The 72,089-nt window shown below is 43.1% G+C and overlaps 1 protein-coding gene across 1 annotated transcript; it reads left to right on the top strand.

The window, feature by feature from the left end:
• Positions 1-13,487: 13,487 nt before the first annotated feature.
• LOC127661670 (uncharacterized) lies at positions 13,488-64,377 on the top strand. Its single transcript, XM_052152492.1, has 9 exons — positions 13,488-13,734; positions 46,755-47,069; positions 49,708-50,046; positions 51,934-52,047; positions 56,355-56,645; positions 58,602-58,907; positions 59,822-60,118; positions 61,265-61,576; positions 61,986-64,377. Exons 1-9 carry the CDS (start codon positions 13,689-13,691, stop codon positions 62,039-62,041), a joined length of 2,076 nt encoding a protein of 691 aa, XP_052008452.1. The 5' UTR covers positions 13,488-13,688; the 3' UTR covers positions 62,042-64,377.
• Positions 64,378-72,089: the final 7,712 nt, after the last annotated feature.

Genomic DNA, 72,089 nt, shown 5'->3' with positions numbered 1-72,089 from the left:
GTGATGTAATGTGGAATAATGAAGGCCTCTTTTAAACTTATTTTGTTGGGGGTAGATGCAGCTGCTTCCTGTTCTAAAGATGTTCTAAGGAATGTGTTTTTTTGTCTCACGTTTCACACTACCTCGAATGTATATCACCCCCATATAAGGTAAAGAACTATTTCATTGGTGAGGGTCCAGTGGAATGTGGTTTTCTGGACCATATAACAGAAAGCTGAGACAATAAACGTTGAAGAAGAGATTTGATACCACTGAGTCTGTGTCATTTCTTTTCTTCCCTCAGCTGAGCCGTATCGAGACGGGGATTGCAGATCAACAAATAAATTAAATACATTGGATGACAAAATTATCTAACACTTATCCAGGCGGGAAGTACTTTCAGAGGATTCTGGGGCATATGGCATCCTCAGTGGCGGTCACGCCACTCGGGTTGATGTATATGAGACCGCTACAGCACTGGCTCCAGACCCGGGTCTCGAGGTACACATGGCACCACGGCTCTCATGCCCGCCGGAGTCCCCATAGAGCAAGTGTCCAGGTGCGTCTTGGTTATGATGGATGCCTCCAAGACCGGCAGGGGTACCATGTGCAATGGGAACACAGCCTCTGGCTCCTGGACAGGACCTCATCTGCATTGGCACATCAACTGCCTCGAGTTGCTGGCAGTACTGCTCGCACTGCGGAGGCTATTGCCGTTGATCCAGGGTAAGCACGTGTTGGTCCGGATGGACAACACGATGACAGTGGCTTATATAAAACTCCAAGGCGGTTTACGCTTGCGTCGCAACTCGCCCGTCACCTCCTCCTCTGGAGTCAGCGGCAACTCAGGTCGCTGTGGGCCACTCAAATCCCCTTTAACCTCAACATCACAGCAGATGATCTGTTGTGGCAGGTGACGCTCAGGGGAGAATGGAGACTCCACCCCGGGTGGTCCAGCTGATACGTAGTCGAGTTGACAAGGCACTGATAGACCTGTTAGCCTCCCGGGAATCCTCCCATTGCCTGCTCTGGTATGCCCTGACGGGAGCTCCCCTCGGTACAGACGCGCTGGCCCACAGCTGGCCCCGGGGGCTGCAGAAATACGCTTTACCCCTGTGAGCCTACTGGCAAGGTTCTATGCAAGGTCAGGGAGGACAAAGAACATGTCACCCTCGTGGTGCCGTATTGGCACACCCAGACTTGGTTCTCAGACCTCACGCTCCTCGTGACTGCACCTCCCTGGCAGATTCCCTGAGGAAGGACCTTCTTTCTCAGGAATGGGGCACCATCTGGGGCTCTTCTCTCCCATGCGTGTTCCTGATCTGTGAACCCTGGATGTCCTTCCTCCTAGCCCTCTGGCTCACGAGTTCAGCAGAGGAATTCATAGTCCCACTATGTGTGCTACCATGCCCTGCACTGGGGTAAGTGCTCCACAGGTCTCGGTTACCCTGGAAACCTCCTGAGATATATCTTCCACGGTACAGTCACCCTTTTTCGATATGACGTATTCGTCACTTTTTTACCCTCCCCTTCAGGGCAGGGTGTGGCCTCCGCTGGGTCTTTTCCTCCTGAAAGAATAGAAACGGAAAAGAACACCTTCCCCGGTGCATTTTATGAGTATTTAAAGGCCCCAGCTGAATCTAAGAATCAGTGAAGAATGAAAAACCGGCTGGCGTGGCCTGCTCCCATTTTAGATACGTCTCCTCCCCCCTCAGGGTTGTTGGGAATTACTTGACATTTTGGGGCATCTGAGGAGGCTACAGAATGCATCTGTTCCTACGCTCACTCGGCAGTTCACGTAACACAGTTCAGCCACTGTGGCGTTTCGTATAGGGACCCCTAGTGTCACTACATCAACACAACGTCTCGGTTACTGTCATAACCTCTGTTCCCTGATGGAGGGAACGAGACATTGTGTCCCTCTTGCCACAGGCTGAACTACTCCGCCATAATGGCCTGGACGATGTCTCGGCTCCTCAGTGCAAAAACCTAAATGAACCCGCATTCCAGCCTCCCTTTTATACCCGGATGTCGGGGGTACTGGCATGCATATTCTACTTGCCAATTCTCATTGGCCTTTTCTCAAAGATCTGAAGGTGTCTCGGGCTCTCGAGATCGACCCCTAGTGTCACTACATCGACACAACGTCTCATTCCCTCCATCAGGGAATGGAGGTTATGACAGTAACTGAGACGTTTCATTTCCATATGACAAAGCATTGCAGAGATGCAGCATCACATACTGTTTTACGTCATATTGTTAAATTTGCGTTAGCATAACTTTACAACAATTGTGAAAATCTAAATGTGGTCAAGCCACATCTGTGCGTCTTGGTTTGAAGATTATCTGAGCCACTTTTTGGGTGAATTTGTCAATGTGCGAAAAGTTTAAAAGAGGAACGATAGAATTTTGTTTCTAGGCCAAACAGTTGAAAAGATATGCTCAAAAGCAAAATGAACATTTGAAATGGTGGTGGTGTAGAATGTGTCTTAGAGACCCCAAATTAGGTATGGGGACAAATTATGCCCACCCCTACCAGTTTGCCATATTTCAGCATTTTCCTCCTTACGGTTCTATGGGCTGCCATAGACTCCCATAGCTGAATAAAAACCAATAGCTTCAAAAGCTGCAAAACCAATAGGGACCTGAACATTTGTGTCCTTCTTTATGTGTTAACTGCTTTATAAAACCACAACTGACTATATACATTCACACAATAATTAAGGAGGAGAAATTGAGGTCTGTTGTCAGTTACAATACAAGCCAGGTAGAACAAGTTACAGTGTAATTCTGAACTCACCATAGACAGTAACATTGTATATCTTGAATGGGTTATGTTTGCTGGAGAAGGTTAGTTTATAAAGTCCAGAGTGATTAGTTGTGATGTTTGTGATGGTGAGATCTCCAGTATGAAAATCCAGTAGCAGTCTGCCTCTAAATTCCCCATGAGAACCATTATATGTAGAGCTTTTTCTGGCCTCATTATTGATTTTAGCTAATGGAATACCAGATCTAAATTTCCACATTATCACATCCTCTTTCCATATTTCAGGTGCATGTGTCTGTAAAGTGACAGATTCTCCCTCCATCACCGACACTGACTTCACTTCATCTGTCTCGACACCAAACACACCTGCAGAACGTAGACAAACAGTTCTTCAGATATAGACTGGGATTCTTATTAAACTTGCTGGTTGATTAAAGCAATGTCTAGAAGCAACTTCTTTGCCTTTTGTGATTATTTCGATATTATTATCGTAAAGCAACTGTTCAGCTTTAATCTCAGCACTAAAAGAGCATTCCCAGAGCTCAACATCTTAGGGAGAATTAAGAGAAGATATAAGAATATCTGACTGAAACCACAAATCTAATGCCAACTTGGGATCTTGGTTTTAAAGGGTTGATCAAAGTGAGTATATCTGTTAATGCGACCCCCAAATGAAATGTTCTCAGATTGATTTAAAAACATCAGTTATGTAGCAAAACTTGCAATCCTGACACAATAGAAACTTATACTATAAGAATGAAAAACACATTTATTACTTACCAACCAGATGCAACAAGACAAGTGTTTGGATCATTATCTTCAGCAGTTTACCAAGCAGTTACAAATAATAAGATCTGTCTCGTCTCCTGAAAACTGGCAGCAATGAAACTCAGAGTGTAACGTCTCCAGTCCGGATGCTTTAGGTGAGAGTGAATTAATGTGTGAGTGTGCTTCTGTATTTAACACATGTCACACTCTTGTCTCTGGTGGCCTGTGAAGCTAGCTGTATGATTTTGTTCATTACTGCCATTGACCAGTTTAACTAAAAAATAAATAACTAAAAAATGTAATACAACAACAGAAAAAAGCTTTGTAACATTAACTTTCTTTGAACATTCAACCAAAGTACTCTTTGTGCTTTAAGGAACCCATTACTATTTTAGGAAGTCATCTACAAGAAGAACCATTACTATTTTAGGAAGTCATCTACGAGAAGACTTTGTCATTTTGTCACGCTGAAAACACATCTCATAAATGAGCACTTAAGCAGTCCTAAATAAAGGCACTTACTTGTCTGTCTCTTTCTTCTGCGCTAGCTTCTTAATAATCTAGCTACAAGTAGAACATGGACGCATGACATCGCAGGTATTGTTTACTTCTCTAGGACAAAATACTTGTGTTGCTCATTAGCTTTGGATAAAAGTGTCTGCTAAATGACTAAATGTAAAATGTGAGAGCTGACTCTCAGCCTCAAGGTGAATTGAAGTGGGTCCTATTCCAGTACTTTGCCTTGGGCCCCCAAATCACTAAATCAGCCACTCTCAAAAATACACAAAAGGCCTGAGTGTATTTATGTCATGTCATTTGTGTCTCTGAATGCACTGCAACACACAAGCAGCTCAGTTTGTTAGTCAAAAATAAACCTAGCTCTGTACAGGGAAGTGGTTTGATTGGACCCATTTAAATGGTTTATGAATCTAATATAATCCATTTATTATCACTAAATATTGCATTAGATCTTTCTTTTTTTCCACTCGATTTCTAGAACAGGTTTTCTACCTCTTTTTGGAATTTATTGGCAATAGACCTAAATTAGCTATGAGTTACATTTTTTGCATTAATAGGTGTTTTGTATGGATATTTTTACTATAATAAATACCATGTTCTGTTCTGTTTATCACACTACTTTGTTTTGATGTTTTACCAGATTCTTTTAACTCTTGTATTTTGTAAGAAATGGCAGAAAGTCACACTTGAGATGTTCCCGGTCAAAAATGACAGGCACATTAAAATGTATATAATCACAACAAACATATTCGAGGACTTTGTGTCCACATATGTGCTTATCTTAAGGGTCGGTATGCTCCTGAACACTCAATATTTCTCTCTCTCTCTCTCTCTTTTTTCAGACTAATCCATTCATTTCCAATGGCCGGTTTTCAGATACCATATGTGAACAAAGTCAAGGAATTTTATTCCACTTGTTTTAAAAAAAATAAATAATAATAATGTAAAAAAATGAAAATGCCGGAACACCACATAAGGGTTAAACATTTTGTGTTTTTATTACAAACTATATTTCCAATTAGACAAAAAATTAGTCCAGTTAGACAAAAGAAAAAAGACAAAAATGTTGTTAATGAATGATGTTCCCAATGCATCATTTTCACAGAGTAACTAAACATGTGCTGTTGCTTCTGTATTTGGTCGTAGTGCGTTACAAAGGGTTCTTCGGAGACAGGAGTGTAACGTGTTCAAATATGGAAATCACACTTACACACATTCTCAGATGTGGTGAGCAGTTTGGAGGACTTTATTCTCTTTGACTGAAGAAGACTCTTTACACAAAACAAATTTCTGTCACAATTTTCTCTGACTATTTTGGTGAACTGCTGAAGAAAATGAAGAAAGTCCACTCTGTTGTGTTCTTCTGTTACTTATTGCATCTGGTTGGTAAGTTATAAATGTATTTTTGTTCTTGTAGTTTCAGTGTACAGTAATACGCTTCTGTTTGATCATGTTCTCTAGTTTTAGAGAAGTGATGTTTTAAAATAAATTTGAGAATTACATTTAACAGATTAAGAGTTCTCTTAATTCTCCCTAAGATGTTGAGCTCTGTCATTTTAAAGCTTTTTTGGTATAAATGCACTGAGTGCTTTGAATGCTCTTTTAGTGCTGAATACAAAAGGCAAAGAAGTTGCTTCTAGACATTGCTTTAATCAACCAGCAAGTTTAATAAGAATCCCAGTCTATATCTGAAGAACTGTTTGTCTATGTTCTGCAGGTGTGTTTGGTGTCGAGACAGATGAAGTGAAGTCAGTGTCGGTGATGGAGGGAGAATCTGTCACTTTACAGACACATGCACCTGAAATATGGAAAGAGGATGTGATAATGTGGAAATTTAGATCTGGTATTCCATTAGCTAAAATCAATAATGAGGCCAGAAAAAGCTCTACATTTAATGGTTCTCATGGGGAATTTAGAGGCAGACTGCTACTGGATTTTCATACTGGAGATCTCACCATCACAAACATCACAACTAATCACTCTGGACTTTATAAACTAACCTTCTCCAGCAAACAGAACCCATTCAAGATATTCAATGTTTCTGTCTATGGTAAGCTCCAAATTCTTTGGTAGACATTTTTATAATTATTTACAATATTACAAATGTATAAAATTACTGAAATTTGCACATTCATTTGCCATTGACTTTCTCCTTCAGTTAGCTGTTAATGCCATTTAAATGTTATTTAAATTAATAATGTCTAATGGAGTGATTCTAATTCTTTTAATGGTGTCATTTTAAATATTTTACCAATATTGAAAGGGGAGTGAAGATGAGGACTGTCTATATCAGCTCAGAATGACATCACAGAAAACGTTACGGTTACTGTTGTAACCTCCGTTCCCTGAGGGAGGTACGAGATGGTGTGTCGAATGAAGTGACACAAGGGGTTTCCTTGGGAGCCTCATGTACCTCTGAACTTGAGAAAAGGCCAATGAGAAATTGGCAGACAGAATTTGCATGTCCCGCCCCCGGACATATGGGTATAAAGGGAAGCGGAGCCAAAAATATGGTACGGCTGTTTACAGTGGTAGGTCTAATGCTGTGGCAGAAGGGACACAACGTCTCATTCCCTCCCCCAGGGATCTGAGGTTACGTACCACAGAAAATACATTACAGGGAGTTGCCTGAAGAGGGAATTAAGCATGTGTAGCCCTACCACAGTACAGAACACTTGAGGCTCGTAGTGGGTCTGGTTGCAAATTGCTCTGCTGAATTCGCAGGCCAGAAGTCTAGCGAGGAAAAACATCCAGGAAGCGACGCTTAGTGGCTAACCTGGGAGGGAAAGCGCACTGGATCAACTTGGTGGAGGGTGCTGGGTGCAAGCGAAACACCCGGTCGGTTGTTCCGCATTACTGAGTTCTACCGGCTCGGCCCTGACAAAACATGGGACGAGACCATGGTATTGGGTGTTACCCAGCCCACTGCTCTGCAGATGTCTGCTAGGGAGGTGCCGTTGGCCAGTGCCCATGAGGATGTCACACTTCTCGTCGAACCCGCAAGGGGGTGATCACGGCCTGGGTCTGGTAAGCTAGAGAGATGGTGTCAACGACGCAGTGAGATAACCTCTGTTTGGAGATGGTGTTCACTTTCTGCCGTCCAGCTTTGTGCCAATGAGTCTGTCCTGAGAGGAGCTTCTGTCAGAGAGTACCAGAGCAGGCAGTGAGAGTTGTCCTGGGAGGCAAAGAGATCTACCTGTGCTCTGCCGAATTGGCCCAAAATCAGCTGGACCACCTGGGGGTGGAGCCTCCACTCTACGCTGGGCGAAACCTGTCACGACAGCATGTCCGCAGTCATGTTGCGATTGCCAGGGATATGAGTGGTACGCAGTGACCTGAGTCCTGACTCCAAAGGAGGAGATGGCGGGTGAGAGCGCACACCGCCTTGGCGATTTATGTATGCTACCGTCGCGGTGCTTTATGAATGGATCAAGACCGCGACTGTGGCTGAGGATGCCATATGCCCCAGGAGCCTCTGGAATTGTTTTAGAGGAACTGCTGTGCCGGGCTCGAAGATAGCGAGGCACCTGATTACTGACTGCGCGCGCTTGCTCGTGAGACGCACTGTCATTGAGGCCGAGTTTAACTCAATGCCGAGAAAAGAGATGCTCTGAACCGGGGCGAGCTTGCTCTTTTCCCAGTTGACCTGAAGCCCTAGGCACCTGAGGTGCCTGAGCACCTGGTCCCTGTGAGCGCAAAGTAACTCTAATGAGTGAGCTAGAATGAGCCAGTCCTCGAGGTAATTGAGTATGCGGATGCCCACTTCCTGTAGTGGGGCATGGGCTGCCTCTGTGACCTTGGTGAAAACGCGAGGGGACAGGGACAGGCCGAAGGGGAGGACTTTGTAATGATATGCCTGGCAGTCGAACGCGACCCGTAGGAAGCGTCGGTGTCAAGGCAAGATGGAGACGTGGAAGTACGCGTCCTTCAGGTCTACCGCCGTGAACCAATCTAGCAGTCGAACGCAGGTTAGAATCTGTCTGTGCGTGAGCATATTAAACGGGAGTTTGTGTAAGGCCCGTTTGAGAACTCGCAAGTCCAAGATTGGTCGTAACTCACCGCCTTTCTTGGGTACGATGAAGTAAGGGCTGTAGAAACCCTTCTTCAGCCCGGCTGGGGACAGGCTCTATCACATCCTTGAGAAGCAGAGTCATGATTTCTGCCCGTAAAGCGCTGGCTTTTTTGCCATGTACGGAGGTGGAGTGAATACAGCTGAAACTAGGCGGGAGCCGAATGAAATGAATCGCGTAGCCGAGTCAGATGGTCCTGGCCAACCAACGCGACAGGTTGGACAGTGAAAGCCACGCATCCAGACTCCACGCGAGGGGCACTTGAGGGACGATTATTTTTTATGTACCGGGTGGGGCAGGGGGGAGCAGGTAATAGCGCATCGAGTAGCAGAAGAGCGTCCCGAGGCTTGGGTGCAGAGAAAAGACTCAAAGCACTTACCTTGCTCCGCGCACCCGGCAGGGGGCAGGTTAGAGACTGAGGAAGAGGTCCTAGAAAGGTATCTTCAGAACTCCTGCTGGTATGCTGGGGCTGAGCAGTTACATCTCCGGAGGTGAGGTGACTGCATCCGGGGAACCGGGACTGTAGAATTTTGGAGCCTAGATTTTTTTTCACCCAGGGAGTGAGGAAATCGCTCTTATATTGAGAATGTGGGTACCGCAGCCCGAAGGGGGTGTGGCAAAGGAAAATAAGGAAAACAAGGGAAACAAGGATTCTCCTCCCAGCCCTCCAATGGGGGACGGACTGGTCTTGGTACCAGCTCTGGAGTGGACATCTGACTGCCTGGGTCATCTATCTCAGGAGCGTTAGGAGCTTTCCGGGTACTGGAAGGGGTCCTGGAGACGGGGCGTGCACCTCCTGCGGTGTGCTCGACGCTGGGCCTGAAAGCTGAGCCTGGATTGAGGTGGAGCTGCCTGTTGTTTGACCGCAGGGGGACACCTCGATGGGCAGGTGGGGCGCGGGGTGTGCTGGTTTGGCGATGCCGCGGCATGATGTGAGAGATCGCCTCCATCTGCCACCGCCGAAAACTGCTGGGCGAAGTCGCCGAAGAGGCAAAGCTGGGAGACGGGGGCGTTGAGAAAGCATGTCTTGTAAACGTCACACATCTCGACCATGTTCAGCCAGAGGTGGCGTTCCTGGACCACGAGGGTGGCCATCGCCTGCCCGAGTGCCTGCGCTGTGACCTTCGTGGCTCTGAGAGTGAGGTTGGTGGCAGAGCGTAGTTCCTGCAGCACTCAGGGTCAGGACTACCCAGATGCAGTTCTTTGAGTGTCTTGGTTTGGTTGACCTGCAGGAGAGCCATGGCATGCGGGGTGGAGGTGGCCTGTCCGGTGACGCTGTAGGCTTTCAAAGTCAGTGACGACATCATCCTACAGGCCCTGGAGGGGAGTACCGAGAGGGCGGACATCTGCACGTAAGCCTCAGACTGGGCGGGCTGGCCCGAGTCCTCTGCGTCAGATGCCTGGACACTCTCCAATGCAGTGCCGATGTCGTCATCCACTTCCGGGGGCTCAAGAGAGAATGGCGAGCCGCACTCATCCTGAGCTCGGAAGAAAGCAAGCAAGCTTGACGGGGGCAGGTGGTTCGTGGGGATTTATCCGGAGAAACCGAGCCCGTCGTCATCCCCAAATCGCCTTCATCACCAGCCACATTGTCCTCAATCCCGTGGGAAGAAGGAGTGATGCGGGGGGGCGGCTGAAGCGTTCACCTTAAGGAAGGAGAGCAGCGACCACAACGCTGCCATGGTCATGTTCTCGCAGTGAGTACATAAACCATCCACAAATGCCGCCTCAGTGTGATTGCTGCCCAGGCACACGAGGCAGTGTCTGTGGCCATCGGTCTTGGAGAGATTTCGACCGCATCCAGGAACTACACAATGGCGGAAGGGCATTTTTAAAAAGACGCGTCCTGAAAAGGACATTCAGCGCCTGCTTGTGTATTGCACTTTTTTTAGTGAAAACTCAAACTCTTTTAGAGCAGTTAAACACTTTTAAGGAGGGAAAACACTCTTTCAGACAAAGAAAGCACTGTCGAAGCGCCCGGGGGTGTGGACTGCACAGCGTGCAGAGAGAGAGAGAACACCGCTGGAAATGCGTTGTAGAATCCAACAGCAGTGCTTCTTGCCTAACAGAGGTGAGTGTAACAGTGGTGAACTTCAGCTTATGTTGCACAACCGCTCGGCTCCGAAGAAAAAATCTGGCTGACAGACGCACGCCCGCTTCCCTTTATACTCGTATGTCCGGGGGTGGGACATGCAAATTATGTCTGCCAATTTCTCATTGGCCTTTTCTCAAGTTCATAGGTAAGCGAGGCTCCCAAGGAAGACCCCTTGTGTCACTTCATTCGACACTATGTTGAGTGAGTGACAGAAGAGGATCTCAACATATTTAAACACTGACAATTATGGCAGACTTGTTATTTGATGTTTATTTTGTTTATTCTTTTATGTTCTCCAGCTTATCTGCCCGTTCCTGACATCAGCAGAGACTCTTCAGAGAATTCTTCATCTAAATGTGTGTTATGGTGTTCAGTGGTGAATGTGACACAGGTGACTCTCTCCTGGTACAAAGGAAACGGGTTACTCAACAAAACCAGTGCTTCTAATCTCACCACCAGTCTCTCTCTACCTCTAGAGGTGGAAAATCAAGAGAACAAGATCTACAGCTGTGTGATCAACAATAACTTAGTAAACCAGACTCAACAACTTGACATTAATCGTGTCTGTCAGCCGCGTTCAGGTAGATCAGTTGTAGTATTTGCTGAGCTGAACCTCTGTTGTGGGGGGGGGGGGCTTTTTACCATTTTGTTTCGGGTGCAAAAATTTTGCTGATAATTTACACACCCTCAGGCCATCCAAGATATATGTATCTTCATTAGAACAGAAATGAAAATGTTTAGGAAAGTATCCCAGCTCTGTGGCTCCATCCAATGGAAGTGAACCACCATCAGTTTTTGACGGTCCAAAAAGCATATTTAGTTAGCATCAAAGTAATCTACATGACACCAGTCGATCAATTAATTTCTTCTGAAGTGAATCGAGATGTTTGTGAGAAAAAAAATAAAATAAATATCGCTAATTAAAATTTTATTTACTTAAAAAAATCACTTCCTGCGAGCACTCAGCGCCTCATGTCGCTGTTGTGTGACATGATCACGTTGGCGTGTTCACACGATAATTCAAAGGTTCCGCTCTGTTCACCACAGAGGAACATACTTCACATGAGAGTTGGTTCAATTCAAACAGCTTCAGAGAGTTGGTCGAAACAGCGATATAGATGTATCGATTCACTTCAGAAGACGTCATCTTGCCATAGGGGGTGTTATAAAACTTTTTAAAGAGAAACTTTACAATTCTGTTTCAGCGCTGTTCTTTTATTCCCTCAGAGCACTGCTGTGAACTTTGTTGCAGTGTCACTGAAGCTGTGATCCGATTGGTTCTCTCTGGTCTGGTGGGCGTGGCTGTTGTTGCTGTACTGGTTTATGACATCAGATCAAGAGGAGCTGAACAGAAGAGAAAAACACAAACTTAATTATTGACTTTGAAAGTCTTAACATTCAATGAATACACAAATGTTTAAATCTCTTTAAAAACACAATAATCACATCATGTTTCAGGTATCTGCAGAGAGCATAAGTGCTCAACTGCTCTACAGGAAGTGGCAAAAATGGTAGTGTGAAATGAAAAGCCCTAAAGGGCAAACAAACAAAAGCCTTACAATGGGCAAAGACACACACTGAAAAAATAGTAAATGCAATTTTCTTCAGTTTTTCACCTTAAGCATATTTGGATGGGGGTTTTACTTGAGGACTTTAAAAAATATGTTTTACAGACTTTTTTTTTAATCCTGTGTGAATCGGTACACGTCTGTGTTTTTCTCACAAAACCTCTGTAAAAATGAAGGAGCAAATGACCTACTGTATTTCAGCTAACTTGGGCATCATCTTAGAAATCTACACCCATCCAGATATAAGTCTATGATTATTTTTTTTTACAATGCTTAACTTTTATTTTAAATATATTACAAATGTTTTTTTTTTTATTTCTATTTTTGTTATTTCAATTTGTCATTCCTATTTTAGTTTTCACCATATAATTGTTAGTTTCAGTTTAGTTTTATTTTTTATATAAAAAAAATTTAATGTAAAATCTATACCATTTTCTGAAAAAATACAACAAAACATTTAATGAATTAACAGTCAAGAGTGTATAAATGTTTTTTTTATAGCCTTTAGCCTCCTTGTTAGCGCACCTGCCTCCCACGCCATTTGGAGTCCCGTTCAGAGCGGGGCGAGCAGAGCCGGTTACAATGGTGCCGTGACCCGGATGAGAGTGAGGTTTAGGGGGGTGAGTGTAACGGGAGCCAGCTTGTAGATAGCTGTGGAGTGTGTAACCTCACTCTCCTGACCTCAAGAGGTGCACTATCTATTGAAGCTAGAGGCTGTAGCATTTAGCCTCCTTGTTAGCTCACCCGACTCCAACGCCGGTTCGAGTCCCATTCGGAGTGGGGCGAGCAGGATCTTTCCTGCACAACCCTTACCAGTAACATGCAGTCAGTGGGGTAGATCTGTGTGAATATAGTTCAATTGTTTGTAGTTTTAGGTTTTGTAAAATGCCTATGTGAAAAAAAGTTGTGTTCTTGAAACTTAATATACTCAAATGAAATGTAGTATTTTATTAATATCTTCTTATTATAAAAACAATTCTTAAAAGGTTGATTTTTGTGATTAGCACATTTAGCTAATCAAGGTAAATAGAAATAAAATAAATCTAGAAACACTTGAAGGATAGTGAAGTATGTGACTAATAAATTGTTAATAAGTGACTCTTCCAGTCTACTAACAAATGTTGCTGAGTGGTTGCTTCGCTAGCAGTCTAGAGCACACTTGTCTTCTTCTTTCTTTAGTGTGGCAAAGTCACAAGGCTAAATAATAAACCCTAAGTGTACATTTAAAAGGAACAAACTAGACAAAAACAGCAGACAGGTGTGATTTTTGTCACAGTAACAACGCTGAATATCCTGAAAATTTACGAAATCATGAAAAATACTAGAGAATGGAAAGACAATATTAGCTATTGTTACTTTGAACTAACCTTTGCGCATCAACAATAATAATGAAAAAAATCAATTAGATTAATGTTCAATCAGACACAGGGTTTGCATTAACTTCAACAGCCAGTGGGTTGCGCTTGACTATGTCCAGACTTGCATTAGCGAAGAGTCCAGCTCCATCACTTTATCAAGTTGCATGTGAGTTGGATTGCGGCTGGGTCCAGCTCGCATTTGGCTCTGCATTGAGCGCAACTTGGAACAATTTTGCGTCATGTAGGTGTCAGTTTACGGCTCTACCCTTTCATTTGTATGGTATCCGTAAACGGCGACATACTGTCGTAACACGCGAGTCGCCCGTTACTCATTCTTTCGAGTTCTTCATGACATCAGTTGCGCCCAGTACTGCAAGTTTACAGGATCATTTGAGCGAATTTAAGTTTATTCGATATAATAATAATCAAAGAGTCTAAATTAAAGTATCTCTGTTTATAGTCGGTGCGGCGGCACAAACAACGCGAAACTTTAAAGCTCGACCGGAGAAGATTAATATTAACAATATCCACTGATCATCATCTCTTATTCAACTCGACAGCAGAATGAATAGATTTCTTTCAATCTTGCTTTTCTCAATATTCGTGGACAGTAAGTGTTAGTTTTCATTTGATTCTTTAACACTTTCGGTTTCACTTTCTACAAGCGGAAAATGTGCACTAAACTACTTTTTTTTATTTTTATTTGTAGCATCACTAAATTACGCTTTATAGATGCGCAGAGGCTAAAGGAATGTGTTTATATATATATATATATATATATATATATATATATATATATATATATATATATATATATATATATATATACTTTGAACAAAGTTTATAGAAATTGAAGATTTGAAAAGGTATAAAAAAAAAAAAAGAAAATTCAAACACTGGTCTTGAAAAAGTCTTGCATTTTTTATTCTGTGATCGGCCTCAGAAGAAAGAGCAGAGATGAAAAGTTCACTTAGCAGTCGGACAGCTATATGATATTTTTATGATCATTAGTGATTTATTGTGAATGCAGACAAATTATATCATATTCTGCATCTTCTTCTTGTGACACCTATAAAATGCACTGACACAAATGGATGTTGTGTCAGAGTTTTTACCAACAAACATCCCTCTTCAGTGTACTTCACTGCTTTATCAATACCAAAAACATACAGGAGAGGAGGCCTCTGTCGAATAGAATAGTGCAAATGAGATGTTGTTGATTTACTGTCCCAGAGCAGCAACAGAGAAACTAACCCCCCACTCAGACATTCCATTGCACAGTGGGCAAATTAATTTCATGTAAAACACAATGCAGTTGATTCTTTGTTAAAGGTTTTGGTAGAAAATGGACACCCAGAGCTGCCAAGGACAGCAAAAACACTGCTTGCCACTGGCGAAAGTGTTGAGTTTGGGATTAAATTAGGAATGCAGTATATCTACCTTGGCTGCAAAGACCAGCTCCTGAAACATTTAAAAATGTATCCTTTACTGAACATTTATTAATTAGATTTGATTTACATTTCCATCAATATCGATGGCTTGCCGCTTTTCAAAAGTAGCAAGTAGAAACTGTGGCCAGTATTGTGCCAATTGAATTTATTTCCTCCCTCAGTATTCCCATTGGCTTTCTGTTTTGGTTTTTCAAAGCCAACTAATCTTGACTTTCTTGATGATGTTGTTGGTGACATTCGCTGTATTATGGATATGAATGCGTTGGCGGACCACTCTTAGTTGGGACGTATTGCTTAACTTCTTTGACAAGCTATCCAACACAGAGAAACTTAAATTGTACCTTTTTTGCAGTGGATGAGACGGAATTCCGGCAGGTAGGTAAATAGGTTGGTAAGCAGAGCAAGGCAGGCAGCGAGCAGGTAAGTAAGTTGGTAGTAGCAGACAAAGAATGGACTCCAGTAATCCAACAAACGATTGGTAGGTGATTGAAAAATGGTGGTTAAAAGGCACAACTTAATATCAATATAATGTCCAAATAGTGTTCAATAGTGATTCAATTGCGGTTCAATAGTGATTCAATAGTGATTCAATAGCGGTTCAATAGCAATCCAATAGCAATCCAATAGCGATGTAAAGAACTGTATGCTTAATACGTTCCAACAGCTTCCTTGTTCTTTTTCCTTGTTTTTGAAAAGGTGAGAGGCGGCCAACTTTATATTCAAACATTCTCACCGACGGTCAAAATAAAGGTCCCTACAAAATAAAGGATCCTACACCTAACAAAACATAACAGTGCTCCAATAGCACAACAATTTAGATTAAACTAAACCCAAAATAGCTCCTACAATGGAAATGGACTAGAGACAGACAGTGGTTTGATTAGGGTGAAGCTGCATTGTGTTACATGTTCTACAATCATGTGAAACGTCTTGCCAACGCCATTCTGAACAGCTCCAATGAAGGAAAGAGAAATCACTTGCTGCTCACTTCCAGCATCAGTTATAAGACTTTACACAATACACATCAACACACTTACTAACATTTATCCCAGTTAACTGTAACAGAATTTTTCATACACAACTGTGGAAGTTGTAACCAAAAAAACGTCACGGTTACTGACGTAACCTCCATTCCCTAATGGAGGGAGCAAGACGTTGTGTCGATGAGTTGACAATAGGGGTCGCTCCTGTGGAGCAAGCCGTTGCATAACTACCCCCAACACACTGTCAGGCATGAAGCAGTCCCCTGCACCTAGGGGAACGGCTAACTGCTCAGGAGTATAAGGACTGGCTGGCCCAGCCGTGGCCTTCTCTCTGTTGTTCTTCCCCAAAAGGAACGAAACCGTTCGGCTGGGGTCCAAATATATGGTCCAAGCTGGGAGGACACTGCGGAGACCACACCCGGCCCCGAAAAGTGTGTGTGTGGGGGGGGGGGTTAGGTGGAATACAACACACGGTTTTTACTGGTTAGGAGCGGAAGCACATCGTGCGGAGCGGCATCATGGTAGATCCTACCCAAGGGGGGAGGAGTTACTACAAACACGGCGACCAAGGACAGAGGGCCCTCTGCCCAAGGAAGATGCAGTTTACCGGCAGGGAAACCATTTTGCGGAATATACATCACACGGTGTTGCCTAGGGGGACAACCAGCACATGTGGAGCCCTTACCTCAGTACGGGGGCCTGGTGACGCCAGTACTGGGGCGGCAGCGAGCCTCCAAGACGTCCAGGGTTCACACTTGTGACCGCTCCCGGAACAGCCTGGGACGGGGGAGGAAGATTTTCGTCCTTGTAGCACAAGGAGAACATTACATCAGGGGCGGTTTTTTGCCAGAGCTGGGCGCGTGAGGGAGGGATGCCCGCCTCTGAGGCGCCATACTTGCCAGGGAGAGAAAACAGTGCACGGTAGTCATGATAACGATGGCCAGAGACACCGACTGTGAGGTCCAGGAAATGAGAAGACTGCTTTTTTTTTTCTTTCTTAGAATGTAAGAAAGAAAACGTTCCCTGCCCGTCTCGGGGAACGTTTTGAAGCCTTTCTTGGGTTCTTGGCGACCGGCCATGAGACGGGTGGCGTCTGCTTTCTGCGGGTGGCTCGACAACGGGGCTAGCCTACTGGGGTGGGCTGTGGCGGAGCCAGTGTTGCTGCCGCAGGGGATGCCCTGGGCTACAAACAGATGGGGTGCGAGACATTGCGTCGCACCGGGCAGGATGTGTTGAATGGTAACCATCTGCCTTTTAACCATTGAGGATTTCTGAGCGAAATCCTCTACGGTGCCGCCGAATAGGCCAAAGTGGTTCGACCAAGTTGGGCCAAAGGTGGCACTCCTGGTCCACTAAGGTGGACATCGCCTGCCCGAGAGACCACGCCGTGACCATCATCGCTCGGAGGGCGAGACCAGTCATTGAGCGTAGCTCCTGCATAAATCTCGGGTCAGAACTACCCTTGTGCCGTTCTTTGAGCGCCACGGCTTGGTGTACACGCAGGAGAGCCGTGGCGTGCAGGGCGGAGGCGGCCTGTCCAGTGGCACTGTAGGCTCAGTTGTGAGCGACGATGTAAACCCACGGGCCCTTGACAGGAGACTCGGATGGCTCCGCCAGGTGGAGGCGCTGTGCGGGCACAAGTGCACCGCGATCGCCTTACCAACCTGGGGAGTCGCCAAGCACTCCCTGGCAGCCCCATCGTGAAGTGTAGTGAGAGAAGATGAACCGGGACCGATCACCGGGCCGCAAGGGTTCAGGGGGGAGCGGAGGATTCCACTCCATCCCGACGCTCGCAGCCGCCCGGGCAAGCGTGGCCGTCAGCTGCGCATGGTGACAGACTGAACCAACCCACTCTCAACTTCGCGAGCCGCGACCGTGAACTTGCCCTGAGACGAGCCGGCAGTCACATCGCGAACTCGCTGGGGCAAACGAGCGTGCTGGGGAATGGGAGATCTGTGGGGGGTGTTTCCTGTCGGAGAAGCTCCCATTGAAATCCCCAAATCGCCCCCAGTGCTAACCGACTCTGCCTCATACCCGTGGGTAGAAGGACCGAGTCGAGGAGCCACTGGGATGGCTTTCCCTCTTACAAGAGAAAGCTGCGACCACAACGTTGCCAGAATAATGCCCTCACAGTGAGAGCATGATCCATCCACAAGCGCTGTCCCTGCGTGGGCAGTGCCCAACACGAGAGGCAGCGATAGTGGCCGTGGGAAGCGGAGAGGTAATGATCGCAACCAGGAAATATACACAAACGAAAAAGGCATCTTGAAAAAGACATTTTTCGCTTATGCCCACTCTTTAGAGGAAATTAAACTCTTTTATGTGTTTTAATATATATATTTATATATATATATATATGTATGTATACATAGGTATAAATATATATATATATATATATATATATATATATATATATATAAACTAAGTTGTTCAATTCGTAGTTTTCTATTGCTGAAGCGCCCAGGGGTATTTGCTCAGCACAACCGTGGTGTGCGAGGGGGATGACCGCTGGAATGCGCCGTAGATCCAACAGCATAGAGAAATGAATGGAGGCGGCAGAGGAATTCAGCTCTGTTAACTTGCTCGCTCGGCTCCGAAGAAGATATTTGATGTGTGTTTGCGTCACTCCTTTTATACCCGTATGTCCGGGGGAGTGGCATGCAAATTCCACACGCCAATTTTCATTGGCCTTTTCTCAAGATCAGAGATGTCTGGGCTCCGCAGGAGCGACCCCTAGTGTCAACTCATCAACACAATGTCGAGTGAGTGACATATAGGGAACCACAGATAGTTGGAAAGAAGTCGTGGGTATGTAAGTAATTTGAATTGGATTAAACTGAAAAATAAGCTGTAATCAAATGATTGATGATCACTTGTGTGTGACATCATTTTTAATATTATTATCTGTATAATTTTTTATTTAAACATTTGAAGTACCTTATTTTGTCCCAATGTGGATACTACATTTCAGAGAGCTCAATCAAATGTATTTTTTGGTTGCATTTGAGGGCAAAAAACATTTGAAAAAATGTATTGTGTAAAATAGGCACATGATATCGGATTATCGATCGCAGGGCCCTGAATCGAATCAAATCGAAATCGTATCACCTCTGACTTTGAAGTATCAGCAAATATCGGATTGCAAGCCATCGATATAAGATCGTATTGTGATGAAACGTCCAATTTACACCCCTTCCTGTATGTTGGTGTTGACATGTTTCCATCACTGAGCTTCTGCAGGTCTTAAAAAGTGCTGAATTCAGTTTCCTCAATTAAAGGCCTTAGGAAGTCTTCAAAAGTCTTGTAAAACTCAAATATATTTTATTGACCTTTTATATGACCAAAACAATCAGCAAATCTTTACATGTCTGCAGCTAAAACCAGCAAGTGTTTGACATTTTTGCTTGAAAAATGACTGAAACTATCTAGTCGGACAGCTATATGATATTTTTATGATCATTAGTAATTTATTGTGAATGCAGACAAATTAGATCATATTCTGCATCTTCTTCTTGTGACACCTATAAAATGCACTTATCCAGGGATGTTGTGTCAGAGTTTTGCCCATTATTATTATGATCAACTTAACATGATTCACTTCACTTGAATGCTACTCATACTGCCATTTGTTTGGGTTCTTCTCTCTTTACGGTGAAAACAGTATGGATTTCACATTGTGCTCTGTATGTCTTTTTTGATCATTTATTTTCCTCTGATCTTTCATCAGTTTTTTTTCTGCCGTGTGTTCAGGATTTATGAAAGTTGTGATGTCAGATAGAATATACTTATCCTGTTGGAAAAGGGCAAAAAGATGTTGTAAAATGGCAGGCAAAACTGCTAAAAATACATAGATTTGCCCCTTGAAGGTCTTTTCTGAGCACTGAAGTAAAGCAATTATTGTTAATAATTTGCACTTTACAAATTCATCCCGTTATTAATTTTATCTGACTCCAATTTTATATTAATCTGACTCCAATTTTATATTAATCTGACTCCAATTTTAAGTTGACCTTTGATTTAGATTAAAGCTCTAAATTCTTTCTGATTATTCTTTTATTTTAATCATTTAAGTTATTGATTACTCTGAATCCTCTTCTATTCATTTACCTTTTGATCAGTTTCTAATGAGATTCAAACTGATAGTCTTTAAGTGGCTTCCTCCTCCATTAAAGCTTCAGTTATGATAGAAATTATTCTTAAAATGTTATTCTCCTGCTCGGTTCCTCCAGAGCGGTTTCTCCTATTTTAAAGACCCAGTATTGATATAAATGATTTCAGAGGAATACAGAATAAATCAAAAAGTAACAATTTATTTGCCAGGTAGGATATAAAACACAAGTTAAAGAAACAAGTCAAAGAACATACCTGGCAGTTGAGAAAATTACATGTAATTGCAAAGCATGGGAAATCTGAATGCAGATTCCAATTATTACAGTTACACACATTGAGGTGTGGGATCATCTGGCTACAGAGAACCTTGAGCTCTGGGCCAGCCTTCCTTAAATATCCAGAGAGAATACACATTGTGTACCAAATGGTATTATCCTTTGATCAATGAGAATTTGGGGGTAAAAGGGTTCTTGGCTTCCTGGTGTTAAACCTTCAAGGAGGGGGATAGACCTCCAGAGTTATTCAGTATTTGGCATAGACCTTATAACTTTGTTGTCATTAAGTTTTATAAACCTGGGGACAAAACACTATACCAGATGCACCGAGACATTTTAAATGATACCAAACATGTTACACAAGTTACATTATTTGTATACGATATGGTCTTTTGTTACATACAGATCTTAGGTGAGTTTGGGGGTGATTCTGGGCTGGAGTGGAATGGATGAGGAGGAGAGGGGAGAGAATGGGACAGATGTGGAAGGGCAACAACGAGGTGTGATTTTACAGTCTTTGCTCAGTGGGGTGTGATGCCTCAGGAAGAGTTGCTAATTGTGAGAAAGTTCATTTGTTGATTTTCTCAAAGATCATACATTTGCTCTTTGCCTTTGAATGCAAACACATTGGCACCCTGCCTTACAATGTGCAAGTGCTCAAATAGCTGCAACAGAGTTTTTACCAACAAACATCCCTCTTCAGTGTACTTCACTGTTTTATCAATACCAAAAACATACAGGAGAGGAGGCCTCTGTCGAATAGAATAGTGCAAATGAGAGAGATGTTGTTGATTTACTGTCCCAGAGCAGCAACAGAGAAACTAACCCCCCACTCAGACATTCCATTGCACAGTGGGCAAATTAATTTCATGTAAAACACAATGCAGTTGATTCTTTGTTAAAGGTTTTGGTAGAAAATGGACACCCAGAGCTGCCAAGGACAGCAAAAACACTGCTTGCTACTGGCGAAAGTGTTGAGTTTGAGATTAAATTAGGAATGCAGTATATCTACCTTGGCTGCAAAGACCAGCTCCTGAACCATTTAAAAATGTATCCTTTACTGGACATTTATGAATTAGATTTGATTTACATTTCCAACAATATCGATGGCTTGCCGCTTTTCAAAAGTAGCAAGCAGACACTGTGGCCAGTATTGAGACTAGAGACAGACAGTGGTTTGGTTAGGTGAAGCCTCATTGTGTAACATGTGATGCCCCAGCCAAGGCTCTTGTGAAGTCCATAAAGCTGTGTTCAGGCTATTATGGGTGTGACAAATGTTCACAAAAAGGAGTGTGGGATGGCCATCGGGTGATCTATCCTGAAATCACCAATCTAACTTTGAGAACCGATAAAACATTTCGAAATCAGTCTCAGCACCACCTGCATTCAGTTGTGTCGCCATTTTGCCAGCTCCTGATAAACATGATAGAGCAATTCCCTGTAGATTATATGCACCAGTGTTGTCTTGGGGTCATGCACAAAATGATCCTCTTGTGGCTGAGGGGACCACTGGGAATCAGATTGTCATCTGGGCATGTTAAGCAGGTCAGTTTACAGATTCTGAAGCCTAGAATCAAATCAAATCACTTTATTGTCAAACTACCATGTACACAAGTGCATATATATCAAATGGACACATGCTTACAAAACACAATAATTATATATAATGTACAGTAAACAATACACACAATATAGAATACACAATATACAATACAATAAAGTAAAGAGTATATGAAATATATATATATATATATATTGAGGAGAATATGTTGACAGTCCAGTGTGAGATTAGAGATTAATAAAGTGCAGTGCTAATTATTGATCCTGATAGATCAAGTGTTCAACAGCCTGACTGCTTGGGGGTAGAAGATGTCATGTAGTCGGCTGGTACGGGTCCTGATGCTGCGATACCGCCTGCCTGATGGTAGCAGTGATAACAGACCATGACTCGGGTGGCTGGAGTCTCTGATGATCCTCCAAGCTTTTTTCACACACTGCCTGTTATAGATGTCCTAGAGGGAGGGAAGCTCACCTCCGATGATGTTTCTGGCAGTTTGTACCACCCTTTGCAGGGCTTTGCGGTTGTGGGCAGTGCTATTGCCGTACCAGGCAGTGATGCAGCCAGTCAGGATGCTCTCTACAGTACTGGTGTAGAACCGTGTGAGGATGTGGTGGTTCATTCCAAACTTCCTCAGCCATCTCAGGAAGAAGAGGCGCTGGTGAGCCTTCTTCACAACGGCCTCAGTGTGGACGGACCATGTGAGTTCCTCAGTAATGTGGACACCGAGGAACTTGAAACTGCTGACTCTCCCCACCGGTGCTTCATTGACGGTGATGGGGCTGTGCTCTGACGTTGAGGGAGAGGTTGTGCTCCTGACACCAGCGTGTCAGAGTGTGCACCTCCTCTCTGTAGACTGTTTCATCATTGTCAGTGATCAGACCTACCACCGTTGTATCATCAGCAAACTTAATGATGGCATTGGAGCTATGTGTTGCCACAAAGTCATGTGTGTATAGGGAATACAGGAGTGGGCTGAGAACACAGCCCTGCGGGGCTCCAGTGTTGAGGGTCAGTGATGATGAGGTGTTCCTGCCCATTGTAACCACCTGACGTCAGCCTGACAGGAAATCCAGGATGCAGCTTCACAGCGAACTGTTTAAGCCCAGAGCCTGGAGTTTCTCATTAAGCTTGGAGGGCACTATGGTGTTGAATGCTGAGCTGTAGTCTACAAACAGCATTCTCACATATGTGTTCCTTTTTTCCAGATGGGAGAGAGTAGTGTGTATTGTGGATGCAATGGCATCATCAGTGGAGCGGTTGTTGCGGTAGGCAAACTAGAACATGCATTCCAAATGTGTTTGCAAGGAAAGATATTGACAGATGGAAGGCCACGGAACTGAGATAGTTTGCCCTCTATACAGGAAAAACTGCTTTATTTCAGAACAGCTCTATGAGCACTTCCTGGTTTTTAGTGTGGCATTATCCATCCTTGTTTGTCCAGGACTGGCAAAACAGTACAATCACAATGCAGAGGAGTTGTTGGTGTACTTCATTTCACAGGGAAGGCATTTTTATGGGGATGAGTTCCTTGTCTACAATGTCCACAGTTTGGTATACCTTGCATCGGACGCAAACATTTATGGTAGTCTTGATGAGTGCAGTGCTTTCTCTTTTGAGAATTATTTGCATCAGCTGAAAAGATTGGTTCGTTCTGGGTGAAATCCTCTCTCAAAGATTGTGAGGCAGCTTAGGGAAGCAGACAAACTGATAAAGATACATCCTGAACCAAAAAAGACTGTAGAAATAAAAAAAAAAACAACAATGTCTACACTCTTAGTGCTGTGAAGTTGTTGCAGTATCTGGTGAGACAGAGCACGGGGAAAATATGTTTCTCTGTTGTGTCTATGATCGACTTGATACTTCATGCAGCCTCGTGACCCAAGGTTGATTGTGTCGTGGAAAATCGCAATGAATCTCTCTAAGTTGTAAGAAAACTCTCGGAGTCTTGAGTTCCAGATGCCAAAGTTGTAGTTTATTGAACACCAACAAACATGAGTCGAGCCAGCTGTCTGTCCTGACTTTATCCTCCTAAGTTCTCAGTTATATACCTTTTGTTATCTTTTACCCACTATTTCTGACCAATGGGATTATTGCCCTTGTCTCTTTCCCTCGCCACCAATATGTTTTATTTCCTTCATTAATTAAATATTGGTGGAAAATCCCCTGCCTATCTATTTTTTTAAAAACATACATCAGCTGGTAACTCCACATATTTTGGACATATGTCATAGTTCATGGTAAGAACACATCAACTTAGAAACATTTGTGTAAGAGACAAACCAGCCTTGTCCTCACCATACCTTTTACTTTTCACCTCCATTTCAGCAAATCCTTACAATGAGGCGGCCTTGTTTGTTTCACGGCCTTGTTTGTTCCTTCACATTATCATTTGATTAATGAAAGAAAATACAAGCTCCAAAGATATTTAACTCATCAAGGCAAAACACCATGCCAGAAACATATCATATAAGGGATATCTAGGAAATACATCAAGGATATATGTCAGAATACTCAAGGATATATGTCAGAATACTGCTGATTAACAGAAATACATGCTGTTTTTAAAGGATTTTAAAGGAATACACCTGTTGTTCAAGGATAACAACCATATATCCCCCCCTCTGAGACTTATAAAAGTCTCAAACTCTATATCCCTCAAACCAGAGTGCAGTCACACAAGCCAGCCAGTTCCATTCCATCTTGTTGCCAAAGTAGGCTACACCAGTCCTTTATCCAACGCTGTCTATATGAGGCTGCACTCTGCAGGACTTGGGACCAAACCTCTCCCCCCACACTTGGCTAGGAAGGAGTAAAAGATCCCAGTCGTCTAGCTATCACTGTTCCGGGGGGTGGGTGACAAAAATCAACTCATTTGTAATAAGCATGTGCATGCAAATGTGAAGCCTTGCGTGATGTAGAGTACAATTGATTATCCATTAAATAGAAGAGATATATATATATATATATATATATATATATATATATATATATATATATATATATATATATATATATAAGCTTAACAAAACACTAGTAAAAGTAACATAATATATTAATATTCATCCTTCGTTGCCAGAGGAACTCACAGACAATTCCAGGAGCCTGGAGCGCTATCTGGTGGTGTGTTGGAGCAGACAGCGGGTTTTTAAACCGTTGTCATCAGCAATACTACTTCTACTTGATTAGGTACATTGTAATAAAGATATACTTCATTAATCATTATAAGTAATTGGTTACATTGAGAGTAATAGGGGAATATGTCAAAAATAACAAACAAAACACCCTCTAACTCCTGTCTTGAGAAGCTATCTATTCTGTTACGCAAAATGAAAGTACAATAGTCATGCTATCTCCCTTACTATCAAAAACATGAGAAAAGTGTTCAAAAATAAAATTCCCCTTAAATTAGTGTTATTTCTAGATTGCTTCTCAGTAAATCTCATCAAGTTCATCCAATCCTGGCCCAACGGTATATTGTCTGGTTGCTACACTTGTTTGCGTTGGCATCATTGATACAGTTACCATTTGCTTAGCCACCATTCTAGTCATAATTGATCTCAGAATGGGTATAATACAGCAAAACAACAATGCAAATAGGGTCAGTCCTATAACTATTATTATACCCATTTTCATTAGCCCCAACTTCCATGAATCATCAAACCATTGCCCAAACAGCTGATCTCTCCCTGCATTAGATTTAACTTCCTTTCGCAGATCATGCAGTTTTTTCATTGCCTGGGTAAAAGCTCCTTCTGGGGATGTATTATTTGGTATGTATGTACAGCAATCTGCTCCGAACATAACACACACTCCTCCTTTATCTGCCAATAACCAATTTAGTGCTTGACGATTTTGCCATGCCATTTTACTAGTTGCTGCTAACTGATGTCCTAACGCCTCCAGTGCCTCATCAGTGTAGTTTATAAATCTCTGTTGGTTATAGTAAATATAATTAATCCATTCTACATTTTTGTTGGGTGTTACCCATACGAATATTGACTCAAAGCCTGATTTAATTTCATTCTTAGCTTTAAACTGTTGGGGTATTCCTCTCGGTTGGCCAATTTCATCCAGAGAAACATCAGGATCTGGGGTGTATGCTCTTTTCACCCTTCCTTGTTTGTGTACTAAAGGTTTTGGTGCAGTTTGGATTTCAGAGGGGTCCCATTCTACCATAGTTACTTCTTGTATTAGCCTTACTCTAGCGCACAGTCCTTTCCAGCCTTTAGGTAGTGCGGTTTTCAATTGATCTCCCCCACATAACCAAAAATAGTCCGCTATAGTTTCCGTTTGTTCCGCATGGATTTTTCTTGCAGGAGATGCTAAAGTTTGATTTTCACATCCTGTAAGGCAATGACCAACAACTACGCCTAGACATCCTGGAGTTATGTTCACAGTAAAGTTCTGTACTAATGTCGCTGTTGCATATTGTGGTCCACTAAACCTAATTACATTATCGTTTAAAAACATTTCCTCATCTAAATGCCATAATACTGCGCAATTGCCCTTAAGTTTTCCTACATTCGTTTTTCCTCTAGTTCTGTTAAAACATTCATACTCCAGTTGTCGATTTATGGTATATGATGATGGGCTTTCTTTTTTCTCATTATCCACACGTACGTCTAATTTTTTGCATTCATCTCCCCACCCTATCATTTTATAATATTTATCATATTCCAGATGACCCAAAAATGCCAAACATTCTGCTGGGCAGAACACTGTTCTCCCTGTATTACCACAATTGTTGGCATAATATTCAGCGCAGTGTTTATAATCATACTGATTCGGGACTACTACCAACTTTTTCAATGGAGAGGGTGAGCACATTACACAGTTTGTCATTTTTGCTTGCTTAGCTGTATATCTGGCCCATTTATACCAGTCATTTTGATTTGCATGTTGTAATAGTTTCTCTGTTCCTGCTGACTCTATGGGTTCCAAGTCATTTACTAAATCTATTGGTTTTGTCATTCTTTGCTTGATTATTTTGTCAGGTGTCTTTTTAGGCTGATTATTCGGTTTGTTCTGCTTAGACAAATTGCTTATCCAGATTCTTTGCTTTTCGGGTTCACCTTTGCCTAATGATCCAGGTGTTCGCTTCTTTCTGATTTCTCGTGCTATGTTATCTAGTCTCTTCTCATTCAGGGAAATAGTACTGTAGGTCTGAGATGTCAATTGTAGGAAATTCATCATACCATGGTCGTTGTGATGGTCCCTCCCCTGGGGAGTCTGGGCCTTCCTCGATCGCCTGTCCAGTAGGCCCTGTATGGGAGGCAATACCTGTCCCAAATATGTTAGTAACAGCATCATCCACACCAATACCTCCTTGAGCTTCCATTCTTTCCTCCATGTCCCACAACGCTTCATCGAATGACTGCGCTTGTTGGCCTGCTTCATGTCCTTCAGTTGTTTCTGTCACGGTTTCGTGTCACCCGCACCATGTTTCGTGTCATCCGCACCGTGTTTCGCATCATCTGCACCATGTTCCGTGTCGTCTGCACCGTGTCTCGTGTTGTCCGCCCCGTGTTTTCCGTTTCACCCATCACTAGTCACTTTCCATGTCACGCTCCCTTGTTGTCCGCTCACGCTCACTGTCATGTCTTCCTTGTTGTCCGCCCGTGTTTCACTGTCTCTGTGAAAACTACACTTCCCTTCTTCCCGTCGTTTCCGGCCCTGTCTGCGTGTTATTGTCCGCACCTGTCTGTCATTTTGTCATTACCGTGTCTCTTTATTTAAACCCCACTGTTTTCCCTTCCCGTTGTCGTGCGTTGGCGTTCTCTGTTACGTCGCCCATGTCTGTGCTGGTTACCTTCACCTTCGTTCTCTGTTCTTGTTTCTCCACCTTGGTTTGCTTACCCTCGCCTTTGTTCTTTGTTCATGTTCCTCCACCTTAGTTAGCTTTTTCCCATTGTGGACCTTTGATTTGCTCCTGTGTTTGTTTATTTAGTTATTCCCTTAATAAACTGCGTTTGGATCTGATCCACCTGTCTGCCTGCTCCTGCTTCCCACACTAACGTTACAGAACGCACGACCCACAATGGATCCAGCAGTTTTGTGGGCAAACTACCGGCTGCTCTGTTTGCGACAGGGGGACCGTCCCCTGGAAGACCACATTCAAGACTTCCTTGTTCTGGCAAGCCTCTCCGACTTTCCGGACTCTGCCTTGGTGGTTTTCTTCCGAGATAACCTGAACCCTTCAGCTGAAGGAGCGGTTGCCTCAGGCGGCGCTGCGGCTGGACCCTCCGCGACCTCCTGGAGGCGACCCTACTGTTGTCGCGGCTCTCCGTTAACTGTGGCCGTTTCCAAGGAGGACCCTACCTCACCACCCACAGCTGAGACTCTCCAGTGCGTCCCTGGCGCTCCCTGCCACGTCAGCCCCACCAGTCTGCGAGCCAGAACCCACGCCGGCCCGGTCTGCGAGCCAGAGCCCACGCCTGCCCCGGTCTGTGAGCCTGAGCCCACGCCAGCCAAGGTCAGCGAGCCTGAGCCCTCGTCAGCCACGGTCAGCGAGCCTGAGCCCTCGCCAGCCACGGCCAGCGAGCCTGAAGCCACGCCGAACAGCGTTCCAGCGTCGCCAGTCGCATCAGCTCGGAGGAAGAGGAGAAGGGGAAAGGCCTCTGCTCTCCAGCCTCCGCCTGCCGCAGCCCCGTGCCCTAAACCCCCCGTGGCTCTTCCCTCAGAGCCCCGCAAACCCAAGCCAGCGCATACCACGGTCAACCAGCCAGTGCCTGTCACCCCAGAGGTCAGTGAGCCAGAGCCTGTCGCCTCAAACGTCAATGAGCCAGTGCCTGTAGCCTCAGATGTCCCGGAGCCAGCGCCTGTAGCCTCGACCGTCCCTGAGCCAGCGCCTGTAGCCTCGACCATCCCTGAGCCAGCGCCTGTAGCCTCGACCGTCCCTGAGCCAGCGCCTGTAGCCTCGACCGTCCCTGAGCCAGCGCCTGCGGCCTCGACCGTCCAAGAGCCAGTGCCAGTAGCCATGACCGTCCAAGAGCCAGTGCCAGTAGCCGTGACCGTCCAAGAGCCAGTACCAGAAGCCTCGATCGTCCAAGAGCCAGAGCCTGAAGCCATGACCGTCCAAGAGCCAGTGCCAGTAGCCATGACCGTCAAAGAGCCAGTGCCAGTAACCGTGACCGTCCAAGAGCCAGCGCCAGTGGTCGTGCCCATCCTAGAGTCAGCACCTCCCAAGCCTTCCAGGGCTCCCCCTCTCGAGCCTACCAGGGCTCTGCCTCCCAAGTCTCTCAAGTCTCTCGAGTCTTCCAGGGCTCCTCCTCCCGAGCTTTCCAGAGCTCCGCCATCCAAGTTTCCCGAGCTTTCCAGAGCTCCGCCATCCGAGTTTCCCGAGCTTTCCAGAGCTCCGCCATCCGAGTTTCCCGAGCTTTCCAGAGCTCCGCCATCCGAGTTTCCGAGCTTTCCAGAGCTCCGCCCTCCGAGCTTCCCAGAGCTCCACCTCTCAAGCCTCTCGAGCCTTCTAGGGCTCCGCCTTCCGAGTTTCCCGAGCTTTCCAGAGCTCCGCCATCCGAGTTTCCCGAGCTTTCCAGAGCTCCGCCATCCGAGCTTCCCAGAGCTCCACCTCTCAAGCCTCTCGAGCCTTCTAGGGCTCCGCCTCCCAAGCCTCTCGAGCCTACCAGGGCTCCGCCCCTCAAGCCCCTCGAGCCTTCCAGGGCTCCGCCTCTCAAGTCTCTCGAGTCTTCCAGGGCTCCGCCTCTCAAGCCTCCCAAGCTTTACAGAGCTCCGCCCTCCGATCCTACCAAGGCTCCGCCCCTCAAGCCCCTCGAGCCTTCCAGGGCTCCGCCTCTCAAGTCTCTCGAGTCTTCCAGGGCTCCGTCTCTCAAGCCTCCCAAGCTTTCCAGAGCTCCGCCCTCTGAGCTTCCCAGAGCTCCGCCTCTCAAGCCTCTCGAGCCTGCCAGGGCTCCGCCCCTCAAGCCTCTCGAGCCTGCCAGGGCTCCGCCCCTCAAGCCTCTCGAGCCTGCCAGGGCTCCGCCCCTCAAGCCTCTCGAGCCTCCCAGGGCTCCGCCTCTCAAGTCTCTCGAGTCTTCCAGGGCTCCGTCTCTCAAGCCTTTCGAGCCTCCCAGGGCTCCGCCTCTCAAACCTCTCGAGCCTTCCAGGGCTCCGCCTTCCAGGCCTCTCAAGCCACCCAGGGCTCCGCCTCTCGAGCCTTCCAGGGCTCCGTCCCCAGAGCCTCTTGAGTCTCCTACGGCTCCGCCCCAGGGCCTCCTACGGCTCCGCCTCCCGATCCACTCAAGCCTTCGACGGCTCTGCCCCCAGAGCCTCTCGAGCCTCCTGCAGCTCCGCCTCTCGAGCCTCCTGCAGCTCCGCCCCCGGGTCCTCCTGCGGCTCCGCCTCCAGAGCCTCCTATGGCTCCGCCTCTCGATCCACTCAAGCCTTCGACGGCACCACCCGCCGAGCCTCCCGAGCCTCCTACGGCTCCGCCGCTTGAGCCACTCAAGCCTTCGACGGCTCCGCCCTCAGAGCCTCCCGAGCCTCCTATGGCTCCACCTCCCGAGCTTCCTCCGGCCCCGCCTCTCGAGCCACTCAAGCCTTCGACGGCTTCACCCTCAGAGCCTCCTATGTCTCTGCCCCCAGAGCCTCCAGAGTCTTCCTGGTCTCCGCTCCTAAAGCCTCCCACGGTGCCGCCTACCTCGGCTCCGCCTCCTGAGCCTCTTTAAGCTCCACCTCCTGAGCCTCCCTCAGCCCCGCCTTCAGAGCCTTCATCGCCCTCGCCTCCTTCGGCTCCGCCTCCTGAACCTCCTTCAATTCCACCTCCGGAGCCTCCCGAGCCTCTCCCAGCTCCGCCTCTGAAGCCTCCATTGGCTCCGTCTTCAGAGCCTTCTTCGCCCTCGCCACCTTCGGCTCCACCTCCAGTGGCTCCGCCTTCTGAGCCTTCTACACCATCACCTCCCTTGGCTCCGCCCAACACTGTTCCGCCTCCTGACCTGCCCAAGGCCTTACCGCCTGAGTCTGCCACGGCCCTGCCTAAGCCTCCTTTGGCGCCGCCTCCCAAGTCTTCTACGGCTCCGCCTCCGAAGTCCTCCTTGGCTCCGCCTCACACGGCTCTGCCAGCCTCTGTCCTGCGGCCACCTCCCAGGTCTCCAGTACCGGCCCCTGCCCAGAGACCAGCTCCCAGGCCACCCAAACCAGCTCCTGCCCCATGGCCCGCTCCCAGACCTCCTAATCCAAATCTGGTACTCACCTGCGTGGCCAGCTCCCGTGCCCCCTCGGCCTATCCCCACATTGTGGCTGCCTTCCAGACCTCCTGAACCTGCCCGGTTGACGCCCCCAGGCCGCCGGACCCGGTCCCCTTCGCACACCCCATAGACTGCTTGCCTGCCCTCTCGACCTCCCTGATCTGCCTGCCTCCCGTGGACTGCCTAATTGCCCCCTTGGCCTGTCTCAGCACCCCTTGCACCCCTTGAACTGTCTTTGTGCCCCTTGTTCGTCCCCTGGTCTGTCTGTTTTCCCCCCAGTCTACCCCCTCTCTCCTGGGTTCTTCACTCCTTTTTATTGTTTCTTTTGTCCATCTTAAGACCGTCTGGAATCCGGTCTTTTTGAGGGGGGATTATGTCACGGTTTCGTGTCACCCGCACCATGTTTCGCGTCATCCGCACCGTGTTTCGCATCATCTGCACCATGTTCTGTGTCGTCTGCACCGTGTCTCGTGTTGTCCGCCCCGTGTTTTCCGTTTCACCCATCACTAGTCACTTTCCATGTCACGCTCCCTTGTTGTCCGCTCACGCTCACTGTCATGTCTTCCTTGTTGTCCGCCCGTGTTTCACTGTCTCTGTGAAAACTACACTTCCCTTCTTCCCGTCGTTTCCGGCCCTGTCTGCGTGTTATTGTCCGCACCTGTCTGTCATTTTGTCATTACCGTGTCTCTTTATTTAAACCCCGCTGTTTTCCATTCCCGTTGTCGTGCGTTGACGTTCTCTGTTCGTTGCCCATGTCTGTGCTGGTTACCTTCGCCTTTGTTCTCTGTTCTTGTTTCTCCACCTTGGTTTGCTTACCCTCGCCTTTGTTCTTTGTTCATGTTCCTCCACCTTAGTTAGCTTTTTCCCATTGTGGACCTTTGATTTGCTCCTGTGTTTGTTTATTTAGTTATTCCCTTAATAAACTGCGTTTGGATCTGATCCACCTGTCTGCCTGCTCCTGCTTCCCACACTAACGTTGCAGTTTCTGTATCTGTTTCAGCAGGATGATCACTTTCTTCTTGTCTTTCTCCTTCTTCACCTTCTTGGTCCTGTTCCTCTGTGACATGTACTTCCGTCTCACTTTCTATACTTTCCTGCTCTACTGCGGCACTTACTTAAATTCCTCTTTCTTCCGCAGCATGCTCTTCCCCTACTTGCGTTTGTCCTTCTTCTACTTCCTCTTCTCTTTCTTCAGATTCTGTAGCCGGTTCCTGCTGATCTTCTTCTTCCTCGGGCTCTTGATTCTGTACTTGCTGTTCTTCTCCGTCCTCCTCAGGCTCTTGATTGTTCGGCAGATTTCTTCTGCGTACTTTGGTGCAATGATTTAAATGATACCATGTGTTACTGCCTCTTACCTTTACTGCTGTTGGGGTTGCTTGCACCACTTCATAAGGTCCTTCTCTCCTTGGTTCATTCCACCTTCGCCTAAACACTCTCATGTATACGAGGTCTCCAGGAACTATTGCACAAGGTGCATTCTCATCTTGCCTAGGGTTTCTCCTTTGTTCCTGTGAACAGATTTTTTCATGTATGGAAGTCAATTGCCTCATGTATGCTTTCAATTCCATTTCTAATTGTTCCAATGATGGACCCTCATATGGTCCTCTTAGATAAGGCACTGGCATAGGTCTCCCTGTCAGCATTTCATGCGGGGTTAGATTAGTAATTCTGTTTGTCTGCATGCGGTATTTCATTAATGCCAGTGGGAGCGCATCAACCCAATTAAGCCTTGTTTCTTGGCAGATTTTGCCTTTAAGTTCCCATTTACCCTCTCGACCATCCCCTGCGACTGCGGATGGTAGACACATCCTAACCGTTGTTTTATTCTTAGCTGTTGTATTACTGCCTTTACTGCTCTCTGAATGAATGCTGATCCGTTATCTGAGCTGATTTGCGATGGTATTCCAAACCTCGGGATAACTTCTCTTGTCAGAAATTTGATTACTGTTTGTGCTCCCTGATCTGCAGAGGGCACTGCTTCTACCCATCTGCTGAATCTGTCTATTATGAACAACATGTATCTTTTCCCTCTGACCGGTCTTATCATGTCTACATAGTCCATCACTAGATGTTTGAATGGGCCCTCCGGTGCTGGAATATGTCCTAATGGAGCGGTTGTACCTTTCCTGACATTGTGTTTTTCACAAATTTCACAGTTTGCTAAGAACTCATCTACAGAGGCCTGCAAGTATGGGGACCAGTAGCCCTGCTGTTTTATTTTTCTCACTACTTCGCCTCTTGTGCAATGGTCAAATCCATGTGCATCAGAAATTAGCATATTAAGAAGTGCTACTGGAGCCAATATTTGCCCCTCATGTGACCTCCATATTCCATTCATGTCCCTCGTCACCCCCCTTTGTTGCCATTGTGTTAGTTCAGGTTGACCAGCTTGAAGTTGTATCCGTGCTATATCTGCTAAATTTGGCTGGACCTGTAATATCACTTGTGGGGCCATTATTGCTACTTTGCATCCTGAGGCTTCTCCTGCATATGCATCCGCAGCATTATTTCCTCTAATAACAAAATCTTTGCCTTTTTTGTGGGCCTGGCATTTGACTATGGCCAACTTTTTTGGATTCATCATTGCTGAAATTAATTTGATTATCTGATCATTATGCTGGATTGGGGTTCCTTCACTCTTTTTGAACCCTCTTTGTTTCCACACTGCACCAAACAAATGACACACTCCATGCGCATATGCAGAATCTGTATATATATTGACTTTTTGATCTTTTGCAAGCGAACAGGCTTTGGTCAGTGCTTTCAATTCTGCCAGTTGTGCTGAGCATGGCTGTTCACAATGCTGAACCACAACTGGAACAAAAGTATCTCCCTGCTTTTTTACCACAGCAAACCCAGCATGATTTCCTAAGTGGTCCTTAAAACAGGATCCATCGACGAAGTATTCTACTTCTGCCTCAACCATTGGTGTTGACTCCAGGTCAGGTCTCAAACGTGTGAAAGCTAACGAATTTGCCAATCATGTGGTGTTCCTTCGTCCTCCAAGGGAATATAGTTTGCTGGATTTACAGTGGTACATCTCTTTACAGTTACATCTGGGTATGTCAGCAGTGTTGAATATGCTAAACATCTTGCCTGTGTTAGTACAGATTTCCCATTTTCTATTAGCTCTATTATCTTATGGTGAGCCTCCACAGTGACCTGGGTACCCCATAGTCACTGTGGAGGCTTTTTCATAAGCAAAATAAACTGCAGCTAACCCTTGATAGCATGGCGGGTATCCTTGAGCTACACTATCCAGTTTGGTACTATAATATGCTATAGGTTGTTTTCGTCTTCCACTACAGAGTTCCTGCATCAGAACTGCTGATGCATAACCACTTTTTCTTTCTGCTACATACAAATGAAACGGTTTAGTGTAGGTGCTGTTTGCAGTTCTTTCTTTAGTGATTCAAAAGCTACCAGTGCATCCGCACCCCAGGTCAACTTACTTCTAAGATTTTGCTGTCCTTTTTGCTTCATCAGTGCTCGCAAGGGGTTTGTTTTAATAGCATAGTCTTCTATCCAATCTGAACTAAATCCTGTCATTCCTAAAAAGGTCATCATTTGTCCCACTGTTTGCGGTTGTGGCGCTTTACTTATGCCCTCCAACTGACTTGGTGATATTGCTTTGGTCTGATGTGCAATAATTCGTCCCAGGTACTCCACCTGGGGTAAACAGTACTGTAACTTATCTTTTGATACTTTATGACCCCCCTCAGCCAGTTTAGTAAGGACTTTGATAGTATCCTGGTGGAACTGCTCTAGCGTTGGTGAGCAAACAGTAAATCATCCACATACTGTATCAATGTGCTGTCAATTTTGAGATCTTCTAAGTCTGCTTTTTATACCTGGTTGAACACATGAGGCGAATGCTTGAATCCTTGTGGTAATCGTGTGTATGTGAATTGTTTACCTTGATAGGTAAATGCAAAGAGTTGCATGCTTTCTTCTGCTAAAGGAATACTGAAAAAGGCAGAACACAAGTCAATCACAGTAAAATAATTAGCAGCAGGGGGAACATTAGTCAGCAGCGTATGTGGATTGGGCACCTCTGCAGGCCAATCCTCTACTACTTCATTAACTGCCCTTAAATCCTGCACTAATCGCCATTTTGTCTTATTTGCCTTTGCTACTGTTAGTGTAGGTGTATTACAATGGCTTGATGTCTCAATTAACACTCCTGCCTTAAGCAACCCATCGATAGTACTTCCAATCCCTAACACTGCGTCTGGTTTCAGTGGATACTGCCGCTTTTGTGGAAGCCGTGTTCCTGGTTTCATTTTTATTTGAATTGGGTTAGCAGATACTACTAATCCCACATCTGTGTCATGACGAGACCACAGTTCTGCTGGTACAAATTTTTCCATCTCTGTCATTAGTTTTATCATTTTTGAATCTAGCTTTTCTGCAGGGGTAATAACTACCATTTTTGGTGTTCCTACCATTTCCGTGGTACATAAGATTTTTAGGTACATTTTGTCTGGTGATTCCATGATGAGAGGATTTTCTGTCCCTTTCCACTGTACCCTTTATGCTTTCTTCATCATTTGTCCCAAGTCTTTTTGCTCCCTGCCCTTGCTCACATAGAGTGTTACATGTGGAACAGACTCTGGTACCTGGAACCATGTGTCTATAAAGTCATTGTTTTCTACCTTAAGTGCAGCTCCTTCTTGTCCTACAATTATATATTGTGATGTCAACGAGATTTTTTGCTGTTTTGTTTTATCCAGCCATTTTTTCTCCAAGTTTGTGTTTCTTGTTTCATCATACATTAGTGTGCAATGATGCTCTGCTCCTGGCACGTTTGGTTCACCTAACTGTGCCCTAATGTATTTTCCCCACTTATCTATTCTATCTTCCACTTCTTGTCCTAGATCTCCCAACCAGTATACATTTGCTTGTTGATATTGAGGTTCTGGTTGTTGTGTCACTGTCATTTGTTTTACCCCTCTGTCATCAATGTAGATTCCTTCTGGAGTACACCATATTTGTAAATTCATTTTGCATATAGCATCTCTTCCTAATAAGTTTACTGGCATGTTTTCTGATATTAAGATTGGAATTTTTACTGCTTTGCCTTTTACTTCTATGTTCACTGGAGCCGTCATTGGAATCAACTGCGTTTATCCCGAGAATCCTACTGTCTTCACATATTTTCCAGACTGGGGGATGTGAGAGGCATAATTTGGACTTATACACGTGAATGTGGCTCCAGTGTCTAACATAACCGGTGTTACTTTGCCCTCTATTTTAACCAGCAGTATAGGTTCTTGATCAGCATCAGTTGATATCATTGGAAGCTGACCCCTCCCCGTAGGATTCTCTGGGCATCCCTAGTAGCCCTGTGGTGGTCCACGCCATGGATTAAGTGGACCTTGGGCCTGCTGCTGCTGCTGCTGTGGGCCTTGCTGCCAGTTGTTGATGTTCTCCTGGTTCATCTGTGGCCAAGGGTTTAGTGGACATTCTCTCTTCGTGTGTCCCGCTTGGTTGCATCCCCAGCACACATTTGTTAGCCTGTTGTCATAGTTCTGTCTTCCTTTTCCTCTTCCTCTTCTTCCTTGATATTGTCGATTCCATCCTCTGTTCATTTGATCTGGGTAGTTATACATCATGGCTGGCATGGGCAGCTGTATTGTCTGGCCCTGCATTGGCATCAAATTTGGAGCATTTGGTACAGGAATCATTGGTGCTGCCTGGGCGGCTGGTGCAGGTTGGTACATGGGTACAGGTGGTGCACAAGGTGCCATAGGTGCAGCTGGCACAGTTGGAGCTATCTGGGCTTGTGCGCTACTCGGAGCCTGTAGTGCAGTATTCACTGGTGCCATTACAGTGGTTGGTGCTTCTTTTAATGCTGCTTGAAGTTTTTTCTTTTTTCCTGCTAGTTCTTCTAACTGCAGTTGCTCCAGTTTTTTGCATATGTCTTTCTCTTGTTGTTTTATTCTCTCATTTTTTCTGTGCTGTTCTACTGCATGAACCACATGAGCACAGAACTCTTTCTGAGTTTTAGTTGTCAATCCCACCACATCTTCCAGTTTTTCCTTTACTGGTGTAGGCATGGCTTCTATTATGGAAGTTCGGAACACAGCTGTCATCCAGGGATCTTTTTCTGGATCTTTTTCCATTTCCAGCTTCCATCTTTTTAGCTCTCGTTCAATATAGGCTTTCGGGTTTTCAGTTGTTCCCAGTGGTTCTCCTTTTATTGATTTTGGATCTAGATTGGTGGGAAATTTGTCCCTCAGGGCCTTCCAGATGACATTTCGGGACCTGCTGAATGTTATTTCATCGTACTTTGTGCTGTCCACTGCATTTCCCACATTTGCTTTTTCGAGTATTTCCGCCATTTTGCCTCCTCCAATGCATCTAGCCAGAAGTGCTTTAATGTCCCCTAGGGCCAGTTGAGTCCCTACTGCTCGCTCTTCAACATCTCAAATCCATCTTCCTGCTCCTTCATATATATCTGGGAGGGCTGCCAGTAGTCCTTCAAGGTCATGGTTGGCCCATGGTACAAAACAGTCATATTTTCCCTTTATTATAATGGGACACTGCGATGATGTTGCCTTGTTATAGTGTTTAACCGGTTTTCTTGTTTCATCTTCATCCAACGATTCTGTGTCATCCCCGTCAGATTCCACATCAGTTTTAACAAATCTTCCAAATTTCTCTCTCTTCCATCTTCGCTCAGTTTTTTCTGGGATGTCTTCAAGATAGAGCTGTCCTGAAACCTGTTTTAATTTTCCCTTGGGCTTATTTCTCAGGGTGTTTATGTCCGGAGTGATATGCTCTCTTCTTTTTGTCGTCTTTCTCCCCAAATTCTCTTTTTCCTTCTCCATGGAGGTTGATAGCCCTCGTGACCTGACCCGGATGCTGTCTATATCTTCCTTCATTCTCTGCTGCTTTTCAACACTTTTCTTAATTGTTTGTGGTATTTCCACTTCATCATCCATCTCAATTTCCAATAGTTCCTCATCTTCAGATATTCTGCTTGCACTGTTTTGCCTTGTTTGCTTTCTTCTTTCTTCTTCCTGTTGTTCTGCACACTTTTTTATCCCTTCCAATATTGCTTCTTGGTATTGTTTATTAAATTCATCACTTATTCTTCGTTGACTTAACATCTCTTGGTGCATTTCTCGATCAGATCCTTCTGGCCCTTCCCACTTTTGGCTTGGTGACCATTGACCCTCTGTGCTGTCATGTTCTAATTCCGCTGCTTCTCCATTAGTGTAGACTTTGATTTCTGGGTATAGATTTGCTGGTTCTTCTCCTGCTCTTGTCGGCGTTTTTTCGTTCACCTCTATTTCTCCTGCCACGTGCACTTCTCCTTTAAATTCCATCATAGGCATCTGCAAATTTCCTTCCATCTCTATTGGTGGTGCATAGGGAGGAGGCCTTTCTGCTTTTTCTTCATCCATCTTTTTTCCTTCCCTTTCCTGTTTTAATATTTTTATCCCTTTGGTTTTGAACATCTGCAGCATCATTAGTTCCCTATCTCGCTTCATTATTCTCACCTGGCTCTTATCTTTTGGTTTATGATTTTTTTATCAATGCTTCCATCTCTCTACACACTCCCACATCAAACGTTCCCTCTGCTGGCCATTTTGTGTTCAGCCCTTTTGTTCTTCCCTCCCATTTTTTAGACATCTCTTTTATCACATCTCTATACATTGGAAACTCCATGCATATCTGATCTATCGGTGTTGGTGCCATTTTTGTTATCTCTATGTTTTTATCTTTATATTAATTCAGTACCTCTCTAACCCCAGATTGTTCTTCTTGTTATACTAATCTTTACCAGGCTGGTCAGACGAGGACCACTAAAAGTATCCGACCCCTGACTTCCCCTGGACTTTTTCTGGGTCGAGGAATTCTTTTTGTTTCTCGAAGGATATTTTTTAATTTTTTCTTATATATTTCAGTACTGCCTCCACTTGCTTTCTATTTAGTGGCTTTTTTCGTCTTCTGGTCCCACTTTACATAGGTTATTTTGCATCCAGATAATATCTCTCCTCAGGATTATCAAATCAATGCTCCAGGCTTTTCCCACGGCGAACCCTCGACCTGTTCCAATTACTTTGCCTGCCCAATGTATAAAAGTAAGACATGGGGTTAATTCTACTTGGCATTCTTCCCATGCCTTCACAGTGATATGTATTTCATCTTTGTTACGTTGTTCTAAATAAAAAGGCTCAAGAATTTTAATTGGGTTTTTTCTTTAATTTTTATGTAGTATGCCTTTACCCCTTCTCCCTTTTTCCTTTTATTCTTATTATCTATCAGTGTATTTCATAATTCCAGAAATAAATTGCTAATTCCCTGTGTTTCTTATTATTAGTCTTTTTAATTCTATTTCTCTTCTTCTCTCAGTTAGTCTCCCCTCAAATTCAGTAACAGCTTACTTCCACATTATGACTTCTGTTCCAGGACGAACACTGAGACAAGAAAAAAAAAGTCTTGTTCTGTTTCTCTGTGCGTGCTCAAAGCCCTCCCTTTACAGCTCCCTTTTCTGGCTCTGGCAGCCCCTCCCTTCTCTTTTTCTGTGTGTGTTCACAGCCCCTCCCTTCTCTTTTTCTGTGTGTGTTCACAGCCCCTCCCTTCTCTTTTTCTGTGTGTGTTCACAGCCCCTCCCTTCTCTTTTTCTGTGTGTGTTCACAGCCCTCCCTTTACAACTCCCTTTTCTCGCTCTAGCAGCCCCTCCCCTCTCTTTCTCCCAGCACTCAGTCTCCTGCGTACCAGGGACAGTCACCAGCTACACTTTGGATTTTTCAACTAAATGACAAAACCAATATTTATCATAACTAATACTATATTTATATATATATATATATATATATATATATATATATATATATATATATATATATATATATATATATATATATTTATCTTTTGTTTATCATCTCTTTTCCTTATAGTTATTTATTATCTTTTATTTCTTTTCTTTGTACTCTTTTGTTATTCCCTTTATTTTTCTTAACTCATCATTTTTTTCTTATTTTTTTATTTTTTATTATTTGCTTACTGTATGTTCCTTCTTTTATTGCTTATATGGTTTCACTTTATTTCTTCTCAAAACCAACTATTCGTTTATTCATGCTTTATGTTTGTTAGTATAATCTTATTTTGTGAATTACAAAACTTTTCTTAGAAGTGGTTATACATCACTTACTTTTACATACAGCTTGGGTACAAAGTCTAAACTGGATAACATGATTGTACATTGCTTATTTCTTATACATACAGCATGGTTATAAGTGTCTAAACTAATACATTCATTTTTCTAACTATTGCTTCATCATGCATTATGCTTTTCATGTTTGGTTACATATTTATTTCAGCATAAGCAATACATTGCTTTCACATAAGTAATGCATCATTATCTATGTCTTTATTAGCAATACACACTTAAGTTTTGCATTCTGCTTTATATCATGCATATCTATGCTTCCCTATCCAAACCCTTGGTGGTTATTTAACTATTTTTCATATATTTCCACCCATGCCTGCTTTATTTCTGCTGGGTGGTCTAAATAAATCCTTACTTCAAATCTCTCAATTGTTCCCTCAATTGTGGTTGCAGGTACTCTTTCTCCGCTGTCATTTTTATAGAATATCACCTTGCTTTCTCTTTCCACTTTTCTTAATACACTAGTTACTTCCATGGCCACATTTCTTCAAATAGTTACTCCCAAGCCTACTGGCTCTTCCAACGTGTCCCAATAATGAGCCACTTCAGATTTCAAGTAAGGAATATTCACCTCCCTGACTGACACTTTCAGATGTCCCCTGTATATATCCATCTCATCTCTATGGCCTGTTTTACAGAGTGTAGTTATATGATCCACAAATGATTTAGGATTTATATTCCTAACCGCAACATTCAACCAGTTAACAAATGGCCACTCTTGTTCTATTTCTTCTGAATTCACCACCTCAGTTAAGGCTTTCATTAACTCCTTCTTTTTACAGTTAATTTTCTCTTCTGCCCTGCGTAATCTATGTACTCTGATTCTTTCCAAAAATGATTGCTGATTCCCTTTGACTCTATCAGCGCTCTTTCCAATTCTTCAGATCTGCGTTGATCTACAAACCTTACAAAGCTCGCTTGTCTCTGCATATTCTCTAGTCTTGTTCACTGCAATGGAAAACATTTTGCCTTTTCTTTATCTTTTTTCCCAATTTTTTCCCAATCTCTTCTCCTCTAAATCTCCCCTTCCTCTCACCCATGGGGCTGTCCGTTCAGCCAATCAATGAGCGAGAGCAAGGCAGGGAGATATCAGAGAAGCAGAGAAGTTTTGTGTCTTTATATTTGTTCAACAATTGTTACATTCAATTCACTGTTCCAATTCATTTTTCCCAATCTTGCTCTAATTTAGCATTTCCTTTTTGCACCTGATTCTCTGTATTATTCTGCCTCTGCACACAATACATCATCAACACTGTAATCATGCATTTGAATAAACACAAGAACAGCGCAATTAGTACCATAAGCACACCAGTTAGTCATGCACATTATTCATTATCTCAAACATGCACATAGTTCAACATTTCCCCGTTTTCTGCACAGTCCGGGTTCCGTCAAACACTGCAATAAATAACTTAATCTAACACCTGGAGGAATTTTGCGTGAATTTTCACTTCTCCACCTGTGTTAGGATTTTCACCTGTACAGGATTTTCAGCCACTCTTCTGGCAAAACCTTGAATAAATGCACCTAACTGGGAATTTTCACGCGCCGTCGCTTCTCGACTCACCCCCAGGCTTTTTCTACCTTCTTTTAAATAAACTTACTTAAACAATCCCACCCCCCAATTTTTGAAATCTGGAACTTGCCTCTATTTCAGCCAATTAGTCCAAATTATTCTATGTCCGGACCGGCAAAAGTCTCAGGGAAGTCACTTACTGGGACTTGCTATCACAGATCACACAAGATCACCTTAAGCAAAACGCTTACCTCGATTTTTGTGGCGCCGGTGGTCTTGTGTAACTCGTGCAAGCTGTCCTGTCGGTGACCTTTTGTCCGCTTTGACCTGACTGCCGTCCCTTCGTGGTCGCCAGGAATATGTCGTGGAAAATCACGATGAATCTCTCTAAGTTGTAAGAAAACTCTCGGAGTCTTGAGTTCCAGATGCCAAAGTTGTCTGTCCTGACTTTATCCTCCTAAGTTCTCAGTTATATACCTTTTGTTATCTTTTACCCACTATTTCTGACCAATGGGATTATTGCCCTTGTCTCTTTCCCTCGCCACCAATATGTTTTATTTCCTTCATTAATTAAATATTGGTGGAAAATCCCCTGCCTATCTATTTTTTTAAAAACATACATCAGCTGGTAACTCCACATATTTTGGACATATGTCATAGTTCATGGTAGGAACACATCAACTTAGAAACATTTGTGTAAGAGACAAACCAGCCTTGTCCTCACCATACCTTTTACTTTTCACCTCCATTTCAGCAAACCCTTACAATGAGGCGGCCTTGTTTGTTTCACGGCCTTGTTTGTTCCTTCACATTATCATTTGATTAATGAAAGAAAATACAAGCTCCAAAGATATTTAACTCATCAAGGCAAAACATCATGCCAGAAACATATCATATAAGGGATATCTAGGAAATACATCAAGGATATATGTCAGAATACTGCTGATTAACAGAAATACATGCTGTTTTTAAAGGATTTTAAAGGAATACACCTGTTGTTCAAGGATAACAACCATATATCGGTGTCTACATAGCCAAAGGCAGTCACACTTGGATAAAATCACTACCCGATAGCCATTTGGGAAGGCAAGCATTTATGACTGAGGCAGTTCATTTCACTTTGAGCACTAAATATGCTTTTCATGTGGGACAAGGTTATGTGCAGGGTCTTTGCATGTCTGCAGCTAAAACCAGTATTCAAGTATTCAAAACAGTTGCTGATTTCCATATTTTAATCAGCTAATCATTGCAGCTTTAAATATGTGATGTAAAAGTAAATAATTGGCCTTTGTCACATGATTATATGACATACTGTCACGTTTTTTTCTTTTGACTTTAAGAAATCTGATGTCACCCCATTTTCCTTTTGACAAAACATATAATTGGTGTTACGCTGTGAGCAGATATTGCATTTTTGTGTAGAGGTGGCATAAGTTAAGATGCACAGTAGGATGGCTTATTGTCAGTAGGCTTGCATTTGGGCTACTATTGTATGAATTCTAGTTCCAATGAAATTATATTTCGAGCATTTATATGCCACAAATAAGAATGTGTGCAATAGTGCAGTGTAGTATTTTGTTTGGAGGGAAGTTGAGGGAGTTTGCTGTGTCATTGCTGCTGACATAGCTGTGAAGTTACATGGTATAAATAGGATTTTGGTGACTGGAGATGATGATGTACATTTTCATAGAAAGTTTAGCATAGAAGTTAAGAAATAACTTCGCTAGAAAAATTGACATCAAAGCCGCCTTGCCCAGGACTAGAATGTAGTTACCATTTTTAACTGTTAGGTTAATTTATCCATCTTTTATTTAGATGTAAATATAAAAAAAAAAATATTTTGTAAATTTGTCTTAGTCCAGATGCTATCCTGTTGTTTTAACAACCACAATCGCTATTGTAGGATTGTGTGAGGTACAGCATACATGAAAAGCAACAGCATCCCCTATTTATGTTGTAGTATGTGGCACAAATCGTTATTGCACCCTTCAGATTTGAGACTCATAGACAGAAGAACTGATCAACAGTGACTTGTACTAGCTGCTGGTTGCAGCTTAAAAAAAAGAAATTATTCTGAATTGAATTCATATTTTTGTCATAATGCAGGTGGGTAATGGAAGTCCATTGATACTTCGCCCCAAATATGCAGCAGCACTTCACTGTTGTCGGAGTCTGTGAACTCTGAATAAATCAATAAAATGAATCAATTTCAAATGTTCTTTGAAATGTTTAATCTTGTTGTTTTTTCATATATTCTTTTGTGTAATTTCACCAATTCCTTCGTTTTGCATTGAATATGTAAAGCGCTTTAACAGTGGTGGGAAGAAAGTGAAGCTGTGTGTTCTAATAAAGTTAAAAAGAGTTTAAGAATGTTACCAACATTTATATGTTTCTAAAGCATGTTATCCTGCTCTAAAGAAATAACTGTCTGGGGACATTAAAAAAGCCTGACTTAATGAGAATGTTAGGGCATAACGTTCTAACAATGTTATCACTAAACAAGAAGGTTACCACTCAACATTTTTACAATGTTTTTAGAGAATGTTGTCCTAACTTTTAAGAGAACATTCTAGGAACAAAAAGAAAACTTGCCACTGAAAACATTACTAGAACATTGCATGGATGTTCTCAGAACATCTTTAGAACAAACAATTTCTAGCTGGGATGTTGATAAGTAATTGTTTCATTTTTTACTTAATCGACTTAATTTAACTTAATTTTTACGGTATAGAAATTGGTATCGAACCGTGAAATTTCACTGGTAACGGTACCGACTACTGAAATTTTGGTACCATGACAACACTAGTCTACTCAATATTACAGATGTATGCTAATTTGAAAGAGAAATAAATACATTACACATGTTTAAATATTAAAGGTAATTGTCAGTAAGAATAAGAAGAATAACAAATGTAACCTACAGTTATAATCAGCTCCTTGTTTATAATTAATTAATAATAAACAGTAAATGAACAGCACGTAACGTACATTAAGCAGCATTGGTTAAGATTCAGAAGAGCTTTGCTACATGATCAACATCAATAAACTCTTTTCCCCATGAGCTCTTGGTCTGGCTACTCTTCTTTATGTATTAGAACTCTGATACATTGGCGAGCCACCTGATATCTGGTCAGCCAAATACACGGCCGTAGCAAGGTAATCAGGGCCCCCTGGTGTATATTGCTCTGGGCCCCTTTCCTATAAAAGAAAATACAGTTTAGAATTTGTTGTGGGGACCTTTGGGCCCATAGAATCATTACCACTTTACACTCCACTAGTGTACTGGCCAAATACAAGAAGATCTAACTCAAACTAAAAGTAGTGTTTCCAGCCAAGTTAACATGTCACGACACTCCATTAGGGGTTGTTTCGGGACATGTTTTAATCCAGATCATCTGCTGTATGCAACGATATGTCATGTTCCATATTCTGTTTATGTTAAATTTAATAATATGCATTACCCCCAGCAGTGATTACACTTAAAGGATTAGTTCACCAAAGAATTTTAATTTGCTGATTATTTACACACCCTCAGGCCATCCAAGAAGTATGTGACATTCTTCATCAGAACAGAAATGACATTTTTTAGGAAAGTATCCCAGCTCTGTGGCTCCATCCAATGCAAGTGAACAGTCATCAATATTTGACGGTCCAAAAAGCATATTTAGGCAGAATCAAAGTAATCCAAACGACTCCAGGCGATCAAGTAGCATCTTCTGAAGTGGCTCAGTGGTAAAGACGCTGGCTACCTCCCCTGGAGTTCGCTAGTTTACTGGTTAGAATCCCAGGGTGTGCTGAGTGACTCCAGCCAGGTCTCCTAAGCAACCAAATTGGCCTGGTTCCTAGGGAGGCTAGAGTCACATGGGGTAACCTCCTCGTGGTCGCTATATTGTGGTTAGTTCTCAGTGGGATGTGTGGTGAGTTGAGTGTGGATGATGCGGTGGATGGCGCTAAGCCTCCACATGTGCTATGTCTCCGTGGCAATGCGCTCAACAAGCCACATGATAAGATGTGTGGGTTGACGTATCAGACGCGGAGGCAGCTGGTATTCGTCCTCCACCACCCGGATTGAGGCGAATCACTACACGACCACAAGGACTTAAAAGAACATTGGGTAAAAATAGCTTCCTGCTAGCACTAGGCGCCTCTTGTTCCTGTCGTGTGACATCATCATGTCTGCATTCACGAGAATACAGATGCTCCGCTCGGTTCACAGTGGATCATATTTCATGGTCGAAGTGCCGATTTAAAGTTAAAACAATTTTAATTAGTGATTTGTTTTTCACACAAACTTATCGATTCACTTCAGAAATGTTACTTAATCATCTGGAGTCGTGTGAATTACTTTGATGCTAACTAAATATGCTTTCTGGACCATCATAAATATATGACTGTTCGCTTGCATTGGATGGAGCCACAGAGTTGGGATACTTTCCTAGAAATGTTCATTTCTGTTCTGATGAATAAAGAAAGTCATTTACATCTTGAGTAAAATATCAGCACATTTTCATTTTTGGGTGCACTATTCCTATAGTAATAATACTATTATTTTTGGCTTGTTTTTGGAATTCGGTTTCTGCTCTGCCCCTCTCTGTCACGATTCCTGGTTGTCTGCCCCGTGTTTCACCTTTCACCTGTTTTGAACTACATTTCCCACAATTCCCGGCCCTCATCACTGCCAGCACTCAATCATTGTTCTCACCTGTTTGTCGTTTGATCATCACTCTCCCTGTGTATTTAAACCCTGTTTGTTCCCCAGTCATTGTCGATCGTTGTTCTGATGTTTTGATGTTCTGATGTTTTGCTAATGTTTGCTCTCTTGCCTGTCTTGCCTGTCTTGCCTGTCTTGCCTGTCTTGCCTTGTTCATCCTGCCCTGTTCATCCTGCCATGTGCATCCTGCCGTGTTCATGTTTTGGTTTCAGTTTTCCCCCGTGGATGTTTCATTTGTTCCTGTTTGTCGTGTTTTCACTGTTGTTTAATAAACCCACGTTTAGATCCTCACTCCTTGTCTGCCTCCTTCTGCCAAACGTAACACTCTCTGGATCCTTTGTCTGCTCTTGTTACTTTTCGAGAACAAACTTTGACCTTCATTTTACTACGAGTTTGCCTGCTTTCTGTACATAAAAGTGTCCAAACTTTTCACTGTTACAGTCTGTACAGTAGAATAATACACTGCATAATAATAACAAACATCAAAATAAATATAAAAACACAATTCTGTAGTATTATTAACTTAAATTCTCATACATTCTAATTTTATGAAATGGCTTCAAGTACAAAAGTCCAGCAACATTGTGTAGAAGTCTCATAACTGACAGTGTACTGACTGATTTTAATCTCAGATTTTTCCTCTTTTTTCTGCAGTTGTGTTTGGTGCTGAGACTGCTAAAGAAGTGACGGAAGGAGGTTCTGTTACTCTAAAGACTGACACTGAAACACAAGGATTTATTCTGTTAGAGTGGATATTTTTACCTACTAACTCCGTTATAGCTCGAGTAGATGGAGAGTTCAAGAAGGTCACAAATGTTGATAAAACGCTATTCAGAGACAGAATACAGCTGGATCAGACTGGATTGCTCACCATCAGAAACATCCGAACCAAACACTCTGGTCAATATAAAGCAGAGATCAGCAGCAGCACAGGGACCTCATCCGAGATATTCAATGTTACTGTCAATGGTGAGTATATCGAGTCGTTTAATGAAATAATTATGTGAGTGATGATGCGGACACTGCGGCAGTGTACTTCCTTCAGACATATACTGCTTCATGTAGGCAGATCTTCGGAGCCTGGACTAAAGTGCTAATACATTAAATAAAATGCAACTATGAGTGCTGAAGTAAACTGATTTTAACTTACCTATGTGAAAAAGAAATCATGATGTGTGCTTGTGTTGGAATTCAACAGACACTGAAATGGTAAATGGTCTGCACTTATATAGCACCTTTTTAACCTTAGCGGTATTCAAAGCGCTTTACACTGTGTCTCATTCACCCATTCACTCACACACCAATGAGGGCAGAGCTGTCATACAAGGTAGCCTGCAATTGGGAGCAACTTGGGGTTCAATGTCTTGCCCAAGGTCACTTCGGCATGTGGAGTCATGCATGCCAGTTTTTAGTAATTCTCTCTTCTAGACTGCATTTGTTATTTCAATGTATTCGGGTCCTGTGCCAGACGGATGTAGGTCCTTGAACTACTAACTCATCAGTTTCAGATATTAGTACATTTTAGACTAAGTCCTTATAGGTTCTTGGCTTCATCCATTTAGTCTGATTTGGCTAAGTTCTATTATAGGTTCTCGGTTTGCCATTTAGCCTTTTAGTACATACTTAACTAATGGGTGCTTTTGAAATAGCTTATGGCACTTTTCCACTGCACGATATGGTTCGACTCACCTCAACTCTACTCGCTTTACGTTTCTGAGTGTGCATTTCCACTGCAGTTTAGTGCTGCATCAACGTGGGTGGGATTATAGGCTGATCGTCATAGTTGCGCCACCTCTACTGTCGTGACATCATCTTAAACACAACACAAACTGACCAAAACAACAACACGACCGCTAGCTGTTAGCTACTAGCTCATTGTGCTGCATGAAGCAGTTGTTGCATGATGATTTTACACAAGTGTAATATTTAAATTGTTCTAGAAGCAAGCTTTCCAGTAGCTGGTCAACTAAATAAAGGGATGCTTTCAAGCAGAGTATAGAGTTAATGTACCATCCTCCATCGTGGACTCCAGCCGAGTCCAGGGCACTCTCCCTCCCATTGCTCGCCGGTTTAGACAGCGTCCATTTGATCGAACCACTTCCACTTTTCCTTGATGGTTCTGTAGTCACTTTCACGTTTTTATTTTCTTTTCCCTGCAATGTTGGTAGGTCCGGTGGTAGCCGTGTGCGGCCAACAGCCGAGCCACGTCCTAAGAGACTTAATTGTTTCGCTCATCGCTAACGAGTGGACCGTCTGCACCTCATTTATTGACCACGGCATGGTTTTGTACACAGCCATTTCTTTTTTCACAATTCGAAAGTCCCGTAAACAAATGATACTGTTATCGCTGTTGCTAACTTTAAAACTAGCGGGTTGATGTTGCATGTCGGAAATCTGGTGACGCTAGTAGTGACGATTCTCTCTGACCAATCAGTGATCTGCAGGATTTTGACGTCACATTTAGTATCGGCTCGGCTCGCTTGGAACCTCGACTGAGGTGGTACTAAAAAAATAATCAGGTACCAGTTACTATCCACAGTGGAAAACCCCCAAAAAGCGAGCAGAGTCGAGTTGAGTCGAGTTGTACCGTGCAGTGGAAAAGCCCCATTAGTTAAGCCAACTCTGACCATATATTTGTAGATAATAAGAAATTAGGAAACAGTCCTTCAGAATGAATCATAATAACAATTTATTTTACCAGGTAATAGTAATACATTCGAACAATCTAATTAAAATAATGAATCAAACTCAAAGCTATCAGTGAACCAATCATGATAATAGAATTAAAGTGGCATTCCATTCAAACATTTACCAAACATAAGAAATTCTAATTGTAATTACCTGGTAGAGATAAACTACACACAATGTTTTCTGTGTGGGATATCTGAATACAGACTCCCTGAGCTCCTCTGACATCCTTCCTTAAGTACCAAACAATTCTATTGTTATTTCAGATGTGTATGTTTGATGTTATCCAGGATTTGGTTTACAATTTAGGGAGTTGTAAGTAGACCATTGAAACTTGTGATTGAGTTGGATGTTTGATGTTAACAAGGAATGCATAAAGAATGCATTAATCTGCATAAAGTATCTGGTCTCTGTGAGAGATCTGGGAGGGGTCATGTAAAGTATTTTATTAAGTTCTTAAATCTTACTTGTGATTTCACTTTGATGAAAGAGAATGTTACGTTTTACCGAGACCTCTTGAATGATACCAAACATGTATGATCAGAAAACATTTTACATTACAGAACAGGATATGTCATAACTAAGTTTTTGGTGTCCTTAAAGTGACCTGAGGTGAGAGAGAGAAGGAGAGGGAGGAAGACCAGATTTAAATGAGATTTGGGGTGTGTGTGTGAGTTTTTCCTCAGGTGTGCTAGTTCGGTTTAGCTGTCCCTTTTGTGTGTGAGTTTTATGACTATGTTGTCTCACAAGTTCTTAACTTTCCAGGAAGTGATGCAGACAATTTTGTGCCAGTCTTACAACTGCTTCTATTAATCAGTGATGAAACATCAATTGCTCAGAATCAGATTTAAGAAAAAATACCCTTTGCAGTGTGAACAAAGAGTGGTAATTAAACTTGTGTGTGGTATTGTTCTTGTAGATTCTCCATTAGTTCATAAACAGAGAGAATATCTGAAGACTGTATCAGTGAAGCAAGGAGATACAGTCACTCTAAACAATGATGTTGGAACACATGGAGATGAGCTGATACTGTGGAGGTTTGGACCTGAAGGCTCTCTCATAGCTAAATGCGATAAAGAGGACAATAATATCTCACTATATGATAATGCTTATGGGAGTTTCAAAGGCAGAATTCAGCTGGATCAGACTGGGTCTCTCATCATCACAAACACCAGCGTCAAAGACTCTGGACATTATCAACTACATATCACCAACAACATAGAGACCAAACACAAGATATTCAGTGTTTCTGTCAGTGGTGAGTAGAACAACTTCTTGAGTAATTTAATGATCTTTAGATTAACAGTCTTAATAATTTTGCAGTTGAATTGGAAAATCAATCTTGCCATGATATCTTGGCATATAAGAGTTCATAGCACTATAAAAACATACTGAAAATTTCAGAACAGGAAACGTCTTGGTTAGTCCAAAAAAAGACTTTATTGAAACCAAGGTGCCAAAATGGCTTGTTCTCTACTTCCTCCTCACTAATACGTCATAGTGAGGTTTTACATCAGCACAGGCCAGCCTCTGCATAAACGGATCAATGCCTACTTTATCGTCGACTCTGCTTAGGCCCGCCCACCGGTCTTGCCGTTAGAGTAGAGCGCTGAGATTATTTTTGAAGCAACAGGAGGTGTCACGATGGCAACGAAGATGTCGTAAATGTGTTAGCACCATGTATTTACACTTTATTTCATGTGTCATGTGTTACACAAAAATATTTCACCGTTGGTAAATGCCCCAACTATGTAACAAGATACATACCGGATCTTGGTTTAAACAATAATAAAAGTAATACCTATTACACAAATAGACAAGTAAATTACAGTGATTACTTTCCACGCTGTCACAGACTGCAGTATCCGTGGTGTTTGTGGAGGGGTTAATTTTCTTCAAATTTGGGATCAGACTCTGGCTCAAACTTGTAGGGCTGAATTCCTCCGGATGTCATTTTTTTAACCATCCGAAGTTTTCAAAAAAAAAAACACATGTGCGTAATGGTGGGGGAGTTTACACTTATCCACATGCAAAGATGTTACCCAATCACAGCAGTGGGCGTTTACACTGAAGTCTTCAAGAACACATGCCCCAAAAAACGAAGTGTTTGAATCAGAGGCACAAAAACATTGATTTAATTCCATCCATCCATCCATCCATCCATCTTCAACCGCTTATCCGAAGTCGGGTCACGGGGGCAGCTGCTCCAGCAGAGGGCCCCAAACTTCCCTATCCCGAGCCACATTTACCAGCTCTGACTGGGGGACCCCGAGGCGTTCCCAGGCCAGTGTGGAGATGTAATCTCTCCACCTAATCCTGGGTCTTCCCCGAGGCCTCCTCCCAGCTGGACGTGCCTGAAACACCTCCCTAGTGAGGCGGCCAGGGGGCATCCTTACCAGATGCCCAAACCACCTCAACTGACTCCTTTCGACGCAAAGGAGCAGCGGCTCTACTCCGAGATCCTCACGAATGACTGAGCTCCTCACCCTATCTCTAAGGGAGAAGCCCGCCACCGTTCTGAGGAACCCCATTTCGGCCGCTTGTACTCGCGACCTAGTTCTTTCGGTCATGACCCAGCCTCCATGACCATAGGTGAGGGTAGGAACAAAAATTGACCGGTAGATCGAGAGCTTTGCCTTTCGGCTCAGCTCTCTTTTCGTGACAACGGTGCGATAGAGCGAGTGCAATACCGCCCCCGCTGCCCTGATTCTCTGGCCAACCTCCCGCTCCATTGTCCCCTCACTCGTGAACAAGACCCCGAGGTACTTGAACTCCTTCACTTGGGGCAATACCTCCTTCCCTACCTGGAGTACACACTCCATTGGTTTGATTTAATTGCTCGTTGAAATCTGTGTTAGTAAACTCAATACACAGCATTTTCAAGTGCCATTGTGTTTATTAAAGCACACATATGTTCATACAAAGGTAGCAACAACATTTGACTACAGATGATGATAGCATTAAAGCCGTCACTTCTCTGCTCTTACTCTCCTATTGTTTTCCATCTGCCCTTACAAATCCGAGTGCATAGAACTACTTGTTGAAAACCTAATAAAAGCTTCAGCCAGTTTGGCCTTCATGTCAAGGTCTCAGTAACAGATCTTCTTTCAGTTCCACTAATGACTGTCTTTCTTTATCATTACAGCTTTAGGTCTGTCTTCAGGTGATATAGCAGGAATTTGTGTTGGTGTTCTGCTGCTCATGGCTGCTGCTGCTGCTGCTGCTGCTGGTGTGATTTACAGGTTCTGTAACCTAAAGGGTAAGTATTACTGTAACAAGGTTAAGTTGGGCAAGGAGGAGGTGGGAACTAGTGTTGTTTTTTTTTTTGCATAATCAGTTTAGCATATCTTTACATTATTGTGTGTAACTCTTTAATATATAAAGAAACACAAACCACTAAGTACACATTATTTCAATATAAATGTACAGCTTATTAAGAAACACTTTATCATTAACTAGTATACTGGATAATGAAGCAGCAAAATTAACAGTAATTACAGTATAAGTCATCAGTGGAAAAGATGCTTTTTTTTTATCTGGACTTTAAAGGATTCAGATCTCTTTTTTGTTCAGTTTTGTTGCAAGATATTGTCACATTCCCTGTTGTCTTTTGTTTGTAACAAATAATAATATATTATAATAGTAATTTATCAATCGTGCACCTTAAACTTTGAAACCCTCACGCTTTTATTTTGACATTCTGAAGTCTCCAGGACATCCTGTATGTGTCTATTTGTAGGCTAGTTCACAGTAGTTTAATTCGCTTCTTATTCAAATTCTGGTAAAATTCACCTCCGGTGCCATTCGGATGATCCAAGATGGCGGCACGGTAGCATGCAGCGGCCACTCCATATCCAAAATGGTGCTATTTTTTGTCACTTAGCCCGACTTTTACAGCACATGGACATCAGAGAAACCGATGTTCGTGTCTACCATCGACAGACACTGCTAAAATCTAAGATTCGTGCAACAACCAAGCTGCATGATGATCTGCAGGAGAAGCTACGCAAACTCAGCTTGCTGCGGAGACAAGGCCTCGTAAGTGGTGTGCGAGAAAGCGAAAGCGCAGCAAGAGGGCGGGGGTCCATGCTAGGCTAAAAACAAACCCTAGTCGGCGGGCTCTCCTGTCTTTCCTGCTTTCAAATGTTTGCTCCCTAGACAATAAATTGGACTACATTCGACTCCAGCAGACTATGCAGCGTGAGTTTAGAGACTGCTGCATCTTTGTTTTCATGGAGACGTGGCTCAGCGACAGAGCCCCACCCCCACCTCGGCTACTCAGACCACATCTCTGTTATGCTAATTCCAGCATACAGACCGCTCGTCAGATGCACAAATCCGCTCCAGAAGCAGGTGAATACCAGGCCAGCATGAGCCATCTCTGCTCTTCAGGACTGTTTTGAGTGTACTGACTGGCACATGTTCAGGGAGGCTGCAACATATGGCGACTCTACCAACTTGGAGGAATACACAGCATCAGTGACCATCTACATCAGCAAGTGCATTGATGATGTCACCTTCTCCAAGACCATCACCACATGCTCCAACCAGAAGCCGTGGATGACTGCGGAGGTGTGTGCGCTACTGAGGACCCAAGACTCTGCCTTCAGAGCAGGCAACAAGGCTGCCCTAAGATCAGCAAGGGACAAACTGTCCCGGGCCATCAGAGAGGCAAAGCGCGCACACGCCCAGAGAATCCACAGTCACTTCCAGGACAGAGGCGAGACGCGGTGCATGTGGTAGGGCATCCAGGCCATCACCAACTATGGGACAACATCAGTTGCCTGTGACTAAAATGCCTCCCTTCCAGATGCGCTGAATGACTTCCATGCTCGATTTGAGGCGCAGAATGAGAGTCAGCACATGGAAAGCTGCTGGACCAGACAGCATTCCTGGCAGGGTGCTCAGAGGATGTGCAGACCAGCTGCCAGATGTTCTTACCGACATCTAGAACATCTCTCTAAGCAGCTCCGTCGTTCCAACGTGCCTCAAGGCCACCACCATCGTCACCATGCCAAAGAGGTCTTCAGTGTTCTGCCTCAACGACTACCGTCCCGTCGCACTCACACCCATCATCATGAAATGCTTCGAGAAGCTCGTCATGAGGCACATTAAGGCCCAGCTGCCCCCCTCACTAGACCCACTGCAGTTTGCATATCGTCCCAACCGTTAAACAGATGACGCCATTGCCACCACCCTCTATCTGGCCCTCACCCACCTAGATAAAAAGGACTCATACGTTTGAATGCTGTTCATAGACTTCAGCTCAGCATTCAACTCAATCATTCCTCAGCACCTGATTGGAAAGTTGAACCTGCTGGGCCTGGACACCTTCCTCTGCAACTGGATCCTGGACTTCCTGACTGGAAGACCTCAGTCAGTCCAGATCAGGAACAGCATTTCCACCACCACCACACTGAGCACGGGGGCCCCCCAGGGCTGATCACTCTGCTGACTCACGACTGTGCAGCAATACACAGCTCAAACCACATCATTAAGTTATCCGATGACATGACCGTGGTGGGTCTCAACAGCAAGAACGACGAGTCAGCATACTAGAGAGGAGGTGCAGCAGCTAACGGACTGGTGTAGAGCCAACAACCTGTCTCTGAATACTCGACAAAACAAAAGAGATGGTTGTTGACTTTAGGAGAGCACAGAGTGACCGCTCTCCGCTGAACATCGACGGTTCCTCTGTGGAGATCATCAAGAGCACCAAATTCCTTGGTGTTCACTTGGCGGAGAACCTCACCTGGTCCATCAACACCAGCCCTATTGCCAAGAAAGCCCAGCAGCATCTCTACTTTCTTCGAAGGCTGAGAAAAGCACATCTCCCACCCCCCATCCTCACTACATTCTATAGAGGGACTATTGAGAGCATCCTGAGCAGCTGCATCACTGCCTGGATTGGGACTTGCACCACAAAGCCCTGCAGAAGATAGTGAGGACAGCTGAGAAGATCATCGGGGTCTCTCTTCCCTCCATCAAAGACATTTACAAAAAACACTGCATCTGCAAAGCAACCAGCATTGTGGATGACCCCATACACCCCTCACACCTTCCTGACATCTGGAAAGTGGTACCGAGGCATTCTGTGCCTCAAGGCCAGACTGTGTAACAGCTTCTTCCCCCAAGCCATCAGACTCCTCAATACTCAGAGACTGGTCTGACACACACACACGTGTCCTGAGTTGCACTTTAATTACTGTCACTTTATAACTGTCTGCTACCTCAATAACTGCTATGTGCATAGAACACTATCTCATAGTATGTTATGTTTACATTTGGTATTTTTAGAAACTGTGGTCTTTTTGCACTACTGTGTACTGGTCGGCGCTGCACTGTCTCTCACTGTGCCTATTGTCCTGTTAATTTTTAGTCATTTATTGTACTGTACCATACTTTTTGCACACGTTTGCATGTGCAGTTTATATAGGTATGTCATTTAGTCTGTGTAGTCTCATGTGGTTCTGGGTTTGTCTTATGTTTTTTTATGTAGCACCATGGTCCTGGAGGAACGTTATCTTGTTTCAGCTGTGTACTGTACTAACTGTATATGGTTGAACGACAATAAAAACCACTTGACTTGACTTGACTAAATGCATATTATAAGTGAATCGAACTTCACTTACATCTGAGACGTTGTTTGTGAGTAGTGCTCAAACATTGCACACCGCAAATAGCCGCGATATGTGTGCAATAAGAGCAGTGGCATTCACTGACGCACTGGAGCTGCTTGTGCATTTGATATATTTACTTATTAAACACAACCTTTTGTGATTCGCTGATCTTCAAGTGGCTTTGAATAAAATGCACGAGTCATATGAACTGCTTTAATTGTGTTTTAATGGTTCTTTTGTGTCATTTTTGGAGCTTGACAGTCATGAACATGACTAACACACAGTATCGGATTTAGATCGGGCTTGTCAGACCGATACCCAATCCGTCTAAAAGCTTCGGTATCGGAGCCGATACCAATCCAGGTTTCGGATCGGTGCATACCTAATTACTGTACTGTACAGTACTCAGAATAAACTTTAGTTTACAGGCAGAGTGATACAGTTAACAGTAAAGCGTTCCAGTGCTGATGGTCTAAACTATCAGCACTCTTGGAATGCATCTCATTCAATCAGATTTGAAGACCGGAACTAACTGTTGTATAAAATATTGTAATACACTGATTCAATTGCAGCATGAATAGATAACAGCATATATGCCTCGGATTGTTTGCGATTAACTCTTTTAGGGATTTAAAATCCTATGGATGACAGCTAAGCTGTTGTGGGTTCAGGAGCAACTTTTAGCCTTAAATTGCTCCATGAATTACTCTTTGAGCGCTCATAATATTTAAGATTTGCTCCTACATTTGTGTGCAAGTAGCTCCTAAATGTACATGTGAGTAGCTACTTTTAGGCTTGTGATTTTTTGTGAATATGGACCCTGGTGTTCTGATCTGTTTAAATAAACCGAATGCTCAATATTCAGTGCTGTGAACACATTCACCTTTTCTAATGTCAACATATGTCTCCTATATTTCTCTCTTTTATGTGGTGCTGTTACATGAAGTGAAGAGAGTGATAAAGATGAAGGGAGATCCTGTTCTTCTAAGCACTGATGATACTCGTATAAAGAGAGAAGATGTGAATGTGTATTTTGGAAACACTCTCATAGCGAAAATCAGAAGAGGGACGATCACACCTGTCGATGATGAATACAATAACAGACTGCAGCTGGACCAGACTGCTGGATCTCTGACCATCACAAACACCACAGACACAGACTCTGGAGATTATAAACTGAACATCATCATCCACAGCAAAGAGATCACATACAAGAGAATAAATGTTACTGTCTATGGTGAGTAGATCAACTCGTTTAATGTAATAATGATCAAACATGCTCTGAAATTAGATCAGAACCAACTGTTTGTGTTCCAGCTTTATATCCTGAAGATGTAAGTATCGCAATTTATGTTTCGTGAATGTTTGCAAATCGCCTTTCCGAATGTGCTTGTTAGCTGATTCCACGGCTAATGCGGCTAAAGTTAGCATCGTCTCTGATTGTATTCACGGAGACCAGATATACATATATATATATTCATACATATATGGCTGATTTATTTACACTGTCAGTAATATTGGTTCTGATTTGTTGCTGTATTGTCCGAAGCACGAGCTGTAAAGGCACAGCCCTCTTCCAGAAAGGGGGCGGGGAGCAGCAGCTCATTTGCATTTAAAGAGACACACACGAAAACAGCGTGTTTTTGATTCCACCCAAAAAGAGGCGTTTACAACATGGTATAATAAATGATCCGTGGGGTATTTTGAGCTGAAACTTCACAGACACATTCTGGGGACACCTGAGACTTATATTACATCTTGTAAAAAGGGGCATAAAATAATATATATATATATATATATATATACACTGGCAGCCAAAAGATTGGAATAAAGAGAAGACTCAAGACTCAAAGAAAAAGCCACTTTTGAAACAGAAAATCATAAAGAAAGTGTTGGAGTGGGCAAAGAAACACAGACATTGGACAACAGATAATTGGAAAAGAGTGTTATGGATCTGAACCCCATTGAGCTTTTGTGGGATCAGCTAGACTGTAAGGTGTGTGAGAAGTGCCCGACAAGACAGTCACATCTATGACAAATGCTACAGGAAGTGTGGAGTGAAAGGTCATGTGCTACAGGAAGTGTGGAGTGAAAGGTCATGTGCTACAGGAAGTGTGGAGTGAAAGGTCATGTGCTACAGGAAGTGTGGAGTGAAAGGTCATGTGCTACAGGAAGTGTGGGGTGAAAGGTCATGTGCTACAGGAAGTGTGGAGTGAAAGGTCATGTGCTACAGGATGTTTGGGGTGAAAGGTCATGTGCTACAGGAAGTGTGGGGTGAAAGGTCATGTGCTACAGGAAGTGTGGGGTGAAAGGTCATGTGCTACAGGAAGTGTGGAGTGAAAGGTCATGTGCTACAGGAAGTGTGGAGTGAAAGGTCATGTGCTACAGGAAGTGTGGGGTGAAAGGTCATGTGCTACAGGAAGTGTGGTGTGAAAGGTCATGTGCTACAGGAAGTGTGGGGTGAAAGGTCATGTGCTACAGGAAGTGTGGTGTGAAAGGTCATGTGCTACAGGAAGTGTGGGGTGAAAGGTCATGTGCTACAGGAAGTGTGGGGTGAAAGGTCATGTGCTACAGGAAGTGTGGAGTGAAAGGTCATGTGCTACAGGAAGTGTGGAGGAAGGTCATGTGCTACAGGAAGTGTGGGGTGAAAGGTCATGTGCTACAGGAAGTGTGGGGTGAAAGGTCATGTGCTACAGGAAGTGTGGAGTGAAAGGTCATGTGCTACAGGAAGTGTGGTGTGAAAGGTCACCTGAGTAAGGATCTGCAAAGCTGTCATTGCTGCACGTGGAGGATTTTTTTCATGAGTTTTGATGTACTAATTCAAATTGTAATAGTAATTTTTCACATTATTAATGTTCTGACTATACATTGTGATCAGTTGAACGCCACTTTGGTGAATAAAAGTACCAATTTATTTCCATAAGAGCAAAATCTGTATATTATTCTAAACTTTTGGCCGCCAGTGTATATATATTTATATATATAATTTTTTTATTAAAGCTGTATGTATCGATTTGATTAAACACCATTTGATCATAATATTTCATTAAAACAATTAATATGGAATCCAGAACATTTCAAACATAATTTGTATTTGTGAGACTTTATGCATTTCTTTTAATCAAGTCATTTTCTGTGTCATTTCATAAGAAACCTGAGGCTTTAATTTATTTTGATTTTGTTTGTTCTCCAGGTGATAAAGTGATCAGAAAGCAGATGGTGGAGGGAGTTTCTTTGACTCTAAACACTATTGAAATACAGAACGATGCTGTAATAGTGAAATTTGAAAACACCGTCATAGCTAAAAAAAATCTAAAAGATACAGATATCTCATGTGAAGATGTTCTTGGTGGGATGTTCAAAGACAGATTGCATGTGAACCTAAAGACTGGATCTTTTACCATCACAAACAGCAGAATTACAGACTCTGGAGTGTTTGACATAATTATCAACAGCGCTAGAGTAAATATACAGAAGAGATTCAAGGTCACTGTCTATGGTAAGTAGTTCAAGTTTTTCAATGTACTAACTATATTTAAACGAGCTTTCTGTCAACAGTTTAATGCCCTGAAGTTACCTCTGAATTTTAAATGGATACATTCAGTGCTGGGTAGTAACGGATTACATGTAATCTGAATGGGGTAATCAAATTACAAAAAAATCAAGTACTTGATTAGATTGATTAAGTACTGAGGTTAGAGTAAATTATATACTAAAATGCTTGTAATCAGATTACATTTGTATGGATTACATGATTACATAATATTCAGAAAACGGCAGTAAATTGTTGATAATGTATTGATTCCCCAAGTATACGTCAAAATGGCAAAATACACATCATTTCATATTCACAATCAAATCCACAGATAAATGCCAAACCGATCACATTAGCACTGCACTCCACATGCCGAAGTGTCCTTGGGCAAGACACTGACCCCCGAAGTGTCCTTGGGCAAGACACTGACCCCCGAAGTGTCCTTGGGCAAGACACTGACCCCCGAAGTGTCCTTGGGCAAGACTCCAAGTTGCTCCCAATGCTCCCAATCAGTACCAGATTACAATTCTGATGTAATCCATCCAGCACAGGATTCATTCTGTTAACAATCTGAAAACTGGAGAAAACACATTATATTCATGAATCAGACAGATAAGGGTTAGAATTAGGTGACATAATGTTTGCCCAGTAGTCATAGTAGATCACCGCTTACGTCCGGTCAGAGTTAGTGATGGCGGGAGACTGTTTGATGAAATACAGAGGGATGATACAGCTGGAGAGATACCTCTGATGATTTGTTTACACTTAAATGTTCCTTAAATATTCCTGTTCGGTTTTCAGTGCAATGAACACATTCACCTGTTCTAATGTCAACATTTGTCCCCTATATTTCTCTCTTCTGTCTGGTGTTGATACAGATAAAGCGGTGTCAGTAATGAAGGGAGAATCTGTCACTCTAAGCACCGCTGATCGTCATATACAGAGAGATGATCTGAACGTGTATTTTGAAGACACTCTCATAGCTGAAATCAGAAGTGGGGAGATCACACGTGTTGATGAGAGATTCAGAGGAGGCAGACTGCAGATGGGTCAGACTGCTGGATGTCTCACCATCACAAACACTAAAATCACAGACTCTGGATTTTATACACTGAAGATCATCAGCAGCACCAGTGGAGAGTTCACATACAAGAGATTATTTGTTACTGTCAATGGTGAGTAGATCAACGCTTTGAATGTAATAAATATCATATTTAGATCAGAGCTCTTTGAACAGTTTTTTTATGTTCTGTAATTTAAAGTGTTTTCATACTTTATGATGAACAAACCTTTAAACCGATGCAAGACCATCTCTTGAGGTGGTCCGAGTTACCATCCCATAATTTACTCACCCTCAAGCCATCCTAGGTGTATATGACTTTCTTCTTTCAGCCAAACACAGTCGGAGTTATATTAAAAAATATCCTGGCTCTTCCAAGCTTTATAATGGGAGTGAATGGTACCTTAGATTTTGAAGTCCAAAGCAGAGCATCCATCCATCAAAAAAGTAATCCATACGGCTCCAGGGGGTAAATAAAGGCCTTCTGAAGCGAAGCATTTGTGTAAGAAAATATCCTAAAAATATAACTTTATAAACTATAATTCACAAGAGAGTTGACTTCCGGCGTATGACGTAGGCGTAGCGTAAGCTGCGGTGAGAAGTGACGAATGCGGAACAAATGCTTGATGTCAATCTTATATAGAGCACTTTTAAAATCATTATTAGTGATGTCCAATCATATTTCCTTACATGTTGATTGTGTGCTTGTTAATTTTATTCATGGAGACCAAACCTTAATAAATATCATACAGAATGGTGGTGGCGTAGTGGGCTAAAGCACATAACTGTTAATCAGGAGGTCGCTGGTTCGATCCCCACAGCCACCACCATTGTGTCCTTGAGCAAGGCACTTAACTCCAGGTTGCTCCGGGGGGGATTGTCCCTGTAATAAGTGCACTGTAAGTCCCTTTGGATAAAAGCGTCTGCCAATTGCATACATGTAAATGCTTTAACATCTTGTGTCACATGCAATAAATGCTGCTTGCAGCTATATTTATTATTATTATTATTATTATTATTAGACATGTATTGCTACAAAATTCCTGTGTGCTGTTTATTATGCAACAAAGTAACATTACAGCCATACAAATTGAGGAATCCATAAAAATTTAGCATGATCTGAATAGCAATGTGAGCATTGTAGAAATGAAATGTAGACTGTATGTTACATGAGATTCAACAATCTCAGTTTAATATTTACTGATGTTACTGACTGTTGTATGTCTTTATGTCTGAGTAACTGTGACTGTTTGTTCTCCAGGTGATGAAGTGATCAGAAAGCAGGTGCAGGAGGGATATTCTGTTATTCTGTACGTGTTTACTGCAATACAGGAAGATGCTCTAATAGTGTGGAGATTTGACAACAGTGTCATAGCTAACAAAAAACAAAATGATGGAAGTATCTCATATGAAGATGCTCTTGGTGGAAAATTCAGAGACAGATTGCATGTGAACCTAAAGACTGGATCTCTCACCATCCAAAAGAGCAGAATTACAGACTCTGGAGAATATGATGTAAAGATCATCAACAGCAAAGCAAATATACACATGAGATTCAATATTGCTGTCTGTGGTGAGTAGCTCTGGGGTTACCTCATATAAGCACTAAATTAAACTGAATTTTAAGTTAAGAACTATTCTTGTAATCAGGGGTGTTGGAATGATCTGAAAACTGGGGGAGACGCATCATAAACCTCATCTGCTTGACTCATAAATATTAATTAGGTGACATAAAATAATTAATAGAAAGAATTACATGACATGCAGATAAATGAAATTCATCACATATTAATCATGCATATAAATATTTTCCGCAAAGGCCCCCAAAATAACAATAATTAAATCTACAAGTAAATAATTATATTTTAATAATTATAAATATGTTTATGGATCTTGTGTGTTTTTGAGTTTGTGTAACCGTAGAATAACACGATGTTGTCTTTCTTTTAACCATCTGTGATTCTTTCTGTTTTTCTATGCAGATTCCACAGGAAGCAATAAGAAAGAATCAACAGTGATAAACGTGCCTCCGAAATGAGTTGGTTCATTGGTTGAATAATGAGGATGCTGATGGAGTGAATGAGAATCAGAGCACACAAGAGTTAAAAGAGACGCTCAGCAGCACTGGTTTGAATCGCTGTTACATCATTAACATTTGAATTCAACCTACAGTAACAAAAAATTTTTTTCTTTGCAATAGGTGGTGCATTGCATGACATAATTCTGCTACAAATTATCTTATGCATTAGCAGAGGTCTTAACAAATCGAATGATGAAAATTAAACTAGAATGCTGCATCTGCTTCTGTGGCAGGGTGGAGGGCTGGGCCGGCGGGACGTGATCCTACACACCCTCTATCGGACGACAGCCGCGCCTCTCCGGGCGGATCCGAGGCAGTTCTCCAGCCCCTGGCGGACGGAACACCCCGCCGCATTCTCGGGGAACAGAAGGGGTCTCCCCCGCACCTGGCAGCGGTTCTCTCACTCCAGGCGGTCGCCAGTGAGCCCCTCCCCACTCGCGGTCGGCGGTCTTAAACCCCGCTGCGTTTCAGCGGCCGGTAGGCGACTCCTGCGCCCCTGGCAGTGGCCCTGACCGCTCCAGGCGGTCGGCTAGGAGCCCCTTCTCCCCTCGCGGTTGGCCGCGGCTGCTCCGTTGGGGTGGACGGTAGTGGCGAGAACTCTACTACAGGGTATCCCTCCTCCTTCCCGGGCTTCATTACCAGTGTAAAGGTATTCAATGGAACGGAGGAGGCGAGAACCGGCTTGACGATATAAATAAAAGTTTTAATGATAAACTTAAAAGAAGACATAAACACACACATGACGGACATGTCCGCTAACAATCTCTCTCTCCCGCACGATACTCTGCAGTCGGCCTTTAAACCTCAAGAGGCTTGATTAGCCTAATACGGGACCGGGTGTGTAGGATCACGACCCGGCCCCGCCCTCCACCCTGCCACAGAAGCGCTTCAAATCCTGCATGAGAACGTTCAGAAATGATTGACAGGACGAAAGCGCATCATAGTCTTCTGATCACACGAATGAAGTATGTGTCCGCAGTATTTTCTGCATACTACACTGAATATGGTGTTACGTTATATTGTTTTATAATACACTGCATGTGCCACTATTTATACTACAGTATAGAAACCATCATATAAACCGTAATGGCTTGGTTTTAGCAGAAACTATAATGGTGGGTCTCCACTTGTAATGTGTTGGCTCTGGTATGTTATGTCTAGTGGAAAATATAACAATATATATATAATGGAAACCAATACAAACCATTACATTCTAAAGGCATATGACCCAAAACGCACTACACACCTGATGGGATTTGTAAGGGAAACCAATGCAACCATTATAGACCATTTCTTATTCTTTTGCAATCTTAACATTTCATTAAAGATATTTATTAATTTGTGCAATTATGCAATTGGTGTAATTGATTTGTATATAAATATATTTTAACATTTTTGTACTGAAGCAGTTATATTTGTGCTGACAAACTATAGGCAAGATGATAGTTTCGCATTTATAAGCATTATATTTTTGAATAAACTGACTTTGTTTATTTGCACAGATTTAAACTTGCTTAGTTACTGATGATGGGTGTTTGGTTATGTGTACATTTAGGGAAGTGGGACCCATTTTGAAAATCTGCTTAAGGCCCAAATAACGCTAGGGTCCTGTGGTAAGCTGAGAAACTGAAGTACAAAAAGTGTGAAGAAACATGTTTCTGTTTTAAAGTTGATGCAACACTTGATGCCTTCATTCATATCAATGATCAATTTGATGTATAATTTGTATTATTTTAGATTTTATACCTATACAGTAACGTTAATCACAGCATACATCATATTATCGGTTTGCCTTTCATATCTTTAACATTGTGTGATTGTATTCTGCAAGCTTTAAATATCTATTAAGAAACATTAGACATTATATATGAAGATCAGATTGTACCACAGCAGAACATCTCTTAGGGCTGGATATCGCCATCCACCTCACAATAAGATGTCTCATGTCATACATGTCACTATTCGATATATCATGAAACATTGCGATATAAGAGTGGTGGTGGCGTAGTGTGCTAAATTACATAGTTGTTAATCAGAAGGTTGCTGGTTCGATCTCCACAGCCACCACCATTGTGTCCTTGAGCAAGACACTTAACTCCAGGTTGCTCCGGGGGGATTGTCCTGGGGATTGATTGTATTCTGCATTCACAGAACAGAACAGAACAGTGTATTTTTGGGTCTACAAATGCTCAAAACTTCACTTTAACACTTTCCTCATGTGTAGAAGAATCTAGAAATTCTGTATAGAACTGTGTTCTGCATTCTGACCACAAAACAGGTCATAAAGAATAATAAAGGTATTCCAACACTACTGATCCTGAAGCATCTCTCGGCCACCTCCAATGGTGCGGTCTTTTGGGCAGATCTCCGTAGGTAAAGGAGTTCTCACTCTGTGTGAACACTTGAACAAAATCTTAAATGACCATTTAAAACAGTAAAACTATAAAGCAGAGGTTTTCAATTGGTGAGGCGCAGCGCGAGGGGAAAAAAACATAATGTTTCACGTCTGTACACACCTGTTTTGCTAGCTTGCGTGTTAAAGTGCACGTTATTGCATAATCGTGTTGCAAAATGGATCGCTTTGTAGTGTCTACAATACAAAAGTCTGCAGGAGATGAGGCAGATTCTGGGCCAAGCTAAAAAACTGAGGAAGTATGATCACGAATATTTAAAGTTGGGATTTTCGTGTACCGATCCCGATGATGCGCCACTGCCACAGTGTGTTATTTGCAAAGAGGTACTAACAAATTATAGTATGAGACCCTGTAAGCTCCGGAGTCACATTGAGGCCAAACTCTAGTCTGGTGGCCAAGCCACTGCAATTTTTTGACAGAAAGCTGAAAGAAATGCCAACACAAAAGGGAGTAATTAAAAATTTTTGCTCTGTTAATACTAAGGTGACTGAAGCATCATATCGCATTGCTTTACGTATTGGACTGAGTTTTCCCACCTCTCTCGAAAGGCTATGAAAGTCCTCATCCCCTTCACCTCCACTTACTTATGTGAGTGCGGGTTTTCCGATTTGACCCTGCTTAAAAGCAAATAACGATTAAGGCTGCAGGTGGAGGACGATTTACATCTATTCCTTTTTTACCGTGCAGCCCCGCATCGATCACCTGTGCGCATCAATAAGTCAGACTCATTGTTCCCACTGATGTAGGGCCGATGAAAATGACGAGGCAAAATCGGCAATCAGATTTTATTTTGTATTGTTTTTGCTTAACGTAGGCCGATATGAAAGTGATTTATATGCATTTGATACTGTGACAAAACAGTGCTCTCCATATTGCCGATGATGTCTGATATTGATGTTTTCAGAGTTGAATTGGCTTAAGCAGCCTAAAATCTCCAAAATAGCTCAGATTCAATTGAGATAAGGTTAGTAGCCTGTGGGTGTTAATGAACAGCTAATGAATTGAATTCACCCAATTTGAAAACCCCAGCTCTAAAGAACTTAATGCCATTATGATACAGGGAACAAGGTTGTGTAACAAAAGAAGATATGATATAGACACATAATGTATGAGTGGTACATTAGGCCTCAAGTGCATTCCCAAATTCTTAATAAGGTTGCTTCATTCAATCATCCAAGTCTGATGTAATATATGGAAGTGAAATTTAGATATACTTGGTCTGGATATTAAAGGAAGCATAGCAAAAGTTCTTAATGTCCGATGTGTTGCACATTAGCACTTTTGGAATCTAGACCATTATTTTTTTTTACATGGTTTGGAGCAGTGGGGATTTCTTTAAGACTGCAAGGGAAGCTCAGCTTCCCCTATAATGTCAAAAAAATAATGTCAAATATGTACTATTGTGTAAACAATTTATTGACTAAAAATGCGTTAGAACACGTTCATCTCGAAGACGAGTTCGTTCAGAATCAGCTACATTACATATAGCAGGTCGGCTGACTCGATTTACTTCTCATACACTCCCGTAAGCGCCAGTGCATTTCCCTGTTGAAGCCGAGCGTCCATTGACTTCAATGGGGCTGCTCTGAACAGTTTTTTCAGTGCTCCGAAAATAGACGGTCATTGGATAAATGCTGCGATTATGTCTCGCCCACGGACGCTCAGCGTCTCTGGGGGTGAATGAGGAGTGGGCTGGCCCGGACTCTGGGCTTCCGCGTGATGATTGGAGGATCTGTCGAAAGACTGCATCTCCTTTTGATTGACAGCTGAATCTGTACTATAAGAAGTCACTGAAGCTATTTCGCAGCTCAGTCCCATCGCGGATTTCTCAAGTGTAGTCGAAAGACAAACTGCTGCAACCTATTTCTTCATATTTGTTTGGCGAAATTGCTAGTCAATTTGCATAATACATTTCACACAATTATACACCACATTCCTTGTTTCAGTATTACCAAGTTTAATATATTTTATTTTAGAGCGTTCGTTCGTTCGTTCGTTCGTTCGTTCGTTCGTTCGTTCATTCATTCATACAGTAGGCTAGGCTAGCGTCGTACGGGTGAAACTGCGCACGATGGCAGACGGTGCTAATATTGTCGACCTGATTTTGGAGAAGCCATTTGAAAGTCTTCCTTACGAGAAAAAAATTAGAATTAAACAGCAGGGCAGATCAACACCTAAGATTGATTTAGTGCAAAAAATAGGGAAAAATAACTTTGACAGGGCATATAAAAGACATGAAAAGAGCAATGAACATGTGAGTGCATGTGCAAGATTAAGTTGCATGGGCAGGATCAGGGTTGAGCATGCAATCAATGAAGGTGCTCGCATTCAAGTGACTAAACATAATGAAACAGTCAAACAAAACAGGGCCTTCCTAAACCGCCTTATTGATGTAACATCCTTGCTTGGCCGACAGGAGTTGTCATTTAGGGGACATGATGAGAGTAGTGAATCATCCAACAAGGGAAATTACAGGGAGTTCACAGAAACATTATCTAAATATGACTCTGTACTGTCCACACAATTAGAGTCCTCAACTGTGTTTTCTGGTATGTCCCATACTATTCAAAATGACTTGATCTCTGCTCTTGCAGCCACCATTTCTGATCAGATCAGAGATGAAATTCAGGATGCTCCCTTTTTGGATGGCAGGTGGATGAAACAACTGATATATCCTGCCGTGCCCAACTCTCTGTCATTGTTCGCTATGTGGATAGTGCAGGTAAAATTCAGGAGCGCTTTATTGGATTTTTTGATGTTTCTGGAGGGCTGAGATGCTCAGTCCGTTTTTGATGTTTTAAATGAGAACATGCAGGCCTACAATTTTAAGGATAAGCTTGTGGCACAGACCTATGATGGGGCTGCTGTCATGGCTTCAGCACTCAATGGTCTGCAGGCCAAAGTGAAAGCAATAGCCCCAAGTGCAATGTTTGTGCATTGCTATGCACACAGACTGAATCTGGTGCTGTCACAGGGGGCTAAATGCTTGCCTGAGTGCAGAATTTTTTTTGCATCACTCTCTGGGTTTGGCACATTTTTTTCAAAATCCACAAAGAGGATGTCTTTTCTGGAGTCTGCAGGCTGTTCAAGGTTGCCCAGAAATGCTCTTACTCGATGGAATTTCACATCACGGATAGTGAGCACTGTGGCAAACAATTATGATGGCCTCCTGCAGACATTTGAAAACATCATTGCAGACACGACAATTGATGGTGATACACTGGATTGTGCCAAAGGCTTTCTGAGGAAACTGGAGAATTTTGAGTTTGTGTTCATGTTGTACACATATGAACAAATCTTCACTGAGACTGATGTGGTCTTTGATGTTGTCCAGCAGAGGGCGATGGATGTTTTTTACTGCAAGAAAAGAATTGAATCTCTTCTTGCATTTGTCAAAGAGAAAAGGTCAGAGGGGGCTTTCCAAGCTGTTTATGCCAAAACAGCAGATCTCACATCAGACCCACGAGATGAGCCCATGAGAAAGCGCCGTCTGACTCAATTGCAGGATCCCCAAGAGCACTACAGAAATCTCTACATGGCCATCCTTGATAACATCTTGGAGCAGATTCCTCAACGTTTTTCAAATTTGGAAAGTATGCTCTTCTTAGAATTAGTCAATCCAGGGAAATTTGATGACATGAGACAAGAATTTCCAGAGGAGGCCTTCCAAAGTGTCCTGAAAAGTTATGGCCATCACTTTGATTCAGGGAGACTGAGGTCTGAACTTCAAGTCCTGTATTCAGATCAGGACTTTCAGGGCAACAGGGGAAAGCTGTGTGATTACTTGGTGTTCCTCAAAGACATGGAGTTGGACAGTGCAATGCCTCAGCTTTACAAACTGTTCTCATTAGTGGCAACAATTGGAGCTACATCTGCAGGTGTAGAAAGGAGCTTCTCCTGTTTAAAGCGTCTCAAGTCCTACACCCGTAACACAATGGGCCAAGGTCGTTTAAGCAGCCTAGCTCTGCTGGCCATTGAGAAGACACTGGTCAAGTCACTGGAAAAGACGCCTAGTTGGTACGACAGAGTCACAGTGCATTTTCTCGAAAAGGAACGTAGGGCAGAATTTACTTTTAAATAAGTTTATAATGTAGGCCGAAAATGAGCTTTCCCTCTTTGAAAGACCAGCAGCCGCCACTGGTTTGTAGTGATTAATCCTGGATAGTCTTGCAATCTATATCAGGTCAAGAAGATTTGAGGATATAGTGTTGAGAATGTGTGACTGTATGTTAATATCTGGGAGATAGGTGGAACCTGTTCTATAACAATCTGTGTCGCATATTTTTCTCACTACTTATGATGGTGTAGTGCCGTGAGATTTGAATGGTCTCTTTGAATTATCTCCACACCCATCTCCCGCATTTCACATTCTGTGTGTCAGCCAGTCCACTGTTCTGGCTCGATTAGAATCAGAATCAGCTTTCTATCGGGAAGACACACAGGCTTGAGTGAAGTTTAAGATGCCATTTATTTGATAAATGTAAAACAGAAAGTAATGTCTCTCTCTTTGGCGTAGGCCCCGTCCGGCGGTCCGAGGGAGTTGTACCCGGAACCGTCATGTCCTGCCGGAGATAGGAGGCAGGGGCGAGGAGCCTACCCCCATGCGGGACAGGGCTCAACTGGTGGTGGTGGGGTGGTGGAGGTTGCCGTGTTAGCACACTGAAACAGCAATGTGATAGATTGTGAGCAGACGTATAAAGCAACGGCTTACATGCGATTGGTTAGGAGTTACCCCTCTAATGGTGCGATGATGTACAGCTGCTAGTCTTCCCGCTAGAACTACTTCCATTTATTGCCAAGTATGCTTACTCATAAAAGGAATTTGTCTCAGTAACAGGAGCTTCCAGTGCACTACAATACAAAAACAGAAGCAAGACATAGATATTAACAAAACATAATACAAAATAGTTATACACATACGTATGCACACACAGACACACATGTACATAGATACACACATACACATACATAGTGCAATTCTAATACAAATATGTTAACTGTTATGTACAATGCAAAATACAAATCTGTTATGTACAGTGCAATTTTTATTTTTCAGAGGAATGAAAGAAGAGTTGTGTTGGATAAATATAAAAAAAGACTAAACAGTTTATTGCACATAATTATTGCTCAATGAGACAATTTTAACTGTTCATGAGATGGGCAACCAATAATCCTCTCAGCAGTCTGAACTGGCCTTTATAGTCTTCTGATGTCTGATTTCATGGCTGAACCAAACCAGACAGTTATTGAAGTGCAGAAAACAGACTCAACGACTGCTGAGTAGAACTGTATCAGCAGCGCCTGTGGCAGGTTGAACTTCCTCAGCTGGCGAAGGAAGTACAACCTCTGCTGGGCCTTTTTCACAATGGAGTCAATGTGTATCTCCCACTTCTGGTCCTGTGAGATGGTAGTGCCCAGGAACCTGAATGACTCCACTGCTGCCACAGTGCTGTTTAGAAAGGTGAGGGGGGTCAGTGTTGGGATGTTTCTCCTAAAGTCCACAATCATCTACACATCTAGGGGCGGCTGTGGTAGAGCAGGTCAGCTACCAATCGCAGGGTTGGTGGTTTGAATCCGGCCCACACAGCTCCACATGCCGAAGTGTCCTTGGGCAAGACACTGAACCCCGAGTTGCTCCCAATGGCAGGCTAGTGCCTTGCATTGGTGTGTGAATGTGAGTGTGGATGGGTGATTGGGACACAGTGTAAAGCGCTTTGGTAACCGCTAAGGTTAATAAAAAAGCACTATATAAGTGCAGACCATTTACACCATTTTATCATCTCCTCTGCATGTTCACGACTGGTGCCCTGTACAGGGGTAAGTGCTCAACAGGTTTTCGGTTTCCCTGTTAACATCCTATGATGTATCTTCAGTGCCATGGTCCACCGCACCTTCCCCATGCCCGGCCACTTGGCCTGCATGGTGTATTCACCACTCTTTACCCTCCCCTCCGCAAGGTCTTTTCCCCCTGAAGGAATAGGAACAGAAAATAACTACTTCTGCTGTGCTTTTATGAGCATTTTTTAGGCCCCAGCTGAATCATTTTTCTATGGAGAGAAAAACTTAGAGAGAAAAGGCCGTGGCCTGCTCTCACGTCTCCCCCCGCCCCCCTTTGATTGACAGAAGGGGAACGTCTCGGTTACTGTCATAACCTCCTTTACCTCATGGAGGGAATGAGACATTGTGTCCCTCTCGCCACAGACAGAACTTGACCGCTGTAATGGCTGGGACCTTGTCTCGGCTCCTCAGTGCAAAAACCTGAATGAATTCCCTGCCCTCCTTCGCTTTATACCCATATGTCGGGGTAGTGGCAAGCAAATTAAACTCGCCAAATCTCACTGGCCTTTTCTCAAAGATCTGAAGGTGAATCGGGATCCCAAGAGCGACCCCTAGTATCACTTCATTGACACAACATCTCGTTCCCTCCATCAGGGAAAGGAGGTTACGACAGTAACCGAGATGATATTGTTTCAGTTCCTGCTTTAGTGGTCTGACTGGAACAAGTGACTATCCATCTGCATTTCTGTGGTTCCCATACACCATGCGTGTGGCTAGAAAGTTGGAAGGCAAAATGTGTAGCTTCTTGTCTTTCCAAAATAATGCCACTGGGGGTCTGTGATGTGTCATAACATTAAACTGTTTGCCAAAGATATTGATGGAATTGTGTTACTTGATACAAATGTAAGATACAAAGCTTTATTTATCTGGGAAAACTGCTTAACTGCTGGGGACAGAGTAAGCAAAACATGCAATTGGATATTCTTCCTCATTTGGCATAGTGTGTTGAAAAACAGTGCACTTCCCTTGCCAGAGGCATCACATGTTAGAATTTACAGACAGGCACTTGTCATAGTGAACTCATATTTTGTCAGTTGTCAATCTGTAGAAAGGTGCCAACATGTACTTTGGTGTGGCATAAAGCATCTGTAATAATTTACCAAAGCTCTAAGCTCTCTTGCATTTGTGGGTGATGGTGGATCATGTGTGGCTCTTTGTCTTTCGTAGGACACACTCGCTTTCCATCTGTTATGTGACTTAGGTAGGCAATCTGTGTTTTCCCCACTTGCACGTTGATTTCACCTGTAGTAAGGTTTGTTGCAGGCATTGTAAAGCTGTTCACACAGGCAGAAATAAAATTTGATTATTTATTTATTATAATTAGGGCTGTCGATTTAACACTTTAATTTATTGCGATTAAGTATAGAAAAAAATAATGTGTTAAAAACATTCACACTATCTTCCATGTCCACGAATCATAATGAATATTCCTTCCATCAGAGCATTTCAAGCTTGAAGTACCACCTGATTCCTGCTAAGCAAAACTTAAGCTATAAATGCAACATGCAACTGTACAATCGAGGAAACTGACAGTTTGCTGACATTAGCGAGTAGGCACGGCATTTTAGAGCTCCTTCCTTGGTTGAGACCGACAGAACAAGATGAGAAACATTCATGCATTCAGACACAGCTGGATGGAGTCCAGTTAGGAATACAAGGATCCCGAGATGTGTTTTTCAAGTTTAAAACTACATTTAACTTGACACAGTGACATAAAGATGCAGCATTTATGATGTGATGCAACCAAAGCGTGG

The sequence above is a fragment of the Xyrauchen texanus genome, chromosome 2 (assembly GCF_025860055.1).
Source record: "Xyrauchen texanus isolate HMW12.3.18 chromosome 2, RBS_HiC_50CHRs, whole genome shotgun sequence".
Lineage (NCBI taxonomy): Eukaryota > Metazoa > Chordata > Actinopteri > Cypriniformes > Catostomidae > Xyrauchen > Xyrauchen texanus.
Note: the sequence above shows the minus strand (reverse complement) of the source record. Positions and strands in the feature narration are given on the sequence as shown.

Coding starts and splice junctions, on each gene's coding strand:
- LOC127661670 (XM_052152492.1), top strand. CDS start 13,689: ATGAATAGATTTCTTTCAATCTTGCTTTTCTCAATATTCGTGGACA. Junction 50,047..51,933: donor ATTCAGTGTTTCTGTCAGTG/GTGAGTAGAACA, acceptor TTATCATTACAG/CTTTAGGTCTGTCTTCAGGT. Junction 52,048..56,354: donor CAGGTTCTGTAACCTAAAGG/GTAAGTATTACT, acceptor TGTTACATGAAG/TGAAGAGAGTGATAAAGATG.